General features: G+C 36.3%; 4 protein-coding genes across 4 annotated transcripts; all 4 read right to left on the reverse strand.

Moving 5' to 3' along the window:
• Window positions 1-15,826: 15,826 nt before the first annotated feature.
• On the reverse strand, window positions 15,827-17,327 carry LOC108598797 (gamma-glutamylcyclotransferase). The gene is made up of 4 exons (XM_017985541.2): window positions 17,133-17,327; window positions 16,434-16,570; window positions 16,243-16,379; window positions 15,827-16,187 (listed from the first exon to the last, which is right to left on the reverse strand). The coding sequence occupies exons 2-4, from the start codon at window positions 16,536-16,538 to the stop codon at window positions 15,869-15,871; spliced, it is 561 nt and encodes a 186-aa protein (XP_017841030.2). The 5' UTR covers window positions 16,539-16,570; window positions 17,133-17,327; the 3' UTR covers window positions 15,827-15,868.
• A 56-nt stretch (window positions 17,328-17,383) lies between these two features.
• On the reverse strand, window positions 17,384-18,326 carry LOC108598796 (gamma-glutamylcyclotransferase). The gene is made up of 2 exons (XM_017985540.2): window positions 17,878-18,326; window positions 17,384-17,815 (listed from the first exon to the last, which is right to left on the reverse strand). The coding sequence occupies exons 1-2, from the start codon at window positions 18,243-18,245 to the stop codon at window positions 17,500-17,502; spliced, it is 684 nt and encodes a 227-aa protein (XP_017841029.1). The 5' UTR covers window positions 18,246-18,326; the 3' UTR covers window positions 17,384-17,499.
• A 17,246-nt stretch (window positions 18,327-35,572) lies between these two features.
• On the reverse strand, window positions 35,573-36,879 carry LOC117134782 (angiopoietin-2-like). Its single transcript, XM_033293545.1, has 4 exons — window positions 36,796-36,879; window positions 35,993-36,740; window positions 35,803-35,928; window positions 35,573-35,739 (listed from the first exon to the last, which is right to left on the reverse strand). The coding sequence occupies exons 1-3, from the start codon at window positions 36,868-36,870 to the stop codon at window positions 35,804-35,806; spliced, it is 948 nt and encodes a 315-aa protein (XP_033149436.1). The 5' UTR covers window positions 36,871-36,879; the 3' UTR covers window positions 35,573-35,739; window position 35,803.
• A 3,929-nt stretch (window positions 36,880-40,808) lies between these two features.
• LOC108598855 (somatostatin receptor type 5) lies at window positions 40,809-60,548 on the reverse strand. The gene is given in 4 exon segments (XM_033293506.1): window positions 40,809-41,642; window positions 41,645-41,994; window positions 42,093-42,591; window positions 60,212-60,548. Coding segments are annotated over 3 exon segments (1,584 nt in total). The 5' UTR covers window positions 42,493-42,591; window positions 60,212-60,548.
• Window positions 60,549-72,089: the final 11,541 nt, after the last annotated feature.

The raw sequence follows: 72,089 nt of genomic DNA on the forward strand, positions 1-72,089 counted from the left end.
TTATCAGCTTTTAATTAAGCATAAATTTTGTTGCATGTAATATGCTTGATGTGTGTACATTGATAAACCATAAATGCAATATTAATTACAGTCTCATGCTGATGGACAAGCCGACTGATTGACTAACAGACTGACTGGCTGTCTGACTGTCTGTCTGTTTGGTTGACTGATCATGACGTTGGCGAGCGTGAAAAGCGTGCAATTCATTTGCTTTCAATGGCTGATGAAATTTAATGCCAGCCAGCTCAGTAGAACGCAGGACTCGCTATCCATAGCCATTGTCAGTTGTAAGTTGCTTGTTGTTGTTGTTGTTGTTGTTGTTGTTGTTGTTGGCCACACGCCGCACAGCACACAGGGCTCAATTAAAATGGGCCTGGGGAGCGCGGCTGTAGCTATAAAAATAAAGAGAAAAGAGTTCAATTGATGGCTGACATATTCCTTTGTATGTACGGGCGGTCATGCAAATTGTCGAAATATTTTCAACTGACCAACAATTGAGTGTGCCCACTCCCACCCCCCAACAGCCCGTTCTACCTTTACTTACATATATATATATTGTTCTGATTGGTTTTGTCTAATGGAACTCGAGCGTGGCAACAATTTCATTGAATTGGATTTCAATATACAAAAGCAGGCCACGTTACTATTTGATTTTCTCTTTTTTTTCACTCTCTCTTGCTTCTTAGCTTGTTTGCTTGCAGTTCACAATTCGTTGGTCATTAAAAGCGACACGTGCATTGAAGCACGTGACTCGGTTCAGGTTCGCGACATGAACTGAACGCGCTTTTGTTTTCACTTTTGTTTGTTTGTCCTTCGACTTGAGGCCAGAATTTCTGTAAATATTTGTGCCCAACTTGACACAATGCGAAGCATTTTTCGCTTAATTTTTGTACAAATAATTTTATTATATTGTGGTCTGGCCTTTTCGGTTTTCTCTTCATGTCCTTTGAGTTCTTTCATTTCCGGCGTGTGACCATCATGTTAATTTGTTATTAATTGTCTGCTTCTTGTCAAAGGCGTTGGCTATCCAGTTGGTCAGTTGATTTTTGTTTTGATTTGTCACAGTCTTTTGGTAATATGAGCTTCGTTCGATATGTGCATAGGTCCTGTAAGTGGTGGGAAAGGAAAGTGAAAGCGCGTGGGAGTGTAAGTACATTTATTTGCTTTTGTTGAGTGTTGCAATGATAGTTCAATATTTATTGTTGAAGAGTAGAAATAAACGTAATGGAACCAAAAAGTACAATTCGACTATTTATTTAAAAGAGTAGAAGCAAGTAAGCAATTAATAATAAGATACATAACATACATACATAATTATTTTATAATAATTTGATCATAATAATAAAAATACTGTCGTATTATTATATTTTTTAACAATAATTTGTCTTAATCTTAATGATTAGGAATTGAAAATATTTCACATGTGAATAATCAATACGATTATTTGCTTACAGACACACAACAAGCAGCATCGTTGTATGTGTAAGCTTCGGCCTTAGCTTAGTCCATGCGGTAAAATTAAATCACGCCACCTTCGGGTACCTACCAGAGGTTCAGTCCGCATGCTGTCTCGCTCTTTTTCCCACGCTCAGCTGCGCTGCTTATGGGCTAAAGGCAGCGACGCAGTCTTTAAGCGAATGCAGCGAGGCGCTCTCTTCGTAACAAGAACGAAACGCTCTCCAAGCAGAGGCAGCCGCTGTCTCCAAGCTAAGGCAGCGACGCGCTCAAAAACGAATCGCTCTCCAAGCAAAGGCAGCGACGCAGACTCTATGCGAAGGCAGAGACGCGCTCTCTACGCAAGAAGAACCAATCGCTCTCCAAGCAAAGGCAGCGACGCGCTCTCTATGCAAAAAGAACGAAATGCTACCCAAGTAAAGGTTACGCTTAATAGTAGTCAAGTCGATCACGACGCCATATTTGCTGTTTAGTCAAAGTGACCTTCTCTCATCTGTTAAGAGAGCCTACGTGCCTACTGAACTGCGCTGCTCAAGCGCTAAGGCAGCGTCGCCCACGCTTAGCTTCGTTGTATGTGTAAGATTCGGCTTTAGCTAGGGCGACTGCTTAGCGCGGTGAGTTCAGTTGACAACTGGAGTTGGAGCTGTGGGGCTGCTGACTGTGGTATTTTTTTATTTTTTAATGCAAATGCGCGCTTCAACAAGTGTTTATTATATTTTCAATGTTATTACACAGCAGCAGTTTACAATTTAGGTAAGTAATGATATTAAATATGCATTATTTTCAGCCACTCTCAATCTCTCTCACCTATTGCTAGCGCACATTACTGTTGCTCTTTTGCTTTTACACTAATAAGTATAAATTTTTAATATATTGTACACACTAAAGTAATCAACTAAACTGCATTTGACAGTGCGCATTTTAAATTATTTACAATTAGATTTTTGCGCTGGTTTAATGAGCTATTAATACAACAGTGTTTGCAATAATAATTAAATTTAAATGTAAATAAAGAATTTGTTTAATATAAATATTTTAGTATTGATATATTAAACAATTTTGTATTATTTTTGTTGCTGTAATAAGCTACTACAAATTTTGTGTGTATTTTAAAACTTAATTAATTACAGCCTTCAAAAATAATTAGAATGAGGCTGCTAGACTTTGAAGTCTTCAAAATTTCAGCCAATCCATCAGCCTTGATAGCAGCAAAGTTAACTTCCTGGGTGACCAACGTTGTCGATTTGATGCGGCGCTGGAACATTAGACTGAAGCAATTGTTGACATGCAGGCGCATCGAATTTCCAGCGACTTGCATAAATTATAAAATTTTATAGCATGAGTAGAAAAAAAAAAAATGTTAAGGGCCTGCAGTTTAATCAACAACAGACACACGACTGACGCATAATCCTTTTAAGAGCAGATCGAGCGAGAAAGGGTTAATGCTTTACATATTTTGGCGCGGGCGTGAAAAAAGCGCAACAACCACAACCCAAGGCACATTCATTCAATAGAGAGAATAGAGAGCAGCAACCACTTGGCAACGCTGAGTGGAAGTGTCTGGGCTGCCATCAATGTCAGTCATAAATTCATCATGGAAATCTGTTTTGGGTACGTGTGGTCACGTGACTGACTCAGTTAGATAATGTTTGACATCAAGTTTATTAATTGCTTAAATTAAAGAGATCGACACCCAAATTGAGGGTGCGCACTAAAAGAAATTGAAGCTGCTTAATGTTGTTGTGGCAACGAAAAACTTTATAAACTCAATTAAGCTAATTGCTGAACTAAACGCAGAGTCTAACTAAAGTTAAACTTTGTGTGTGGGTGGTTACATAAATTTAGCAGCATCATCATCATCATCATGACAATGTCAGTGGCAGCTTAAACAAATATAAATCCTTGTGCTAAACACATGCGCTAACAATTTGGGGTATGAGTTGAGTGCTGAGGATACAAAGGACATTGCGCAATGCAGACACACACAGAGGCAAGTAAAAATCGCTGGCAGGATAATGATGAGCCTGCCAGACGCTACCCAGGACTCAGTCGCAGTCACAGTCGCAGCAATTAAACATTTTCAATAAAATTTACACCTGAGCTCATTTTAATTGAGTTGCCACTCGAAGCGAGACAAGCACTAGCATAAGCAGGACTTGTCTAGTGTCCTCTGCGCTACCCAAAAAGATAAACTTGTTTTCCCTAGCCACACTTAATTGCCCGCCGCTGTTCTGTTGTTGATGCTCAAGTCCTTTGTTGTTATGTTTCGCTCATTTCAATTGATTTCTGCTTCAATGTTGTGGAATTGATTTGTGGACGAGTAGCCACGCCCACGCTCCAACAAATTAGTTGCCATAAATAAGAAAAAATATTTGCTCGAATTACTAGCAGACAAGTGAAATATTTTTCAGAAAAACAAATTTGCATGCGCGCCCCGCAGAGAGAGAGAGAGAGAGAGAGAGAGAGAGAGAGAAATTTGCATATTGCTCAGGCGACAATGCTGCCGATATTTTTGCGCAATACACTACAATAAGTGGGGTATATATGGCTAGTGCTACGACTAAGCGGCATTCATTACTTGCATTGACTAAACTTAAAAATAAGCTCAAGTATAAGTGCAATATCAAATTTACTAAAATATACTTTGATCTTTGTAAGCAAAGGAATTATTATAGATCTAGATTATATATACCTTATACCTCTTATTTGAGATTCTGTTAGCGTTAGCATTGATTTCATAATTCATAATAATAATAAAACTTAATTTAAAATAATTTTTTATTTACAACTTTCTGTTCTCATAGTAAATTGCTAAATGTCACAAATTAAAATGAATTTAAATATATTTATATAAGTACTTAAATTAAAAAATAAACACAAAACAACAAGTTAAACAGAATCTTATTTCAGATTATGTTAGCGTTGCTTTCATAATTAACTTCATTAAAAATAATTTTTTATTAACAACTTTCTGTTCTTATAGTAAATTGTTAAATGTGCTAAATTTTAATAAATTTAAATATATTTATGAGCTCTTAAATTAAAAAATAAACACATTTTTAACAGAATCTTATTTGAGATTATGTTAGTGTTGATTTCATATTTAACTTTATTTTAAAAAATTTTTTATTAACTACTTTCTGTTCTTATAATAAATTGCCAAATGCCATAAATTAAAATGAATTTAAATATATTTAAATTAGTACATAATTAATAAATATTTCCTTAAATTTAAAGGCTTACCAAATAATATGATAAGTTTAAGTATTAAATAAATAGTTTGCTTTTAAATATTTATATAGCTTTTTCGCATATAAATATTTGTCTAAAGTCTTAGAGCAACAATTCTATGCAGACTTAAAGTGAAAACTATTTTTCTAAAGAATTATAGAACATCTGCAGTTCGCATAGGTGTAACCCAAAGTTTTCTTATTTTTATTTGCTTGGCGGCTCTCTTATGACAACGGTCACATTCTTGCCGCAATAAACATAAATTGGCACAGGCCGCACCCTCAGCCCTCAGCCTGCAACCTTTCACCCCCCCAGCTACGCACTAGTAGTGGAATTGCCAATAATTTGGGCCCTTGTCGTCCACACACAGTTATGGCCATAAATGTAGCGCATGCAAATTTGCAGCCTGATTTGTTCATTTTGTTTCAATTTGCGATTTGCCGCTGATACTTTTTTACTTTTACACTGCATTCCTTAAATTATTGCAATGCCATTGGAACATGTGGTGTAGCTATCACCCCCAGGCGACGAAACTGAGAGTTCTGCGCTGGCTTTGGTTATGGTAATTTCTTTTATTTTATTTTTTGCGCTGCTCTCGGCGCTTGTCTGTTTGCATTATTAGCATTTGACTCTTGATTGAGTCTAATATTACAGCAAATTGTTGGCAAATTGGAAATGAAAGCGTAACGTTATACACAAGTGGGTGGCATGGGTGAGTTTTTTGTTGTGACGCTGCTGCATTTAAATTGAAAGAAAGCTGCAGATTTATAGAAATGTTAGTTGAATGTTTGCATTTAAATGTGCATTTCAATTGAAAGATTGATTCAAATGTGGCATAAGAATTAAAATTAAAATAAAATTGAAAGTCTTGACTAATCTTAAGTCAAACAGCATAAGAATTAAAATAAAAATAAAATTGTGCATTTCAATTGAAAGACTTGCTAGCAGCTTTAGCTTTCATTCAAGTCAAGTACGCATTAAAAACTTTTATATTTAATTTGATATTTTAATTTGCTGCCCTGACAATTTGCAGCTGCTAATCGCAGCCTTCGCTTAAGCCCAATCAAGCATAACCCAATTAGTATTCGACTGTCCCTTGTCAGTTGCGCAATTAAATGCAGCATTGCTTTAATTATATTTCAGCAACTTTTTTTTATAACTACACCTCAAGCGCTTTTTTTTTTAAATTCGTTTTGCTTAACAACTGCAATTAAATTATCTACTTGCAGCCATGAACACTGGGCGGCATTTAATTACAAAAAAAAGGAGAAAAAATAATGCATATATATTCATAAAAAATTGCGTTGGCAAAAGTTTTTGGCGGCGCGGTTTTAACTCAATTTAACAGTGAAAACTTTTGCAGGACTCGCTCTGTCGTCGCCCAGGATGCGGCTAGCAACGCTTAACGCGGCTTAATTGTGGTCACAGGTGGCGCGAGCTACATTTTTATCGTTCTGTTCACAGTTTACAGAAAAAGTTATGCACGCTTTTTATTGTTAACGGGGCTAAGGGTGGCTGCTTGACTTTGCTTAAGACAATTTTTATGACCTTTAAGCATATTTGCTGAGCTCATGCAAATTGCTTTGATTATTATAGAAAAATCCGCAATTTATTTATTTGCTTTAAAATTGTAAACAGCGTCAGGTAATTCGATGCGGCGCTGAACCCTTTTTTTAATTGCATGAAATATAATATTTTTTTTCACTTGTTTATATTATTTCTTGCTAATTATTATTGTGCGCTTCGAGTGCTGCTTTTTTTCATATTGAAAGCCAATTATAAAATTAAATTTTTGCACCTTCTTGCGTTGCTATGAAAATAGCTTTTGGCGTTGGCCGTAATCCGATAGGCGCAATTAGCGTGGCAGAGCAGCAGAGATGAGTGCGTATTTGGTACTTTTAAAAATTGGTCATTAATGTGATAAGGCTCCAGACACTGCACAAAGATTGCGTGATGGATGAGCTGATTGCGGTCCTTAGTAATAAATAATAGTCATAAATCAGCCGCATATATATAAATTTGATAAAAGTAACAAATAAAATAAGTATAAGATAAATATAGATATAGATATAGATTTGATTCGAATTCATTTCTGAAAATACAATATTTATATATCTATATTTTCTTGTTTGTGAATATACACAATAGATATAGATATAGAATAGATATAGATATAGATATAGATATACATATAGATATAGATATAGATATTATATATTCAAGATAGATATAAATATAGATATAGATATATATATAGATATAGATATAGGTATAGATATAGATATAGATATAGATATAGATATATATTGTATAGATATGTATAGAAAATATAGATTTGTATTATCATTGCAACGCTTTGTTTAATTGAAAAATCGTAAAATGCCATTTTCTTATTTATTTTTATATGGCTGTCACTTATTTATATAGTAGTTTATATTAATTAATATATTTTATACAAAAGGAACTCGTAGTCTCATATATTTTACAGATATATCCTTTTATATTAGCTATGTTTTAATAATTTTTTCTCAGATAATTTTATGAGTTTAAATTATAAAAAAAAATTAAAACTCACTTATTTCTATTCTGAAGAATAAATGCTTATTAAAGCTTCTATTTTAGTTTTGTATTTTAAGTCAAAGATATATTAATATTGAACTTGTGTATAAATTTTAAAACAATAAGCTAATTTTAAAATAATTTTAAGCTATTCCAAAAGAATAGATCAATGCGTAAAAAATAAAAACCAGCAATGCTGTTGCTTGGAGCTTAAAATAAGTTAGTCTTAGCAGTTATTTATAATCTTTAATCTAAGCTAGCTGATGAGCTCTTCAGATCAATGGCATTGCTCGCTTGCATTTTGAGCTCTTGGTTAGTTAGTGCATGCGACACTTGAATATTTTAATTAAATTTACACCTACCACAATGAGGTCATACCCTCCTATACTTGTCCGATGGCTGCTCGAATCATTTGCGCATGCATGCAGCTATTTATATTTATGAGCTGCAACGGCAACAGTTCCATGCCACGAGCTTGGCAGGATGTGTGTGTGTGTGCTTGCATTATAATTCAATAATGTTGAAAGCGCTGGCGCTTGGCTTTTTTAATTGCTTTTCAATAAGCAGAGCGTAGAGCGAGCTGAGGCACTCACTCTTTGGCTTTGGTGCAGGCGTTGATAAGCCGCAGGATAATCGGGTTGGCAACATGTTAAAAATCGTGTAAAAATCATATGTATGTGCAGCTAAAATATTTACGAAGTGAATTAAAAAGTCGCGCTAATGCAATTCAGAACGGTCAGGGCGCTAATTTAAATTTTTGAGTAGCGCAAGCGATGCGACGCGACGCGCCTGGCGGTATGCAACAAATTGTTGCACGCCCAATAAGGCGGCTCAAACTAATGCACTCTGTTCCCAACCCAATTCACAAACATATCAATGTTTGTGTAATACACATATGCTTCGAGTGTTGGTGTGTGTGCTGTGTGTGACACAACCACAATGCACTGCAAGTTGCCGCTGCTGCACGGCTCCTTGATTTGCCAAATGCAGACAACAACGTCATACTGCCGCATCCTGCTCCACCGACAGCACAAAGTGCATCAATTGCGCCGCATTGCACTTTGGAGTGGCCGCCTGGCCGCGCGTTGATAGCAACCTTAATTAAAATTAACAATTTTTTGCACAAAACTTTGCCTCGAATCTGTGTCTCTCTCTTACATTGTCAGCGGCTCGCTCTCGTTTGATTTTAGGCCAGAGTTAACTCAATTTGTTGCTACAAAGTGTGGCTGGAATTTGCTAGTACCTGCAATTGATTTTCCACGATGGTTATTTAATTTGTAGCGTCAAGTGGGCGTTATTGATGAGGCTTAGAGTGCTCTGCTCAATCAGTCGGGGCAGGCAGTCCAAATAGCGAGAGTTGTTTTATAGAAAGTTTGCAATTGCTTCTTGAACTGCTTTTAAATTTATAAAATCAAATGCATCTTATGATTATTTTTTTATATATTTTAAATTAATGTTGTGTACGGCTTAAGTTCGATTTCACTTTTTTTTTTTGATTTATGTGTGTTCGATTTTATAAAAATCGTAAAGTAAAAATATTATTTTCTACGTTTATAATTATTATTGCATTAAAAATCATTAAAATTAATGTTAAATTAAATCAAAGACAAGTGTTGCTCAGAATTCTAATTCTCCTTTCAAGATTTATGAATATGTCGTGGTTTGCTCTAAATGAAATCTTCACTCGCTGTCTTTAAATTCAAGACTACAACTCTACGTCTAGCTGGGTATACAGTCATCTCCATTAACTTTCATTAAGCTTTTCTACAAATTAACAATTAAGTTATTTTTCAAACATTTTATTCAATAATTTTAAATTCAATGCATTAGTAATGTGAATTAAATGCTTTAAACACAATTGTGCTTAGATCAGAGAGAGATTTATTTCGCTTAGGCTGACGACATGCTCAGTTTCTAGCTGCAGTCATTTCGAACGATCGCTCTAAGCAACAATGGAGCGACGCTCTCGCTTAGTCTGCAGCAGCAACCAGAGCAGAGCGATCGAGCGCCCATGAACAAAAGAGGCGAGCAGCGATGTTCATGCTGAGCGACTTGCGCTCTCGGCTCTTTTTTATTGCACTGTCGTGCACTGAGATTTTCAATAATAACGAGAGAGTAGCTTCCAGTTGAGGACTCAGCAGCTTGGCAGCTAAGTGTCAATTAATAGTCTCAGTAGTGCATAGACTGTAGGCAAGTGAACAAGCAGTAAGCGATTAATAATAAGCAATTGATTTATAGTGAATTGTGATGCAAGTAGCTAAATATTATTTATATATTTCAGGTAGCAAATCCATAAATGCAGCACATGAGAAGGAAATAAACGTAAGTATTTGTTTTTATAATTTGCTAGCTAAAATGTTTTTAGCATGGACAGCAACCAACTGCAGCTGTCAGTCTTTTTATGGATTATATAAATACGGAAATATAAATAAGTATATGCAAAAACTCATCCATTAAAATATTTGCATTTATTTATTTATATTTTATTAAAATATTTAAAGCTCTTAATGCATATTGCATGTATTTATTTATAAAAAGCTAAGACTACAATAATATTTGAATGCTGAAAAAAAATTGCTTATTGACTGTGAAATATTAAATAAAAAACTTGTTATAAAGTTACACTTTTTTCGCTATACACGCTGCCAAATAACTATGTTTGTATATTAATAAGCAGCTCGTATATCCATTTAGTTTATTTGACTTTTTGAAAATGCATTTGCGTTGCGCCCTGGGGCATGTTGCACGTTGCTGTTTGCCGGCTGCCTGCGCATGAGTAAATATCAATATTTACACCTTTAATTAAAAACGCTAACAAGGTTATTTAGTAGGTTTGTTTCCAATGCGAAGCTGTGGGGGGTGTGGTGGGTTGGGCATACACTCAGCCAGGAAGTCAGCCGTAGTCGGTGCTTTACACGCAAAAAGCTTTTAAGCGAAAATGCCAAAATGAAAATGTTAAATATATTTTTGGCTTGGCGCAGCAACGAGCAGCTTTTGGCTAACAATTTAAATAGCTGTGAGCTGTTAAAGTTAGTTAATAAAAATAAGTAAAGTAAATGTAGCAAAAAATATATTTGTGGATTAGAGCTTAAGGCATTATATTTATAAACAAGGAAATTCGCTTTAGAGCAGGGATTAACATGCATTTAACAGTTATGAGTGCAAAAAAATAAATTTGCAATCAAAACAAAAAACTAATTTTATTGCAAAATAGAAATTGAAGGGCAACTCTTATAATAAGTAAGAGATATTTACTGATTTAAAAGAAAAATTATTCTTTATTCTTATTAAACATTTTTATTTTTTTTCATAAAATAAATTCCTTTTTTTATTTGCAATCAAAACTAATTTTATTGCAAAATAGAAATTGAAAGGAAACTCTTATTATAAGTAAGATTTATTTACTGATTTAAGAAAATAATTAAGCTTAATTCTTAATTATTTCATATTTTTCATATTAATTTTAATTTCAATGACAAAAGAAGCCTTTAAATTAATTATTTAAGAATTCTTTTGTCATTGAAATCTCAGCTACACTTTTAATAGTTTTTACACAATAATTTATATAAAAAAATACTACAAAGCCCTTCTTTAAAGAATATAAATACTAATCAAGCGCTTGAGATTGACTTATATACTACTAACTAACACATAGTGAAACAAGCTTAGGCAGCAAGGTCTATGACTTAACTTAATGCTATACTAAATGCCACTACTATTATTGTATTATTTAGAAGCAGAACAATAGCTAAATTTATCAATTTATCAATAAATCAAGTAGTGACACATATTTTGATATGCTTAGAGTAGTGGTACAAGTAAGTCCTTTAGCTGGGTAAACGAATGCCCAGCGGACGGAAAACGATTCAATATACGAATACTGCAGCCTTTCGTCGATTAAGTTTCAAACGCAAGAATTTAATGTTATGTACTTAAATTTTATTCTTTTGCTTAATTCGCAAACAATGTTAAATTATTTTGATCAAAATTTCATGAGTATTTAGCACACTGAATTTAATAAGCAATTATAATATAACTTAAATATTAACTGTACCTAAAGTTAGCCGATGATTGTATCTTCATGCTTGTTGTCTTTTTACCATATGTTCTATAGTCATTTCGTATAATTTTCAATTCCATATTGCTTTATTATTGTTCACACGTTATGTTTTGCTTTTAGCGCTTTCGTTGCAATTCCCTCATGTAGGTCATCTGTGGCTTCACATTCCGAAAAGTCGCAGCTGTGTTGTTGCCTGTTGTGTTGAAGTTCGCTAAAATTATTTTCATTTTAATTGCACGTGCCACACAACGCCCACTTTCCCTACTTATTGCATAACACCCACAGAGCGCTGTTGGTGACATTAAAATCTGCTAGCGGCGCCTTGCTGCATCGTTTAATTTAAAAAATGCCCCATATAAGCATTACCCAAACCCAGAGATTAAGTCTAAAAGTTAAATGTGTGCTATCCTTTGATGCAGTGAATCCTGTTGCATGATGCTGCAGCGTTGACAACGTCTGTGTGAGTGTATGTGTGTGTGTGTGCACTTTTAATGAAAACGGAAACCAAATAATCAGACAGCGACAATCTCTGGGCTGCAATCAGCGTTGGCAGCGGTCAAGCCCAGTTCAAATTAAACAAAGCCAAAGATTTTACATAATAAAAAGTGCAGCTTGTGAAGCGTATGAATTTAATGATTTAATCACACACACACACATGCACATTTAAGTCCTGCGGCCTTGTTGACACTGCATGCGTGTCGGCGGAGCTTTTTATTTATTATTTGGGTTTTTGTCAAAAACTGCAAGCGACGCGACGGCTCAAGGGAAATAACCAAGTGGAATTTTTCACTTTCATATTGCACGGGGGGTTGCTGCCCCCAGCGGCGTCAATGCAATATTATTGACTTTGGTCTATGCAACTGGCTCTGGACTGACAAATGCTGGCATGTGGTCAACATTTAAGTGTAATTAATGCCTCGGGCACTGGCGGAAGTTGCAGCGCCAATGACGCACTTCCGCTTCGACTAGAATATGCTCAAAACTCTGCACTCCACTGCGAGTATGCAAAGCAAACATTGCGCTTAATTTGATTAGCGCATCAATTGCACAAACTCTTCGAATTTCATTTTTTGAATGCTGCAGGGCTGCATTTGGTTTGCACATGGCTGCAATATGCACAATTCATTTATTTTAACTGCACAGCGCAGCAGCAAATAGAGCAAAACCCAATGAAATGCATAATAACATATTTATATGTAATATATATAAGCTTAGCATTCTTATAAGAAGAAAATGCATAATTTATTTAAATAATATAAATAAAGTTTTCAGAAGAAGTTTCAATTGCAAATTCAAAGCAAATAATGCAAACTTCAATGAAATGAATCAAACATATTAATAAGATATCAAAATATATAGGGTTAGCATTCTTATTAGAAGATCATGCACCTAAGCATAATTTACTTAAATACTATTATAAATTATTAAATTGAGAAGTTTTCAATGCAAATTACCCACTGGCTTTTAAATATTCATACAAACTAATGCACTATGAATTGCTTGCACACTTTTTGTAGCTTCATTCATGACTGCAAAATGCATTAACTAATTTTATTTTAAATAATTATGCTTAGTTTTAAATTCTTGTAAAATTTGCAAAGCATTTTTTTAAATAAATATATAAATAAATAAAGAAGTCTTCATTAAGCTTTGTCTTCATTTAAAATTAAATAGCGAAACTTTTAAAAATTAATTTAAGCCATAGTATAGTAAACTTTATTATGCATACAAATAATTAATTATAATAAATTTTATATAAATTTTATGAAGCTGCAGAAGACACAACTAAAATTTAAGCTTTTAAAAAATAATTTTAATATGCCAAATTCATTTCATTACTTATGATGTCTCATTATATCAAAAATCGTTATTATAAATAAATATTTACCTACTGCTTGCCACCCTTCTTAATTACTTACTGGCTACGCCCATGCATTTTACATTGCTTTTAACATTTAATTGATGTATGGCTTAAAATAAAGATTACAAAGCAACTGCCCTTAACACTCTAATAACTTTTTTGGGTACACTTATCCTTTTAGAGCTAAGCGCAAAGTGTTGCTTAGCTAATTAATAGTTGGGCGCTTGCAAGTTTTTCACTTTGAACTTGTCAGAAACTATGTTATGTATGCAAATTGCCATTAAGTTACATTTCTTAACCCGTGTCTTAACATCAATAATAGAGTTGGGTGCCTGCAGGGTTAAGCTTCAGTTCAAGACGTGTGGCTTTGTCGCCGCATGTGGCATAATTACAAGCGCTGAAATATGCTGAGGAAAAGTCAATTAAAGTCGACACTTTTGCCAGTTGTTGCAAAATTGAGTTAAATTAACTGTTAGTGCTGCGGTTTTGGCCAAATAACTTATGGCTTTGTGCAGTTGACAAGTCTAAATAATAGTTTGCGGTCGCCTTTGAATTGGTAAATAAATTGTTGAGGTTGAAACAAAGCAACTGAATATTAAATTGCCGAATTTACAGCCAAAGTTGGTGCGGCTTTTCTCACTTTAATAAAAAAGCTTGGGAAAACCGTATAAAAAAATAAAATAAAAAAACCCATAATGATGACACACTTACCACATAAACCACACACAGCACACACTTCGTACAGTGAAGCAAATCGCCACAAACTACAAGCCACCCCCTTTGCCCAACAAATGTTGACTGAAAGGGTTGACGAAAGCCTTTCGAATGCACAAAATGGCCACTAAAATGCACGCTAATGAGTTTCAATTACCACTGGCAATGACGACAAGGATGTCGTTATCCTTGCTGCTTCTGTCGTTGTCGCTTCTGTTGTCAATTTGTGTAAATTTTTTGGCGCTACTTTGATTGAAACTAAACGCCGCTTGCCTGGCAAACTGTGTGCGTGAGTTTGGCTGTTGGTCTGGGGCGACGGCTTTGGTTTGGATTTTAATTAAATTCCCTTGCCCGTAAAATGCTTTGCACGCAGCTGAGCCCCCCTTGCTGAGTCGCTGAGTATCAAAGCAAGTTGCACTCGTCACTTGTCGTTTTGATTTGGTTTTTTAACTCGTAAACTTTTATGATTACAATCGCTTGAGGTTGCCACTTTGTCTGTCCCAGGCACATGTTACCCTCCCCCTGCTCCCTTTGTGTCAACTAAATGGTTATGGCATTGCGCATTTTAAATAATTAATGCTTAAACAGCAGCAGCAGCAGTTGCACTTACCGCAAAATATAACGAATCACATACACACACACAAACAAACATATTTTGAGTTTACGCTGCTTCTCTTTGGAGGCGCCACAAATGTAATAAAAATGCCAAGCCAAAAACTTGTGCTGTCCAAAAAAAAAACATAAAGAACTTTCAGACACTTTTGCCAATTCGAGTGCATTTCAATTCCCAAACGATTATAAACTACTGCGACCAAGTGTTGCCGGACCGTTTGCAAATTTAATTTACAAGCAACACAAAAAATGTAGAAACAAGCAGAAAAGCTGGACGAGTGTTTGGTCTATGAGTTACCCTTTTACTTAACATTAATATTTAAACACTTTGCGGCAACTTTTAATCAGTCTTTAGTCCAAGACTAGTTTTTATTGTTCTATTATTTTTAAAATAACTGAAATGAAACTTATTCCTTAAGCAACGTTAGCCTTGAGCTGGATAATAAAGATGAGTAAATTAACAATTGTTTAGTCTCTTGATAAGTTTTTCTACGTTAGATCTGCCTCTTTATGGTCGCCAGCTCAGAACGTGGTATTTCTCTATATTGCAATCTTTCTGAGAACATTACCCATTTAATTACTTTCAATCTCTATTCTTAGTCAAGCCTTAAGTAGCAGAAGCTGTATATCATGGATCTTAAGGACCTTAGCTTGTAGCGTCCAGGTTTAGAGCACAAATCATTATTTATTATTTATTTTTATTATATATCTAACAATATGACAACATTTATTTCCGCTTTCCAGATTGTTTTTATCTAAAGGAGTTTAGCATTGCTTCATACTTGGCTATGTTTCGATCAACTAAGCAATCTCTTTTTACACATTTTCCAGGATATATTTGCCAAAACAAGCTAACAAGTGCCACAAAGGTGCGGGAGTCTGCAACACTTTGGCAAACTTTGTTACCTTGTTAAGCTCAAACTTGAACTTTTGCACTTGGACACCTACAGCTGAGCACTTTGACCAGCTGTTGGACTGAACTTAGGTCAGCTTTTAACTTGGCAGACCCGAGAGCAACCGAAATTAGCTGCATAGTGTGCACAGCAAATTATGTTTATTATTACTTTGGCACGCAAAAGCAAAGATAAAGCTAAAGTTAGGCAGCAAAAGCAAAATGCAATTAGTACAAAGAGTTTAAGAGAGTGCACAGCCAAGAGGCTAAGAAAGAGTTCTTTGGAGCATCATTGTCTGCTTGTCGGTAAATTGCAGTTTAATTGCACTTTAGCAGTGCCCAAAATGTTGAGGCAACTTTTGTGTCTAGTGCTCGAGACAGACAGGAAATTGGTAATCATCATAAATAAGTGATTAAAATTAATTAAATTCATTTTTGTCACAAACTTAAGACCATTTAATGCAAAGTTACATTGAGTTTGTTCTCATTGGTCAAGTTTGACTTGCTCCAGCTGCAATATCTGCTCCATATCCTCGACATAATTGTCATTGTGCTTGAGTCCTTTAAGCCATTTAAGATATTCTTGAGGTACGCCTGTCTCCTCAGCGCCTTTGACCAGCACTTTCAAATACGATTTGGATGGCTGACGATTGTGTGGAATGTTAAGCGCTCCAGCTGCATGTAAATCGCTCTCGGGCTGTGTGCTCAGATGATAGGCACGGCATTCTAGCTGCGAATTATCATGCAAAGTCTGCACGGCCACACTGATGGGTATATAGATGCCATCTGAAACGCCTTCCTGACTGCAAAACAATTTTGGTAAGCGCTTATTTAATTTAAATTGAACTGCATTATTACTTATCCAAGTCGCTAAGATTACACATATCAATTTCCCAAACAGCGCCGTAGACATGTGAGCCAGGCGTAGGCACAATTGTTGCAGGTGCTCCCAGCCATCTGCTAGAGCCTATGCCCTGAAAATCCAGACGATAGTTCTACAAATAAACAAAGTTTTTAATATTAATTTCTTATTGTTATATTCAACCTACCTCTAGTTTACCAGCTCCAATGCGCTTAGCTGTAGGATTTTGTATATGTATGCGACGTGCTAACATATTGCTGCCAAAGCCAAAATAGTAAAATTTATTAGCCATGTTTAAACTGTTGTTAGAATCCTCAGCTCAGTCTGAGTATATAACAACATGTAATATTACAATTTAATTATCAGAATTTTTTTAAAAATTATTTATTATTTTTTAGAATTTTTCTCCCATGCATAAAGCTGAATAAATACAAAAAACGTGCCAAGTTGCTACAATGCAAATATTTATACATGTTAGCTTTTGTCTATGACACAGGTTCGATGCAACTCGAACATGTTGGTTGGCGCTGGTTGCTGTCATTGCTAGCGTACTTGCTAATGGTTGCAAGCACCGCTGTTAGCATTTATTTATTTAGAACCAAGCAAACACTTTAGTAGGCTGCCAACTTTAATTCTAAGTGCTAGCCTTAGATTTGTGTTTGATTTAATAATAAACTTAATAATATGCAATATGTGCGAACTGTTTTAGCGTTTTAAATATTTAAAGAGTAATTAAATAACTGTACTAGAATAGCTAGTGTGTAGTCAAGAATAAATTGGAACAATACTTTTTGCTGATATGGCAACCTTGCTTATCAATCATAGTTATACTTTAGCAAATATTTTTATCAGCAAACTATGCATTTTCACTTAAAATAAAACTTACCAATAAATTGCTTTTATTATTATGCTGGTGCTTAACAAACGTTAATGTTGAATTGCTTAACGTTTTAATTTAATTTGCCTTAATTGTTAAATAACTTGATATTTTGTTTATGCACAGCTGAGCACAAGCACAGAATGATACTGAATGTCAACAAAGCAATGCTACGGTGTACACTAAACAACAGGGTTGTTATAACAATAAGTAAATTTAATTGTTGCAAAATTTGTATAATTAACGCTTGAATGAGTGCAGAATTTAATTGCGAATTTATGAATTTAATTTGCTGGTTTACAGAAATATTTTCATTTGTTGTGCAGTTTAATTAATCAGCTGCTCGGCTGGCAGCTGCTTGTGGTTTGAAACTTTGCTACAGCTGGAAGTTCTTGATCTGTGTCAGACGCTCCTCCCAGCCCTCTGCGGTTCTGTTGTTGTGTCTAATGCGCTTGAGAAAATCAACATAATCATTGGGTATGCCACTCTCTATGGCGCCCACAACCATGACCTTGAGATAGGTCTTTGAGGGCTGACGCGACTCGGGCACTGCGTCTGGCGCTAGTTCATGCAAATTGCTCTGCGGCTGGTCGACCATCAAATAGGCGCGTGCTGGCAACAAATTCTCTTGGCCAGCTAGTTTGACATTCACTGTGATTGGCTTGTAAAGTGATTGGTGTACACCCTCCTGGCTGTAGGTTAGGAAAATTTATTTAGTGCTACTCTCAATGCGCGCCTCTAATTTATCACTCACTTGTCAATGTCGGCCAAGTTTTCCACGCCGATTTCCCACAGTGTGCCCCAGACATGCGCGCCCTTCGTGGGCACAATTGTGGCCACAGCGCCCTTCCACCTAACACCACCCAAATCATTAAAGTCTAGGCGGTAATCCTCGACAAGAGCAGCGCCCACTCTCACCGCCGTTGGATTCTGCACGTGTATGCGCTGCCCCAGCATATTGCTGCCAAAGCCAAAGTAATGAAACTTGTTGCCATGCACCTCGGGTAGCTGTTGCTGCTGCACCTTGCTGCTGGCATTTTCTGCACAACCAACTCTGCCACACGCCACAGCTAGCACCAGCAACAGCAACCGCAAAGTGACAAGTGAGCTGTATCGATTCATTTGAATTCTTCACTGATTGTGCTTTGATTTGAATTTTTTTGTTTTGCCTGTCAAACGACGACAACTGTCTACGAGAGCGTTTAAAATTCAACTAAGCTTGAACGACAAATTCAAAGCACAAACAAGCAAACATTTTGCCTTATCAATTAACTTTTGCCAGGTCAATTGGGTATGGGGCTTTTTTTAATATTTGTTTCTTAAACTAGCTTAAGCAACATACATGATGCTGATTTTATCAAGCTCAGAATAATCATTGATATGTATGCTAATCAGTTTTGCTGGCTTGTTTATATAGCTGCTCTTGCTTGTTTATTAATTTCGTATTATGCATATTAGGGTGGTTCATTTTCATCTGAAGCTCGAACTGGCATATCAAAATCATAGTCAACAGCTAATACTAAGAACATTTTGAAATGAATCTTGATTGCACATAAATTCAAAATTAGTTACAGTTTGCAATTTGTTTGGTTCCGCGTAAATTGAAAACAGTTTCAGTTCGAAATCAGTTGCTGTTTCATTTCAGTTTGCTTAAAGCTGTTTGAATGCTTTTTATTCTTACTAAAGTTTTCAGTTCATTGCAGCTATTACATCAAAGATATCAAATTATATTTTATTAGTTTTAGTTTCGAATTGAAAATGCAGCTAAGCAGCAAGACAAGTTCAAATATATAAAGCAATTGTAAAGCGAATGGTTTTATAAATAAATTATTGCAATAATAATAATAATTAAGATTTTAATATTCTAATAAACAATTAGACGCACTTTACTGTAATTGAGCAATTAAACTTTTCCATTTCGCTTAACTGAACGTTTTCTTCTTATGCAAGGTTCAATTCAATTATTTATGCTGGTCAAGTAGAAATCAATATACTGCGGTTGCATAAATTAGTTTACGGATCAGCGAGAGAAATGAGTGAGCATAATAAATAAGCTAACAGTGCTTTATGCTGAGCATAAGAAATTGGTTACAGTAATCAATTGATTGATATTACGCATACGCCGCGTTAAATAAGTTTATTTAATTATTACTGCAATTAAAGCAATACTTGGTGAACTTGAAAACCTGCAGCTTATGTAAATTGAAATTTAATTATATGCTTTGTAAATATTTTATTTGCATAAATGATTACAGTTGGTAAATAATTAAATTAAATGTGCGTATATTTAAAAAGCAATGAGCTGTGACAGCGTTAACAATTACAAATGTAGCTTGAGGCTTACAATTATTGTTAATAAAGCAACTTGTCAGCTAATTGACACACAGACGCTGTTGCAATGGCTACTATAACTTTGATATTTGCGGTTATGTTGCAAGCAGCGTCAGTTGACAACTATTTTGACAAGCGCTCGATTCAGTTGGTGTTGCCACAATTTGGCCAAGCGACGTGTCTGCGACAAGACGCGCCAATACAAACAAAGCATAAATTGTAACGAGCTTGTAAGAAGGCTAGCCAACGAGCAGAGCCATTATATAGCTATGAGCACAGCAATAAGTGACTTCATGATGTCTCAAACTATATTTGTGAATGTGTGTGTGGTGTAGGTTGTGTGTGATGTGTGTGGGCTGTCTTGCAGTTTATCATTCGATAGCAGTGTGACATGCAGGCGACTGTTAATGATATGGACGGCTCAATAAACATTCATCAGTGTGCTGTGGCGTATACGTAATTATTTTGTGTTGTGCTATTTGTGCAGCTCTCATTATTAATTGAAATTGATTTGCATGCCAGCTAAAATTTTACTTAGTATTTAGTCATGTATACTATTTGCACAAGTTCAAAGCTTCTAATTTCAATGCTATTTATTTAGCATTTGAATTTAATTAAACAAACAAAAGACAGAGCAAATACAGCTGCTGTCGGCTCGAGTGCATTGCTTAATCAAATTTTAATAAAGCGTGTCGAAGCGAAACTAAGTCTTAAAACTTATATACAGCACTCAAGAATTTATTTATTTTTCAAGAATTTATATAACTTTGCCGCACAATATTTTTGCACGCAAATATTTGCCAGACATACATGCGTCAACCTGACGAACTTTGCGCTTAAGTTAAAAAGTTGGCATTTGAATTTGCCAAAGCAGCGCAACGTGGGAGTCGCAGCCACGCCCACACGCTCAGCATATGACTGTGGCATAAATCAAACAACTCAAGGTTGCCTGCCAAAAGCTGCCAAAGTGTGAGTAAAATGTTGCTTAAATTGATTACGATGCGCACTCAAAGATTAATATTTATGCACTACCCTGCAAAGAGTTCAATGCTACATTGATGCCATTTAAATAATATAATAAAATTATGCGCTAACAGTCAGTCAGTCATTTGGCTAGGCTGTGCTTTCTCCAACTTTTTGGTAAGCGTATGCGGCTAATGTTGCTGGCTTAAAATTAAAATTTGCTGGAAATGCGGAAATTTAATCCGTTTACTTGGCAAATATTTTGTCTGTCTGCTCTGAATTTTGAGGCTCAATCATTTTAATGGCAATATCGTGTTAGCCAAATGTAACTCTCAGGCAACATGCTTAGCAAACAAAGAAAAAGTTGAGCGCATTGCTTTTTTCTGGGCTTAAAAATGAATTAAAAACTTTTGTGCATTTTATGCAAATATTAGCATTTCACATTAATTGATTGCTTTATATGCATTTCATTATTAATGTGTAATGTAGCAAAAAACAAAAGCGTAAATTAAATGCAATTATAATCTATGTTTATGCTTGTTATTTCAATTAAATTGCTGCTGCGTTTAAAGACTTTTGCTTAAAGAGCTGCAGCTCCTTTACTGTTAAAATATACAAAAACTTTCTGCTTGTGTGGCAATCAGAACTTCGCGACAGCAGCTGATACATGCAGCTGTAAACGAGGATATTTCGTATCGAATCACGGATGCGGATGCGCGCGAAAAGCATAAAATCCATTTATCATACGCTGAGTTTGCATGACAGGCAGAGCTCCAAGCAGCTCTGCAAAAAAAACTTTGCTAATGCTTATTTACATATCAATCCCATAAACTACTCTCACTAGTAATAACAAATATTGTCAAGTGTTGTTCACACTGATTGTGATGCATAACGAAAGCGCTGACATTGTCACTCTATTAAAAAAAATGTGCAAAATTATTTAAAAATAACTACATGCTTTTAAAATAAGTAATAATAATAATAATAAGTAAGTAGTAACTGCAGCATAAATTATTTCTGTGGACATCTTAAGCTTAAACACTTGAGCTGCTTGAAACCAAAGATAGCAAAATTCACTCAAGCTACTCAAAATATTCTAAAGCTTATAGAATACACAGAATAATCTTTTACCATAATATTTGGTTAGCTTCAGTGCGTATCATGTAACAATATTGATAAGCGAGTTGAGCTTATTTTATATTGTTTGGCAAACAAATTGTTAAATGTGTATCAATAAATTCTTGCAATAAGTTAGAAATAAAATAATAGCGCAGCTGTTGTGGCTTAGCAATAGAATTCAAAGTCAAATTAATTCGCTCATTGTCATTATAATATACTATATATAGTTATCTAGCTTAATGCTTCAAGAAATTTAAGCATGGGCGTAAGCCTAAGGAGAGGCAGAAGTGAATTAATACAACTCACTCTAGAGAGCTGTTCCCATTTTAGCTATTTTATGGCTAGATAATAGCTAGATATAGTAGTTTTGCAGCTGGAAAAACTATTAGATTGCATTCTACAAAATGTATTAGCTATTTGCTAGAAATTAGATTATTTTAAAAGTGATTTGATTACTACCCTAGCAATAGATTTTAAGTTCAATTAAATAAGCATAACAATCATTTAATAATCATTGTTTTATTTACTGATATGCATGCTCATTTTAAGTATTTAACATGGTAACGAATTTTTTAAGTTATTGCTTAGCATTTTTAATTTCGTGTTTAGCTATTGCTAGCATTTTTTTTATAACTAAATCTAGCTATTTTAGCTCAGTTAATTCTGGCAACACTGCCTACTAATGTGTCTTCAATTGAGAAAATACTTAGCTAACCTTTCTTACGTCATTGAATGCCTGTGTGCAATTTAAATTGAACTTAATTTAATTTAGTTATATCGTATACTCAACTTTGCTTTGCATTTAGTATTTTATTAAGTTTGCTGCTGTCTAAATTTAGAAATTAGTTAACCAACTTAAGTTATTGCTTATTATATTAGACACAAACTCAAATTCTTTTACTTTTACTTGCAAGTTCATTTTATAAACGTAACTTTATTGGTATTTAGTTTATAAGTTTATTGCATGTAATTTATTTAGCTTCAACACTTGTGCTAGCTACGAAAAATAAAATGTAATGAAATGCTGCAAGTTTACTTTTAGTACCAAGGAGCATTAAACAGAATGTGACATATGCGACATATGAGAAATACTTGTGCCGCCCCTTAACAAACAGCTTGGCTACGCCCATGAATCTCATGCTGCATTCCTTACGTGCAAGAAATCTTTGCTTACATGTGTGCGTATTGCTGTTTTACAGCTGTACGCTCGGCTGAATGTTTTGTGAACGATTGTGATCATTTATGTGCTCAGGAGTGCGTAAAACTTGCGCCCAGATACGCAACGACAACGACTACAATACCCAATAAGCCATTGAAGTGGGAGAGCAGCGCAGCAGTCAGTCATAGGCATTTATAAATATTCATGGATTATGCCTGCCTGGCTGCCTGGCTGCCTGGCTGACTGACTGACTGCTGATTTGCTTGTCGTCTAGCTGCTGATTGTTAAGGTGACGTTTAGTTCAAGGTAAATTCACGTTAACTGTTATTAGTTACTGCTGTCATATTAGCATATAACGTTACCTCAAAGAACCTTCCAAGTTGCTGGCTTCTCATAATGGTTATGGCATGTTCATATGCATAAACTCTTGTAGTTTGTGTTTGGCTGCGTTGGCTTTTGGTGGTTTTTGGCAGCAGCAGCAGCAGCAGCCAGGCAAACATTGTTAGCTGCTACTGCAATATTAATAAGACATAAAACTTGCTGCGAAAAATGCTGCACATTATAATTAATTAACAAGTAGCTGTAGCTAAAGTTCGCGCAAGTGCTACAATTATTTCAATTTTATGTGCGCTCAACCAAGTAAAAACTGAATGTGTGCATAAGAAGAAAATATGCAGCACTCTTTTGGGGTGGGATGAGCAAGTGGCAAGAAGAAGAGCTTGAAATTGGTTTAGCTTGCAACAACTTGCAGTTGAGAGCAATTATGCAATAAGTTATAATATTTTAAAATTTATATGCTGCATTTTTATTATACATACATTAATTTAGTTAGAAAGCTTTTCGACCATTAAGAATTTAAATAATAAATAAAGAGCTTGGTAAATATATATTTTAAAATAAGCATGTTGCATTTTTGTTGTACAAAAATTAAATTTGAATTAATGTACGAAAGCTTTTCGACCATTGAGAATTCTAAATAATAAATAGAGATTGCTTAAATTTTTTTTTTTTAATTTTTTTTAAATAATAAATAAAGAGATATAATAAATAAAGAGCTAGGAGAATATATTTTTTGAAATATTTAGCATTCTACAAAAATTAGATTTAGATTAACGTCTCAGCAAGCTTTTCGACCATTAAGAATTTAAATAATAAATAAAGAGCTAGGTAAATAATCAAGCTAAATAAGCATGTTGCATTTTTATTATACAAACATTAGATATAGATTAATGGTACTTGAAAGCTGTTGAACTATAAAGAATTTAAATAATAAATACAGAGCTAGCAGAATATATATTTTTAAATTGAATTAAGAATTTAAATAATATGATAACACATATTTTTAAATCAGCATTGCATTTTTATTATATTTGAATTAATGTAGTTTAAAAGGCTTTTCGGCAATTACAAATTTTTGATTTAAGTTCTTTGGTATAATTGTAGTCAGGCCTGGTTAATGGCTTTTAAATGAACAAGAAGTAGTGAAAAAAAGTTGCCAAAAAAAGCAAGAAGCAGAATAAAATTAAGAGTGGCAGCAAAAAGTTAAAGAAGTTTAAGCGTTGCAGCGAATTCCCCATTGAGAGTCGCGCGAAAAATTTAAATCTTCTTTTACATTTTATCTCATTATTCTATAGCCTAAAAATTCACGTAGATTATAAATATTTGAAACTTTGCTTGCCTTTTGTTTTGACTCTGCTTAGCATTAAAATTTAACTATTAATGTTTAAATGAACTCTGTTTTTTTTGTTTGTGCTTGGGCATTAGTCCTGCGCTTTTTGCTCTTTGGCTTTGGCTTTGCTTTCATTTCATGCCTGCCTTGGCTCTTGTCTAGACCAATTAATAATATTTCGTGTCAAGTGGAAAATTAGACAAAAGCGTGCAAAAATCCCGCAACAATAAACAAATGCCCAAGCGTTTGGCTTAATTTATTAAAAGAAAGCACACAACTCAACACAAAAAGCAGTAGAATAATTTCCAAAAGATGAGTTCTAGCTACTAAATGATGCTCCAGCTTTGGGCTTTGTGCTTTGTGTCCCGAAAACAAAGATTAATACGCTGATTAGGGCGCATTTTAATTAGCCCCAAGCCCAACTAAATTGAGCTGTGTGCAAAGAGTGCAAATGAAGCTTTGAAAGCAAGCACTTCATTCAATTGATTCCGCTGGGCTCTGCTGCAATTAGTCAGCGCCGAATCGCGTGCCTTGCCGCACTGAAGCCAAAGCTAACGCTGAAGCCGTAGCCGAAGCCGATGCCTCAATGCCAAATAAAATGGTTATATATGCGTTAGGACGCAACTCAATTAGCTGCCACAGTTGCGTGGGCGTATAGGCGTGGCCGTAGCATAAAATTGTCACTGCCCAGCGCGGCAGGCAATATGCAAAGTATTATGTGTTTTTTTCTTTTTTCGGCTTTAATTAATTTATCACGTGCCGTACTAAAAACCATTGGCACAGGCGATCAGCACGCGCAGCTGCTGTAATTAATTGAATTTGAAACGACATCGTGAACTTTTCGTCTCCTTGAGCGACTTGTCAAATTGCAAGCGAAATTCAATTGCGAACAGGTACTTAAAGTCTTTCAGATTAAATAAATTCATTAGCCGCCTAGACACACAAAAATATTTATGACAGTCAAATGCAATTTGTGCATAAGCATGAGAGTCGTATCATTAAATGTAGAATATTTAAAGACTTAAGCAAAGTACTAAAGAAACATCGATGATGCAACCAGTGGTGCCATTTCCGCTTTTTTCCCGTCAGATCGGGCTTTTTTGAAAGTGAGAATGCAGGAAAAATTTTAAAACAGCGGGCAGCAGGAATTTTTTTTTTGAAAATGAAAGCAGCTTTTTCAATCTGCCCTTGATTGACTAAAAAAAGGTCGCTGACTTCACTTTCTCTCCAATTTTCCAACTTACTTCATTCAAGCCTTCCAGCCAGAAACCGCTTTTTTTCCTCATCAAAAAATGGCAGCACTGGATGCAACAATCTTTATTAAAATCTATTGTTGATATTTTATTTGTCGTCTAATTTGCCACTCCGAGAAAAAGAAGCGCAGAAGTCCAGGATTGTTTTATTGATAGTTGCAATAGCTTGCTAAACAATTAAATTAATTGTATTAAAGTAGAATGTACGCTTAAAAAGTTAGTATTGCTATTAGTGTGGAAATGACTTTGTATAGCAAACATTTTTGTAATCGTTTAATTATAAACTTATTCATGCTTTTTGACATTTTGAATGTAAACAATCCACTCAGTTTGGCAATAGTTGAATTGACTTTGTGTCTGTGTTAATATTTAATCAGCAGATACAATAAATGTTTATATCAGAATAAAAACTTCATTATTTATGACTTCGGATTTAATATAAGTTTTAATTGTAAATATTTTCTATATTAAATTTTTATTTTGCTTTCAGACTCTTCAACCAGCGTCTGTATCCACTGAAAAATGCAAGCAGAACTTCAAATTCCACGCCCGCAACTTCTCGAGAACAAGCGCTACAAGATCAAAGTGCAGCACTAACTACTCGTCTATTATATTAAAAACACGCAACATATAATTACATACTTATTAGTTTACTTGTTCGCTGTCGAAAATAAAGTGTCATCATAAAGTTTGTGTTGTGTATTTTGTATCAAAATATCGCAGGCAATTAAAAAGTTGCTGCAATAAAATGAAACGCTTACTTTTAGTATAAAACTTTTTTTAATTGCTACGCCAGCGGCTAATTTATGCATTAGCCCTAACTGAAAAGGATGTGACGAAAAAAGAATGTCAGAAACAAAACCAACATTTAGGCTTTAATTGCATTTTACATTAGAAATTTTAATGCTACCTGGACATAAAAATTTGACTGCGGCTACGAGAGCAACAACAACTTTTTTTTTTTTTGCAAGCCTCTACAATTTTAATGAGTTCAGTCTCTTGCCACCTTTTAAAACAACAATGTCGAAAGTTTCAAAGCCCAGGCCACAAATTGGCAACGCAGCCAACTGTTGTATGACCTTTTGCATGGAAAATGTAACGAGTTTCCATTGTCTGTGGGGTTTGCATGCCAAAAGGAAAACGATTTTGTCTTATTAGCTGCAAACACCTTTTACAGAACTCAACCGAATTTATAAAGACTTTCTGTTTATAACCGCCCAAAACGTTGAGATTGTACTTAGCTGTTTATTATGCAGCTGTAATTTACATTGCTTAGATATTTAAAAAGTTGTTTATGACAATAAGCTAAGTACGTCAAAAGCATTTTTAAGATCTTAACAGCACAGCGAGCAATTGTCATGAATGTGTAGAGCAGCTAAAAATTATTTATTTGTATTAGAAATGCTTGCCAAAATTTTATTTATTAAATAATTTCTGTGCCATATAAAAATAAATTTATTTATTAATTTATTTATAGCAAGTCATGACATATTGAAATAAATTTATTACAATTTTTTAAAACAAATTTAGCAACAGTTAAAAATATTTTCTCAAGTTTTTGCTGCCTCAACTTAAGCAGAGTGCAGCTGTTTTATAATTTAATAAACAACATCGTAATATTATCGACTTTTTTATTTGTTTTTGTTTTGTTGGGCGTATCGAGCGCTTTAACATTGTTAGTCACACTGCTGCAAATTTAAACAACTATTAACAACATTGTATTCATTGCTTAAAGAATTCGCTTGAGATGAGCTCTAAACTCACTTGTATATTTTTAGTGCTATGGCTAATCTGCTCATTGCATCCCTGGCAGACGCAGGCGTATTGCTGCCGCCCTAGAAATGGCAGATGCAGAGACGGATCCTTACCGCCGATGCTTGTGGCATAGGCATGTGCAATTATTTCTGTTGCAAAAAAAAAAAAAAAAAAATTGTAACTGCAGATCGGTGGCAGAAAATCGAGAAAATAGAATAAGTAAGACACAGCGAACGGCAATTAAAACAAAAATAGAATTAAGTAAATGGAAAAATTAAAAATAGATCATCAAAAAAATTGAACTAAAGAGTTTAATGTTTGAATTTTGCTTGCAAGTTTTAATGCAAAACCTTTTCTTGGTTTTAAATTAGTGTAAATTTTCTAAATTCAAAATTTTTGCTTTAGAATGTGCGACAGACGTGGAATTTATTTTGCGAACAATATAAAATAATTTAAAATTGCATGTAGAATTTCGAATTAGCCGTTGCTAAAGCTGTTAGCCAAGCTTGTTTTTTATTGAAATCAACAAATGATTGCTATATTTTATTCATTATTGTTGCATTATTCGCTATGAACGCTCCATACGCAAGTTTATTTTTAATTTTGTGGCTTATGCTAGCTATGCTGCCTTGGCAGGCTAATGCATCCTGTTGCTTTGGCTATCGAGGAGCCTGTGAGGATGGAAGTGCTCCGACTCCTTGTTGCGGCTTCGGACAATGCAATTCATTCTGTTGCAACTGCGCCTGCAGATCCGCCGGTAGATAGTTGAATGTCTAAGTGAAAAGATTGAATTGAATGCAAAGCTACAAAGCATTGGAAAAGTTAATTAAAAAATTTATTATTTTTCAAGTTAAATAGATAGATAATAATAAAAAAATTGATATTAAATAACATTTAAGTTTCTGCGGGATTTTATTTACGCAACCAATTTAAACAGACTCTAGTTCGTATGCGTAATATAAATGGATGAACAGATAAGCATTGATACATTAAATTACGTCGCTAATAACATTTATATTTAAATTCTATACAAACTACTTAAGCGTATTTGAATCAGTATGAATAAAAATTACAGCCATGTCGAATTTATTTAACAATTTGCGGCCTTAATGGCAACAGTTAGTGGAACAAATGCAGCATGTCCTGTAGCCAAATTGCTTACAAATATACTATGTGCAATTGTTTGTTGATTTAAATCGAGTGTAAATGTTTATTTAATGGCGCTGACCGAAAGCGAAAAAGTTGCAAAGTTTATTGTGAACTCAATTAAGGCAACGCCTCGTTGGTTAGACGTTTAGTTGCTGGTTGCCCAGATTGGGTTGCAATTGGTTGATCAAAGTAAACAAGAGAGCAGCCGTTTGGCTGCAAACGGAGCAAAGAGCAAAGCACAAAAATGTTTTCCCGATTTTTGTTACAAAATCAACCAAAACCAAACCATACACAAAAGAAGGCGCTGTGTAAACAGCAACAGCCAACAGCAGTGGGAGCAACAGCAAATAGCAACAAACTCAACAAAGTAAATAGAAAGAAATGCGAGTCAGCTGCTCAACTGTTTCCCAAATTGTTTTCGGCTACAAAACTAAACTAAGTATGTCGACAATTTGGGCGGCAACCAGGCGTTATAGCCTGGCAACTAACGCACAGCCAGCCCACCCATAAAAAGGTAGCTAAGCCGAAATCACAGCGCTCAGGGATAAAAGGACAGCAGCACTCCGAGCGCTGAGCGCGCACAGAGCTCAGCGCTCAGCATAAATTTCAACGCTTGCGTGCACTTAAATGACAAAAGAAAATATTTTGCATAATTAAATGTTGCTTGAAATGCCAAAATAATAATTAAGGTGACAGCATAATGAGTTCGCAAGCCCTTCCAACCAGCCAACACCCCAAAACATTTGCCTTCAGTGTAAATGAGCAGGTAGCAACAAACAGCAAAATTGATTGGAGCCAAGCAGCTGCCAAACCAAGAACTGCGTTACTAATTGAAGCAGCTCAGAGCTCAGAGCTCAGTGTGTGTGTTTGGCTATAAAGGGAATAGAATTAAAGCGATTTGGTTCAATATTTAATGTCCAGCTTAACTAACAAATCAAATTAATTGGTTATGTAGCAAATTCAATGGTTAATTATTCATTAAATTAAATTACAATATTTTGTACATCAGTGTTTGTTGTCTAAGTGATGAGAATTTATTTCGTTTTAAGCTAGAAAAATGCAGAAAATTATAAGCGTATGCAAATATATTTCAAAAATGCTATAGCGGCAAAATATCAAGTGTATATAATTTAGATACTTGGATAAACTATTAATGCTCGAGCTAATTGAATAAATAAATGATGAATAAATCTGCAGCATAATACATTTGGCCAACAACATATAAATTTGAAAAATTTTAATGCAGTTTATTTATTTGAAAGTTTATTAGTGAAATGCTTGAAATGCCATTAAAGGAATTAAGCTGATAGCAAAATGAGTTAGCAAGTTAATTGGCGAGTTCATTAATTACAATTTGATAGGTAAGTGCTGTGACTTTATCTAGCTATGGAGCTTATGCAGCTAAGTTTGTTGTTATTAACTTATTTGTAATTATTTATTTTTAAACGTTTGACCAACACTAATTGTTCAACTTATTGTTTATAGCAATAGCCATAGCTTATACTTTGAAAATTCAAGTTATATGCAGCTCGTTTCGAATCAAGTTAATGGTGCGATGCTTACATACGTTACGTATACGTAAATATAAACACGTAAACACTACTAGTCAACGAAAAAGGGGAAGACAAACAAAAATGTTAACAATATGGTAACTCAAGCGGAAATATCACTTAGGGGCAGGACGACAGCGGCTGTCCCAGCATGATATGAAAATGAATATGGCAAGTAGTATGCCTGGCAGGCGAGCAGTCAGAAAAAAACGAGCGGAAAGAATGTGTCAATAATGACTAATGGCAAATGCTGAAAGTATGGAGCGCACACTGGCCCATGTTTGTGGCCCCAACTGTATTTACTCAATTTATAGGCAGCATTTGAGTCATTTTTTTCGGCTTATGCCTAACACCATTTGGCGTGTTTCCTTGCTATGCATATTTCCTTTTTTATTTGCAACTCATGATGTCGAATTGATTGCGGCAGCTTTTTTATATTTTTACTTTAAGCAAACAAATACAGTTTGGCTTTCGTTTATTTTTAAACAAACTTTTAACTAATTAAAGTTCATGTTAACTTTTAGCCAACAAGCTGCAAAAAAAAAGTAAGTTGTAATGCTCTTTTCGTTCACATTTGACTAGGGTATCGCAGCAAACACACGCATGCACTCACAAACACATACACACAAAACAGCTAACGCGTCACAGCTCGTTTTCGCTGTAGCGTCAGCAGCGACGCCGCGCTGCGTCGGCAGCGACGTTTCTATGGCGCGTCAGCACGTGCATCCCGCTGTCGATATTGAAAATTGAAATGTAAATAATTCCTATGTTATTTATCTGATCGTTTTAAAATTTTCACAATCGGTCGAAAAACATGACTAGGCAAATTTTGTGATTTATTTCAGATTTTTAAAGGATTTTTGTACTGCCTTATATATCGTTTTTTTTCGATTTGCGGGGAGGGGGAGGAAATAAATAAAAAATAAAAAAAGCGTAGTGTCCTGGATAAAGGAGCACATACCAAATTTGGTTTCTCTAGCTCTTATAGTTGCTGAGGAACACGACTCATACAGACGGACGGACGGACGGACGGACGGACGACCAGACGGACAGACGGACATGGCTATATCGACTCAGCTCGTCGAGCGATCAAGAATATATATATTTTAATGCGCACCTGTTACATACATTTCCACAATTATCATTATACCTTACTTTTTTTTTGCCAATGTCAAAGCTGCAAAAAAAAGTAAGTTGTAATGCTCTTTTGGTTAACATGTTTGCTTTCATTTAAGTTTACAGTAAATTTTTAAAGGCAAAAGCAAAACTGTTTTTGCTTTGATTGGCCAAATCACTACAAACTAACAAATGCGGCTCATTATAAATTTTTCGAGCTAACAAAGTGCTACATAAAATATAGTACAACAACAACTAAATGAAAACACGTGCCAAACATTGCTTTGTTCGCTTATTTTTTCAACAAAAAGTTACACGGCCAAAATGACAAATCCATGTGGCCCTAGAGCCGACACAATTGCGGCCGACAAATGAAATACACATCAGTGCAAAAGAGTGGCTAACAAAAGTCGTACTACAGTCAATGTCCATAGACCAACACACAAGCAACATAGAGAAAAAAACTCAAATTACTCACAGGAATGTAAGAGCAAAGAGCGCTGGAAAGTAGGCAACAAACATTACAGTTTTTTTCTTCATACACTTTAATCATTTTTTATCAAATGTTTAAGAGTAACAGCAATATTTGCAGGCATTATATATTATATATATTCTTGAGCAGCAAGTAAAAGTTTTCGTTTGTATAAATTTAACTTAAAATATTTTTAATCGTTTTCTTTTATTGTGCACTGTTCATAGTTGCCATTAAATAAATAAATAAATAAGCAACAAGAACTAAAAAATAAGAGCTAGAGGCTGCAAATTTGATTCAGCACACAACAAGCTAAGCACAAGCGCATTAACTAATTGCCAAGTGTATTACCAAGTTGACTATGGACAACTTTAATGCCTGCTTGATTTTGCTTTGCAAGGTGTGCGACACTTTTTGCTGCTAGAGTGAGTTAAAGAGAGGTTTTTAGTATGTACGTGTGTCTGCGTGTGCGTGAGTGTGTGTAATTAATGTTTTCCGAGTATGCTGCTGGTCATTGCCAGCAAGTGTGAGACCATAAAGTTTGCTCAAATAGGAAATTGTTATGGCTTTGTCGCCTTAAAGTAAATCCGCAATAAGCCCCGCTGGCCAAATTAGAAGCGTTGAGCAAGCAGCTCTTTAAATTTATCAGATAAATATGATTCGATTTGCTGTAATTAAAGCGACAGTTTAGAGTCTTTAGCTTTGTTTGTTTGCCACGCCTTCATGTTTTATTATTTCTTATATAAATCCAAAGCTTATTGCTTAGCTTGATTGTAATAATTCAAGCAAAACTGAGCAGATTTTGCAGTAGCATTTATATCGGTCACACATTATACGATTAGCATACAAAAAATCTTGCTAAATTGTATAATTTATTTATATTTTAGCTACATGTTGTGCCTGTTAGCTGAAAGTTTCTGTTGCTGTATATGAAATTCTTTGTTTTTTTTATAATTACTGTAGTTCTGATTGCCCAATTCGAGGCATTACAAAATAATTTGTTTTGTTTTTTATTTGCTTAATAATATTTATTAAATTTTCAGCTGTGTGTGCTGATAAGTTTGCTAAGACTTTAGGAGAAAACGGAGTACAGACTATGGAAATGTTCAGTTATAATGCAGCTAAGAATGAATGCATTATGTTTATTTATGGAGGCAATAATAATAGATTTGGGTCAAAAGAAGACGAAGAAACGAAGTGTAAGTTATATATATATATATAAAGCATATATATGTATTATATATATAAAATATATGTAAACATGAGTTGACTTAATCATAGCCCAGCGAATTTGAAGCCTCTAGCAAAGGTTCAGTGACTTGCTGACTTTGTGTGTCTATCTAAGGCATGAGGGTATTTTTGTTTGCGTTTTTGGTGGTAATTAAGATGCTATCGCTGTGGTGAAATTTGAGCCCAAGATTTCGTTAACGGCTTCAGCTTTTGGGCTTAAGCTTAAGTGTGGCTTTTCGCACTTTAAGTTTCGTTAGTTCTTTTTTTCAATAAACACAGTTGACGTTCAGGCGAACGAAGTTTACGCCTGCAATTTGCAGAGCGCTTATAATTGATGACCAGCCGTTCAGCATAAAAGTACAACGTGGGCGTGCCACGTAATTTACTCGCCCAGAACAGCTTCCAGCGTAAATTTCGTTTCTACTTTTTGCTGCTTCTATAGTTTTGCTTACTTCTTTTGTTGCCTTGGCGCTGGCGCCTAAAAGCATGACGTGAGCCATTTATATGGGCTAACATATTTTAGCCATGTTGATGTGTGTGTGAAAGGCGGAAAACAAAAGTGAAAGAGCCACACAGTCGTTGAGCTATTGTTTACGGAAGTTCAGTGGCCAGCAAGTTCATTCACTTGGCGCCAAGCTCGCTCTCGCTCTCGCTCTGCTGTCGACTTTGATCGATTTGACTTTGAGTCGAGTGTACGCCTACAGTTAAAATAAGCTTAAAATACAATTTAAGCTGCAGCTGCCTATTAAATTGCATTTATTTTTTAATATTCGACGTACGTATACGTAATATTTGTTGCCTGCATTGCTGTTACTACTAACTACTCAACTGCATGCGCATCAATCATTGTGTGTGATTGATGCTACAGCTTTTGATTGCTTGTTATTCGTATATCGGCACCATGGACCAAAGCTTATCGAAGCTGCTCGCTCAAGCAGCGTTTTGAATGTTTGTTGGCTCCAATTACTGCAAAAGTAAAAAATTTATTGCCCTGAGTCAACAACTTTGCACTTTTGAGCAATTTGCAATGCAAGCGGATTACGTATACGCAAACGCAAACTAAATAGAAATAGTTTATAGAATTTTGTGTGCCATGCTTCAGTAACCACTGACATTTCGATAGCGTCAATTTTTTCACTCAACTTTTAGTTTGCGCACTGTAGTATTCAAATGCCTGCAATTGCTCTGCAAAATTGAAAACAAAAGCCGCAATAACTGCTGTAATATGCTTCGATTCCTAGCCACAAAACCAAACAAGCAGAAGAAAAAAAGCGAGCACTACTAACTTTTCAATTTGATCAGCCAAATTTGCTTTCGATGGCACATTGCTCGCCTCATTGCAAACGCCAGCGGCTAGAGCGAGTTGCTGCTGACAATGGGGAAATTATGGATTATGCAAAGTTGTTGCTGCTCAGCGTCAGCAGCAGCAGCAGCCGCCGACACATAATGCATTGGTAATAAGCTCAAGTGTTATTTTTGAAACAGAATTGTCCTTGCAGACAACAAAGCTGTAAGCAGCTGCATTAAATTGAATATAAAACATAGCAGAGTGATGCGGGCTAGTCTAAAAATAAAATAAAAAATAATATGTGCTAAAATATTGAAAATTAAATAACAAGTAGCAACGTCTTAAGTTAAAGCAGAGCTTAATATTGTTGGGTTGGGCTAGCTGAGCTCATGGATTTGTCATTTGTAACATGTTGCGTTGGTCTGTGTGGTAAACATCGTTAACATCTACTATATAGTTCTATAGCATCCAAGTATTTGCTTTAGCCTATTGAAACTTCTCTTTAATATGTGACTAACAATAAGTACCCCTCGGAATTTGCATATTTTTTTATTTGTTATCCGTTTGATGATATCAATAAAATGAATTTTGGTTTTATTGAAATTCGAGCATTAAGATATTAGAATAGGCATCAATCGGATAAAAAATATGCAAATTCCGAGGTCTAACAATAAGTTTGCAGTTCCCCTGTATCGACTGCATAATCTAAGTATTTGCTTATATTTTTGTTTGAGATCTGCTATAATATCTCTGACTGATAAAATATTTCAGTCTCTCTCTCTCCCTGAGTTCTGAGTACCTTTGACTGTGCTCTCTGAAAAATATTAATACTTTTTTTTGCTAGCATTCTCCCTTAACTAGAAGCCATGGACAGGTAATTCATATAGTTCGATTAAAATGAACACTGAGTAATTGGAAATGCATACATATATAATTTTAATAAATTGCTGAAAATATATACAGCAGCACAATTAATAAAAATCATGACTATGCAGCTTAATTGTCTAATTTATTATTTGTAGCCAACAAAAATCAGATTCGTTTCTTATTATGAAAGTTTTATAATTTTTAATGCTTGATGTTCGCTTTCAATGTGTAATTAGATTAAAATAAATTTAAATGCAAGCAACTTTATTCTTTTTACATGCGTAGCTTTTTCTATATTTCTGCTGCTTCAGTCGCTATAGTGCTGAAGAGTTGAATTGTCTATCCCAACACGATAAGCTGCTTCAAGTGTTCTCACTTACATACAATATTTATAATTAATTACAGTCAAAAGTGCTTATTTTATTATTTAAATATTATATAATATTATTATTTATTTATGTATACTGCTTCTAACTACAATTTACATTGCATTACTTGTAATATATTTATAAATTCATTTGCATTCTTGTGCTCAATTGAATTGAATCAGAATTTTATACTAAGATCTTAGCTTATTTCGTTTTTAATTGATTCAAAGCTAAACTTATTAATATGCTTAATAACAAATCAGCTTAGGGAGCACTAAAGTGAAGTCTCTGTTCTCTCATGTGCCAATTAATGTTTGGCACGCTTAGCTAAATGCAGCAATATACAACAATTAATTAATAAATATTTAAATACGTGCAATGTTAACTTACACTAATGTGTACTTGGGCTTGATGAGCATGCGGACGGACTGCAAGGACTGATAGCCGTGCAGTGTGTACCACCAAATGCCTTTGCGCGTTTTGGAGCCACGCTTGAGGTATCTGCCATTGAGATTGCTATGAGAAGTGATTGCGGTTGACTTGCAGTTGAATAAGTGAGTTAATTTATAGTGCAATTCACCTGTTTGTATCGTAGCTGAACCACCAGCCACTCTCATAGTAATCAGCGCAATTGCCACGAGTCCAAGCATCGTTGTCCCGATCATAAGTGGAAAACTTGTTGTGCAAATTGTGGCTGAGCGCATCGCCAGCACTGCCGCTGTACGTGCCCAAGGACTTGAGCGCGTACTGCTCTTGCTTCGCTGCCTACAAGGAAGCTTGCCATAGCGTGCGCTGTACAGACGATTATCGAAATCAATGAGCTCTATATACAGCTCGTAGGGTCGTGAATTAGTTAGCTGATAAACATACTCCAAGCCCAGAAAGAATTCGCTGTTGTAGTAGCCAAAGCCATTGCGATAAGCCAGCCAGTCTCTATAGTAACTCAGACTGCCATCAAAACGCTGCTGCAGCACAATCCAACCCGAGCCCGCCTTGCAAGCAGCGCAGAGCACGCGAAACGGATAAATCTTGGGCAGCACTAGCAGCTGCACAGACTCGAGCGTTGAGCAGCTCGTTGCTGCAACATTTTTGCTTAGCAGCGTGGCATTCAAATTGTCTAAGCGCAACGCTAATTGAGCCAACTGCGCTGCAAGCTGCGCCAGCAATTTCTTTGTAGCTGCAGTTTGCAGCTCAAGCAGCGTTTCGTTATAATTATTGGCAATGCTTATAGTTTCAATATGCTTGGAGCTGGCATTAAAGTCAATCGAATCCAGCATGCCCTGCATATCCACAATGTGTATAATTTTGCTCTGCAGCATATTATTCGACTGTAAGATAGATATAGACATAACTATATATATAAAAAAAAAGGAAAACACTTACGCTCGCATTCGAATTCGCAGCCACAAGCGCAATGCACAGCAGACTAAGCAACAGAATTTGCTGCTTTGCGCACATTTTTACACCACGGCCCAGCTACAGATACTGAAAATGTTTAGCGCTTTAACTTCTACGTCTAGTGCACTTATCTTGAATTTGTTTGCACAACGCAATGCACACATACTAAATACTATTTGCTGATAAGCCAAATAGCTGTTAGCATCATAAGTGTTAGGTGTGAAAATAATTAAGACTGACAGCCGAAAAGTTTTCTCATCACGCTCAAGTGCAAGTTCAAGTTCAAGGTCTGGCTATGTTTAGTGCTATCAACTGAGTTAAGTGAAAGTTTAAGAGTAATTGTAATTTGCTTTTAACTTTAATAAAAATCATATATCAATTGTTAAGCTTGCTTAAAGATAAGCCAAAGATAAATCAAAACTGAGTCATAGACAATGGACGTTTGAAAAATATTTGCTTAACTAACTTTCAGTTCAGCAATGCTTAACGCTTTAAAACTAATTAAGCAAAATATAATTATAATGCGCTACTTTGCTTCCGATTTCATATGTTTATTTTTAATTGCTCAATTTGTGAAAATGTGTGCTCGTGATATTTAAATTAATGCCAAATAGCCAATATCATGCTCACAGCTAAGTACGCAGCTTTTATTTGTTTTGCTTTGTCTCTAGCAAAGCACAGCACACACATGTGTCTGTGTGTGTGTTGGTGAGTTCGTGGGAAATTGAGGTGCTAATATATTTATAAAGCAACTTTGTTGTATTTTTTAGCTGTTGGGAAATTTGTTGTTGGCTGTATGGAAAATTGGCTGGCCAGACCTTTAATCTGTTCATTTTCAATAGCCGATTTATGAAGTGTGAAGCATTAATTTGATTTCTGCCATAAATTGGGTCAAAATACGTATACGTAATGTACTGAATTTACTTTGAAGTCGCTGCGGCCACACAAATTTGCACACACACACACACAAACACAATTAAAATGAAAATACTGAATAAGCTATGCAAAGCATTTGCCTTGGCGCAAAATTTAATTAGACGAATGTTTGGCCTGCATAAAAATCTCAACTGGCTAAGCTCGCCACAGCGCCTCGCCACGCCTCGAGCTGTTTTCATAATTCAAGCGGACAGCTGTGCTGCTGCTGCCTGCAACATTGTGGCAGCAATCTGTTGACGTCCGGTCGCTTTTCAGTCTGTTCATCTATGCACACGTAGCGACTTTTAAGTGGTTTGCTCTGCTTGTCCGCCTTGACCTTAAACTTCAACTTGGCTAGCAAAAGCAAAATGTACTTGGCATTTGGTATCTGCATTGGCAATGAGGCAGCAAGCAGCGCGTCCTATTAAAAACTCAGCGAGTTTCCACTTTCGCATCCTTGCAACATCGAACAGCTGGTGTTGCCTTTCATTGTCTGAGCATATGGACAAGTGCATCAGAATGCAAGTGAGAGTGTCATAATTTCTCTCGCCAGCCCTTTGGGCGCATTGCCTATTAATGCAAACAAGCAAATAATCAATACTCTAGTCAGACTTTAACACTGATGTGAGTCTTAATACTAATATTAAATATTTAAAGCGCTTGTAGCCAAATAAATTTATATTGAAAAACTTGATTAAATCAAAAGCAAAAGTTTGCTGTTAGCCAAAATATATAAATAAGTAAATGACAAATTGTAGAATTTATAGCTGTTTCTTTTTATTCTTTAAAAGCAACTTAAATACATTAAAATATTAATATGCGCACTCAGTTTTCAATGCAGTTGCTTAAATTTAATTTAAAGCGTTTTTGGTTAAATAATTTTCAATGAACTTGGGTTAGGTTTGACTTGCTAGGCCAAAAATAAAATTCCGCAAATACAAATTTAAGCCCAAATATATAAATAGCAATTTGTATAACTTATTGCCTTTGCGTAGCTTTCGTAAAAAGCATTTTATATAAATCAATTAAGGGTAAGGGATCACTTCGGCACAATTGAATGATTAATGTTTAGTTGAACTTAAGCAAATAAGATCAAAGGCTACAAAGTTCTGTTCCACGAATTGCTATAAATAATTATTAGTTTGCATAAAATATTGCAAAATCAAATTTGACAACAGCTGCTGCTCGAAATTAAATGGAAATATAATTTATCTATCTATATATTTGTTGAGTCCTAAGCCTTGAACTCACTTATCTTTGCCACACTTAATGTGCCCACCTGAGCTATAAGCACGTATACGTTGCATGCTTATGACAAGTCCTTGTTACTCTTTATCCGTTTGCTTTCATATTTGTTGTTAGGGCAACACTCCGCTGTCCGTTTGGGGGGTGCTTGGGGGGGTGTGGCGCATTCATTTGCCAACAAAGATTCTGTTTTTCTTTCATCTGATGTAGGTTTGGCATACTTTGCAGCAATTGCTAAGCATTCTACTTGTAGCCAAGTGGCCTCTGTTAGCAACTTGTGAACTCACAAATGAACATAAAATGTTGTCGCATGAAAATTGTGACTCTTGTTGACACAGTAGTATATTTTTTCTCTCTGATTATTTCTTAAGCATTGCTCTTTGTAGTTTATTGTTTTGTTTTTGTCTGTCGCATTGCATTGCAGCTATAATATTTACATTCATTGTCGCACTTTCAAATGCAAGTACTAGAGATAAATGTCTGTATCTCTAACTATTTGCCATGCATGGCTAAAGATGCATTTGCAATTCAAAGCAGAGCAAGCAAATAGCCTGTGAGTAAATTTAAAGATAAGCATTAGCTACCGTTCAGTACGAATTTGTTGTTAATTTAAATTCCAGTTTATTGCACTATAATAAGCTAGCAATGTTGAATTAACTACTGATTGGTAACCAATGCTGCGTATGCGCAACTTCTTGTTCAGCAGCTCAGCGTACTGCAGGGTAATTGCTAAAAAATATAAATTAAATCATTTTAGCAGCGCAATTAATTTCAAACTAAATGCCAACCACATATATGATAAATTTCGAATATCTCGCACTTTATTTTGTGCATTTAATTAAAAGTTTTGCTGCTGAGCAAACAAATTAAAATGCAATTCATTTGTTTTTGTCAGTTTTTTTGATATGAATTTACAGTTTATTTATTTTATATTTACTTACTTCAAAGTTTTCAATTTACAAGCAACATTTGTTGTTTACAATACATATACATTTATATTCATTTATTCCTGTAATTCATTTTGTGCTTTTTTGCAATTCGTAAGACTTATTATTTAAATACTATTAACATCTAAATGTTGAATAAGCTTAGTTTGTATATTCAAAAGTAAAAAGTTAGCGAAATTTACACAAGTCAAGTGCCTGACAAATATTGTGGCAACATTAAAAATAGTTAAGCTTAGTAAAAACGTTTAATTGTTTGTTAAACACACATACGCACACATAAATATTTTATATATATCAATTGTTTGACTAGAGCAATTGAAATTTTAAACGTTATTGTTATAATTGTTTGCAAATATTATTGAATTGGTATTTGATTTAAACATTTAGACGAATAAGAGTTTACGTTTATGCAAATCTGCAAATTGTTTATAAAACATTGGTTCGTCTATACAATAATCACATTGTTGTTTAATTCAATAATGTGAGGATTTCATACGAATACTGAAAAAAGTTTGTGTTTTATTTCCCCATGGAATTGTTTGCAAAAATGTTTTGTTTATTATGTTAGGCGCTTATTTATTTCTCTCAGCGAGTAAATAGCTAAAAATAACTGCAGCTAATGTAAAGATTTGATCTTTAGCTAAGCGCAGACATCGAGAATAGTGGAATAGAAATTATAGAGAGAGAGAGAGAGAGTGCGAGTATTGTCACAAGTGTAACTAAGTCAAAATCATAACTTTTTCTTACTTTTTATTCAGCAAGCACTCGCGTGTTGCTGATTCAGCGCTGGTGTAACAACTGCTGGACTCACACTCATCTGGTCGTTGCTTTATAAACACCAACCGTCTCTAGCTTGCATGTGAGGAGCTGAGCTGTAGCTGTGGCCCGCTCTTATAAGTCTGTGTGCAGCACTGGCGGCTTGCAGTTGTTGGTCTCGGCATTGACCACAAGCAGCGCAGCGCTGCAGCTGGTGGTGCCTGTTGGTGCCACATCGGCTGTGGTTGTTGTTGTGGTTGTGGTCATGGGCGCATTATTGTTGCGATTAGCTGCCAGGCCCTTGCGCTTGCCCTTGCCGGCGGCTATAAGTCGCTCCGATTGACGCCCCTTGCCGAATTTGGGAAAGAAACTGTTCTCCAGCTGCAGCTGAGCGTTGACATCTTTGCGAGCGGCGCAGGTGCAGGCCTTCATGAATGACTTCTTGAAGTTGTCGCTGAGAAAGGCGTAGAGTATGGGATTCATGGCTGAGTTGGAGTACGACAAACAGCCGCAGACGAGGAATATGGCAAGCTCCAGTTTGGTGGTGCAGCTGGGCGTGGAGTTGATCAAAGCCACCTGCGATATCCAATGCGGCAGCCAGCAGAGAATGTAAACAGTGATGACTGTAAGCACCAGCTTGGTGACCTTGCGATGCGAGCGCTTCTTCTCCTTGCTCTTGTGCTTGGGTCCAACGGTGTGCAGCTTGCGTATGACCAAACAATAGAAGATGAGAATGAACAGCAGCGGCGTGGCAAAGCCCAGCACCAAAGAGTAGAGTATGAATGCCGAATCCGACTGCACATTAAACGACTCGGGCCACTTCATGTTGCAGCTCAAGTTGCCATTCTCCAGCTCCACTGTGCTGGCGAATAAGTATGAACAGGGCAGCATTAGCAGCACCGACATCATCCAAGCGCCAGCTGAAACGACCTTCGACACAAACGGCGTGCGATAGCGTGGCGAGCTTAATAGGGATGGCATACCGCTATATAACGATCAGCCGACATTATAAGCAAAAATATAGACGAAGTAAACTGCGTTATGCTGGTGCTGACCATAAAAGCTTTGCACATATAAGTGCCAAAGTTCCAGCCGCCCACTTGCATTGTATAGATCAGTATGGGAATGCCAATCAGAAAACATTCATCCGCTATAGCCAGATTGAGTATATATATGTTGGTTACTGTTTGCATCTTGGAGAATCTCAGCACCACATAAATGACCAGCGTATTGCCAAACAGTCCAACAATGCAGACCAAAGCGTAGAGTATCATAGCAGTCAGCTTAATGCTGAAGCCATCGGGTCGCTCGCAGTACTCGCCTGAGATCGCTTGGCACAAAGCTGCTGTTGCCTGTCTTAGCATCAAAGCTGCCCACGCAGCGACTTCGTTGCTCTCGAATCGCACTTCTGCTGCCATTAAGGCAGATTGGCATTCATATGCTTGTAACGTTCCGATTGCTCCAATGCGGCATTAAAACTGGCGGCGCCATCGTTGGCCGCCTGCTTCATGTTGCTGCTGGGTGTTGCTGCTGCTGCTGCTGTTGCTGGTATTGGTGTCGCCGCTGTCAGCTGCTCTGTGGGCGTTATTAAGCTCGTTAGTGTCAGTGCTGTCAGCACAAATAACAGGATGCCATTGCCACCATGGACATGGTCCATGTGGCATCTGCGGTTAGCGGCACCATTTGGTTTCGAGTATCCTTTCATGTTTGTTATGCGGCTAGATGTTGTTGCTATTGCGTATTGTTGTTGCTGTTGCTGCTGCTGTTGTTGCTGTCCGCTATATTCGCTCGGCCAATTTTCAAAACAGGCAACGCCCATTAACTCGTTGATGTCGGCGACTAAAATTCAAATATTTTGATATGTTTCCCATGCTTGGATACGGTTCAGTTACGCAGCTGCTGTCACATTATTGCACAACTGTAATATATCAAATAGAAAGTGGTACATATTATTATTAATACCCAATATATAATCAGCGTAGTTAATGTGTAATTTAAATTAAGTAGGCCAAGTAAAATATAAAAATAAGTTAAGCAAGTTTGAATATTTGTAATATTTCTTGCTGCTTGAGAGCTGCTTGAATTAAAAATGATATTAAAAAATTGCTGCATCAATTAAGCAATTTATTTGCTGTTGAATTAGTTTGCTATTAGCTATGTGGCAACTTTAGCTAATTATAATTTAATAAATTATACTAAACTATACTATAATAATACTAATAATAAAAAATTACTATAATAGTATATGAGAATAACTAGGTTATAAACCTAGTTGACAAGTCTTGGGGGTGTTGCCTCTATTAATTATTATTAACAAGTGTATTAATTGCATTAAAAGCTAAAGAATAAGATCTTGCAAATTAATGTTACAAGCAATGAAGTTTAATCTCTAAAACTAATGAGTGAAAGCGAAATTATGAAAGCATTTAATTAATGATTTTTAAATTCATGCTTTCTATAATTAGTTGTTTTTAAAGTATTTTTATTATATTTAAAAATATTTAGCCACGTCCGCAATTATTTATAGGCAACGTATTATAGCAATATATCTATTATCTATATATTTCATTATCAAGCGTATCAAAAACTAAAAGAACAACTACGAAATTTAAATTATAAGCAACTAAGCATAGTTGAAACTAATTAATCAATGAATTGCATTCAAATTAAGAACCATTCTAACCAATAAGCTTGCCATAGGAAACTCCCTCTCTTATATTTTTGCAAATATTTAGCCACATGCGCAATTGTTTGTAGGCAATGCCTGTCAAAAATCCCAATCAGGTAATAACAACCAATAAATCCTTTTTTAACGCACTCGCGGATTAGCCCAAACCCAAACTAATCCAGGCAATAATAAATCTATTGCGCTATTAGGTAAACCACAAAGGGTTTTGTTAGCAAAGCGCATTGCAGGTAAAGGGATCTATGTTCTATATCATATATAAGTATTGTGGTTTCTCATTAGCCACAAGTCAGTTGTAATCGAGACGCCCACAATGTCAGATCAAGTTTGCCGAGTTTGTTTGCGCAGCGCAGATTTAATGTTCAACATATTTGTGCAACAGAAGCGAGCGCCTAATGAGCCCAGTTTGCTGGAAATGCTGCATAGTTGTGTAAGCAGCAAGATAACAGAAGAAGATCAGCTTACAAAGCTGCTATGCCGATGCTGCATCATGGATGTGACCATAGCTTATAGGCTAAAGCAAACTTTTGAGCAGAGTCAGCGAATTTTGAATCAACAGCTACAGCAAAGCAACGAACTGCGCACAGCCTTCGATACAATTGCGCCAGAGGAATGGCAGTTGATTGAAAGGAGCATCAAGCAGCAAAGTCAAGAGAGTTCTATGACAAGTGAGAAAGTAGCTGAGAAACCAAGCTCCATGCCGCTGACAACTCAACAAAACAAGTCACAACAAGCTGTGGCAGCCACTCAAGCGAACAAATCACAACAGTCTATGGCCGCCAAAAGAAAGAGAAGACGATCTTTGCATGGAGAGCCGCAGGAAATGCGCAGATCAAAGCGCTTTAAAAATGATGAGAATACTGAATTGTTAGCTTTAACTTTCGAGCAACGGACAAATGTTCATCGCACTGCTGCGCAATCGAAAGCAAAGCCAAGTAGAAAAACTTCTACTTGGGTTTGTGGTGTTTGCGGTAGAAAATTCATAAGACGATCTAACTTGGCATATCACAATCAAATTCATAGAGAGAAAACAACAAATGTATTAGCATAAGCAACTAAGTTAATAATAATTTAATGTTAAATAAAAGCGCTAGAAAATCAAGAACATTTTGTTTAAGCAAAACACAAAAGCATTAACAACTTTTGTTAGCCATAATCTGAGCCAAACTCTGCAGACAGACAGGCTCAAGTAGCTCAAGGCCAACAAAAAGTTGTGGGGTCAAGGCTGTGATTTTGTGCCTGGTAATGAATTAATTGTTAGATAAGCAATATGAGTTGAGTTGCGAGTAAAATAAGTGGGTCGACAGCTGCGATTAATGACATTTCGGTAGCTTAGAAAATAATTGCATTGGACAGCTGCTGGAGCTGTAGCTGTAGCTGTTGCTGATGTGGCAACTATAGCAACAGCAATTAGCTAGCAAATCAGGCGTTAGGCCATCAAGTCTGTTGCCAGGCCGCAGCAAAATTGCCGCACGATTGGCCTGCAATATGTCAGGCCAGGCCAGGCCAGAGCAGAGGCAGCCAGTCTGAGTACCTGACATATAATCATACCTGGTCAGCAAGGCTTTCTTGCCTGTTGTTGGCAGCTGTGTGTTGCTTGTTAAACTGAGGTTAACGTTGATGTGAGGCACCACAAAGGCAATAAAACGCTTTACTGCATTCAGAATCAGAGCGTAAAGGCAACAGCTAGACAGCAAAGGTTATTAAAGGGCTAGAAGACAAGGCCAAATCATGGCATATTGACCAACTGCCCATTTGTGCGTAAAAAGTGTTGCAATCATTGCAAAGAAATTGTGCAACACGAACTGCGTTGCATGCCACGCTGAAAGTTAAATTCACTGCTGTGGCAAGTAAACTGAATCACTCATTAAAAAGCAGCAGCAGTTGCATAAACATTTCAGCGAATAGCTTATCAACGATTTTGAGTGAAATTTCATTTATGGAAACAGTGAAATTGAAATTCAACATCAACTCATTTGTTGTTGTGCAACATTTTTGGGGCTAAACTAATGCCCTAAGCGGCTTATGTCAACTAATTTAATTGTTGAAAGCCCAAAAGTCAGCTAACAACATGCGCAGCTATTTTATAAATTAATAACACACAAGGGATGGGTGATGATTTATTTGATTTCAATATTAATGTTTAAGCCAACTTTAGAAGTTTAGCATTAAGAAAATCATTAAATATGTTTAGCAGTAACAGCTAACCATTACTTAATACTATATATAAATATAAAGTATTTAATTTGTTTGTGCTTAGCAAAAAAACATATCAGAGAGTTAAGCTTATATATGTAAGCCTCTAATTCAATTTAAGTATTTGTAACATTTTTGTGCTTTCGATTTTTTCCTCAACCTCGACTCTGCATAGTCCACATTGAATAAATAAATGATGATTATTCGCCTTAGCCATACATCAATGTCTTTAACTAACATGTCTTGTTATTAATTCACTATGCAGCGCCTTTGTTTATGCAACATTAAATATTTGAGACAACGCGTGGCAAGCAGCAGGCCAAACAAAATGAATTGCAAAATAAGCAAAAGCCACAAGTAAATAAGCCTGTAGCTAATGCCTAGAGCATTGGGTGTGGACCAGACTAGGGGCATAGCTTGATGGAAATTGCTTGCTCTTTAAATTCAAGACGCGCTTTCATGTGGCTCTGGCTTTTGTCTAGACACTGAGATTTCACTTGTGGTGCGCGGCTGAAATTAATTTATGGCCTAAACGCTTCACTGGGCGTGACATGCCATTGACGCTTACATTAAGCATTGTTGAAAGCGCACATGGCTCATCTCAGCGTTTAATGAAAATTCATAGAGCTGCGCTTAAGGCATTAAGTTCGCCCACAAGATAGATATAAAAAAACATAATCGATGAACCTCAACTGTTGTCTGCAGCATAAATCAAATTTTATGCTATAGATAAAAATAAACGCGCACTCACCTCAGCAGCAGACAAAACGTGCGATAAAAAGTCAAGCAAAGCTAGTCGCAAAAAATAGAAACGTGGCTTATACACTAACCAGCAAAAAAAGAGTTCAATGCCAAAAATATTCAACTTGAAAAAATTTAATAAAATGCTATTTAAAAAAAATTGTGCTGCATTTATTAAGCACATTTAATTGTATGCTGTATATATTTTTAAATTATGCTGCTATTTTAAACGTAACGCAATTAGCTATAGAGCATAATGAAATTCATATATTTGCATTATTTTGATTTTTTTACGTTTCGCTCTTGTTGCTTAAAATTATACAGCAGCGATTTCATTTTTTATGCCAACTTTGTTTTCACTTTTTATTCGCCAGTGTGTCGCAGCCGTGGCGCACCTGTGATAATACGCCCCTAGTGTGTGGGTTGGGGTTGGGACTCGCAGTCAAATATGCCCGAAGGACACAGCCAGATACAGCTGCAAACAAGTATTGTTAGCAAGTTGCTTAAGCATAGGCATTTGGGTCTTTATGCTTTTGTTTCTCTCGTGTTTTGTGTTTTGAAGTCTGCATAACATATGAATCCCAATTGCTATAGGTGTTGTCTGTACCTGTTCCTGTGCTGTGCTCCTTATACATAAATAATACATTTCGTTTCGCTTTGCGTTGCATGCAACGGAGAGGCAATTATGTAATTTTACAATTTGCGCAGCATAAATTTGATTGCCGCAAGCAGCGTAAAATAATTTTCTAACGTTTAAAGAGCGTCGAAGGCTAATTTAGCGTTTGTTATTGTTAACAGAACTTTCTCTCTCTCTGTTTTCTGTGTGTGTGTGCTTCTCAGTTTTCTCTCTGTTGTTTTCCTTGGGGCATACGACGCAGGCACATTTAAAAAGCAACAAAAATTTCTGGGAAACAAAATATGAGCACTTCGCTTGCTGCATAGCAAACAGCAACAGCAAACGGCAAACGGGTAGTCCTTAGGCTATAAAACATGTGTCCTGCGCAAGGACCTGTGTGTTTGTGCAGTAAATGGACTTTGGCTTGACTAAGTAGCAGATTGATACTTTTTTTTGCTCTTGCTTTTGCTGAGATTTGCATAACAAAGCAGCAGGCATCTATACCCTTGTAGCTTGAGTTTATTTATGCGCGCATGACAGCATCAAATTGGATAATGGAAATTGGATTCGAGTCGTTGCCTAAACGAAAACGACAAGCGGCGACCAAAAGCAAATGTTGAACGAACTTTGGGCCAACAGAGTAAGACGAAACTTTCGTACAAGAGCCGCGCACTTGACTTGATTACCACAAGGACGCGTCAGCGACGATGACGACGACGACGACGACACGTGTGCCAAAACCAAACGTAAACACAAACACCTGTTGAGATTAGACGTCTGCAAAGAGAGCGAGAGAGCTAGCTCATGTTTCATGTGGCATGTGGCAAGTGCTTGCTGCTCGTACTGCCTGCGCGCCTCATTAATATTAATGAGCATATGAACATCGTGGGCAAATGCCAAATGCTCTGCGCTCTGCCAACGTCATTACAACGTGCGAAAATAAATATTTAATTATTTATAAATCATGACCTGACCAACAACTTAGAGCTTGGCCATTGGCGTTGACACTGACGACGACGCTGTGGCTATGGCTAAAGCACGGCTACGCTCCAATGCATAATGTATAGCAAATAAATCGTGTCTCGATAGTGCAAACTGTATTATTTATGCTTTAATGCCATTGCTTTTGCAACTAGCATGTTCAATAAAATTGCGTACATTAAATATAAATTGACCTACAACATAACACTCTAATCTCTTCCGATTTTACACCCAATTACATTAGGCAGTATAATTTCTAAGCACTTTTACTTCAATTCTTAAAGTCTAAGTTCATAATAAAATGTTGGCAGCACAACAACAATAACATATTAAAAATATATCGCCAACAAGCTTGAAAATCAAAAACAAGTAATTCACTCAGCATTGGATTTATTGCCATTACTTTGTCAAAACAATTTTTTTATTGATCAAACACACCAGCACATATTAATGTACAATCTCATGAGTAAATTAAGCCAAAAACTCTTCAGTGCGATGATTTTTGATTGAAAATATTTTTTGCCAAAATATCGAAAATCTTAGACTTTCCCAAATTTGAATGCAGTTTTGTTCAGATGCATCTCACGACTCTAACAAGGCGCGAAACTCTGAGATCTAACGGCATTTAGCTGAGTTACAGCCTTTTAAAAGTTGGATATATCACAAAAAGTTGTCTTGTTTTTTAACTCTTTTGTTCATAACTTTTCCAATTAATTTCTTAAAGCATAAATGATGTACCTATTTTAGCATTGTTATTTATATTTATCTTTTACTAACGTGCTACACAACCTTTGGTTGTTGATGCAACGTTTTGTTGCTGATGTGCAACATAATCATATGTTGTTGATGAACAGCTTGTGGTTATTGATGTCAAAACAATCTTTGATTGTACATCAGCAACCATTGGTTGCTTGTTTTGTACATCAGCAACAATTAGTAGCTTGATTTGTACATCAGCAACCAAAGGTTGTGTGTTTTGTACACCAGCAACCAACTGTTGCTTTTTTTTGTACATCAGCAACCAAAGGTTTATTGTTTTCTACATCAGCAACCATTGATTATTGCACTGCACGAACCATTGATTTTTAAAATGCACGGCAGCAACCATTGATTATTGGTTTCCACGGCAGCAACCATTGGTTATTGGAATGCACGGCCAGCAACCATTGATTATTGGAATGCACGGCAGTAACCAATGAGTATTGGAATGCACGCCAGCAACCATTGATTATGAGAATGCACAACAGCAACCAATGATTTTTGGACTGCACGGAAGCAACCATTGATTATTGGACTGCACGGCAGCAACCATGATTATTGGACTGCGAGGCAGCAACCAATGTGATTATGAACGCGGCAAACCATTGATATTGAATGCGCGGCAGCAACATTGATATTGGTCTGCGCGGCAGCAATTAATGATTATTGAAATGCGCGCCAGCGGTTGCTGAATGCGCGGTAAAAAAAAAAAAAAAAAAAAAAACAACCATTGATTATTGGAATGCGCGCAAAAACCATTGCTATTGGTCGGCACGGCTGCAACCAATAATTATTGAATGCACGCCAGCAACCATTGATTATGGGAATGCGCGGCTAAATTATTGATTATAGGGATGCACGCCAGCAACCATTGATTATTGGAATGCGCGGCAAAAACCATTGATTATTGGGAATGCGCGGCAAAACCATTGATTATTGGAATGCGCGGCAAAACCATTGATTATTGGTCTGCACGGCAGCAACCATTGATTTTGTCTGCACGGCAGCAATTAAAATGATATGAAATGCGCGCCAGCGGTTTGCTGAAATGCCGGCAAACCATTGATTATTGGAAGCGCGGCAACAACCATTTATTGGTCTGCACGGCTGCAACCATTGATTATTGTTTGCACGCATCAACATTGAATTTTGGAAGTCGCGGCAAACCCATTGATATTGATGCGCGGCAAAACCATTGATTATTGGAATGCACGCCAGCAACCAATGATTATTGCAATGCGCGGCAAACCATTGATTATTGGACTGCACGGCAGCAACCAATGATTATTGGAAAGCCACCGCAGCAACCATTGATTATGGTTTGCCAGCAACCATTGATTATTGGAATGCACGGCAGCAACCATTGATTATTGGAATACACGGCAGCAACCATTGATTATTGGACTGCACGGCAGCAACCATTGATTATTGGAATGCGCGGCAGCAATTAACATTGATTATTGAAATGCGCGCCAGCGGTTGCTGAATGCGCGGCAAAACCATTGATTATTGGAATGCGGCGGCAAAAACCATTGATTTTTGGTCTGCACGGCAGCAACCATTGATTATTGGTTTGCACGGCGCAAACCATTGAATTTTGGAAAGCGCGCAGAAACATTGATTATTGGATGCGCGCAAAACATTGATTATTGAATCGCGCAACTATTGATTATGGAATGCGCGGCAAAACACAAATGATTTATGGACTGCACGGCAGCAACCAGTGATTATTGGAATTGCGCGGCAAAACCATTGATTGGAATGCGCGCAAAACCATTGATTATTGGAAGCGCGCAAAACAGATTATTGGAATGCACGGCAGAAACCATTGAATTATGGACTGCAAGCACAACCAATGATTATTCGGAATGCGCGGCAAGACCAATTGATTATTGGAATGCGCGGCAAAACATTGATTATGGAATGCGCGGAACAACCATTGATTATTGACTGCACGGCGCACACCAATGATTATTGAATGCGCGGCAAAACCATTGATTATTGGAATGCGGCGCAGCAACCAATGATTATTGGACTGCACGGCAGCACCCATTGATTATTGGAATGCGCAGCAACCTGAATTTTGAATGGGCAAAAACATTGATTATTGGAATCGCGCAAAAACATTGATTATTGGAATGCGCGGCAAACTATTGTATTGGAAATGCCGGCAGCAACCATGATTATTGACTGCACGCAGCATACCCATGATTATTGGGAATGCGCGGAACAACCATTGATTATTGGAATGCACTGCAGCAACTATTGATTATGGAATGCGCGGCAAAACATTGATTAATGGAATGCGCGGCAGCACCATTGATTATTGGACGCACGCAGCAACCATTGATTATTGAATGCGCGGCAAAACCATTGATTATGGAATGCCGCGCAAAACATTGATATTGAGATGCGCGCAAACATTTGATTATTGGAAATGCACTGGCAGCAACCTGATTTTGGAATGCACGCACAACATTGATTATGGAACCTGCACCGGCAGCCACCAATGATTATTGGAATGCACGCAGCAAACCATGATTCATGGTTTGCACGGCGCAACCATTATTTGAGGAAGGCGCGCAAAAGCATTGATTATTGGAATGCCGCGGCAAAACCATTGACTATTGGTCGCACGCAGCAACCATTGTTATTGGTCTGCCGGCAGCAATTAATGATATTGAAATGCGCGCCAGCGTTGCTGAATGCGCGGGCAAAAACCATGATTATTGAATGCGCGGCAACAACCATTGACTATTGACGGCACGGCTGCAACCATTGATTTTTGTTGCAACGGCAGCAACCATTGAATTTTGGAATGACGCGGCAAAACATTGATTATTGGAATGCGCGGCAAACATGATATTGGACATGCCGGCAAAACCCTGATATTGGAATGCACTGCACACAATTGATTATTGGACTGCACGGCAGCAACAATTGGATATTGGAATGCGCGGCAAAATCATTGATTATTGGAATGCGCGGCAAAAACCATTGATTTTGGACGCACGGCAAAAACCATTTGATATTTGACTGCACGGCAGCACCAATGATTATTGGACTCGCGGCAAGACCCATGATTAATTGAATGCGCGGCAAGACCATTGATTATTGGAATGCGCGGAAAAACAATTGATTATTGGAAGGCGCGGCAATCCATTGATTATTGGAATGCCGGAAAACCATTGATATGGAATCGCGGCAAAACCATGATATTGGAAGCTGCACGCAGCAACCAATATTGATTGAAATGCGCGGCAAAACCATTGAATTTTGGAATGCGGGCAAAACCAATGATTATTGGAATTCGCGGCAAAACCATTGATATTGAAATGCGCGCAAAACCATTGATTATTGGAATGCCGGGCAAAAACAATTGATATTGGCATGCGCGGCAAACCATTGATTATTGGAAGCGCGCAAAACCCATTGATTATTGAATGCGCGGCAAAACCATTGATTATTGGAAATCGCGGCAAAACCATTTTATTGGGAAGCGCGGCAAAACCATTGATTATTGAATGCGCGGAAAAACAATTGATTATTGGAATCGCGCAAAACATTGAATATTGGAATGCGCGGGAAAAACAATGATTATTGGAATGCGCGGCAATACCATGTTATTGGACTGCGCCAAACATTGATATTGAATGCGCGGCAAGACCATGATTATTGAATGCGTGGGAAACAATTGATTATTGGAATGCGCGGCAAATCCATTGATTAGAATGCGCGCAAAACCATTGATTATTGGACTGCACGGCAGCACCAATGATTATTGAATGCGCGCAAAACCATTGTTGCATGCCCGGCAAAACCATTGATTATTGAATGCGCGGCAAAACCATTGATTAATGGATGCGCGCAAACCCATTGATTATTGTATCGCAAGCAAAACATTGAATATTGGAATGCGCGGAAAAACAATTGATTATTGGAAGCGCGCAAAACCATTGATTATTGAATGCCGCGGGAAAAACCATGATTATTACTGTACGGCAGCAACAAATGATTTATGGACTGCACGGCAGCAACCAGTGATTATTGGAATGGCAAAACCATTGATTATATGACTGCACGGCAGCAACCAATGATAATACGCGGCAAAACCATTGATTATTGAAAAGCGCGGCAAAACCATGATTTTGGAAATTCGCGGCAAAACCATTGATTATGGAATGCGCGGCAAAACCATTGATTATTGGAATGCGCGGAAAAACAATTGATTATTGGAATGCGCGGCAAAACCATTGGATATTGGAAAGCGCGGCAAGACCATTGATTATTGGAATGCGTGGGCGGCAAACCATTGGATTATTGGAATTCGCGGCAAAACCATTGATTATTGGAATGCGCGGCAAACCATTGATTTATTGGAATGCGCGGCAAAACAATTGATTATTGGAATGCGCGCAAAAACACGATTGATTATTGGAATGCGCGGCAAGACCATTGATTATTGGGAGAGTGCGCGGCAAAAAACCATTGATTATTGGGAGGCGCGGCAAAACCATATTATTGGAAGTGCGCGCAAAACATTGATTATTGGAATGCCGAAAAACAATTGATTATTGGGAATCGCGGAAAAACCATTGTTATGGAATGCGCGCAAAACCATTTGATTATTGGAATCGCGGCAAATCCATTGATTATTGGAATGCGCGGCCAAAACATTGATTATTGGAATGCGCGAAAAACAATTGATAATTGGAATGCGCGCAAAACCCATTGATTATTGGAATGCGCGGGAAAAAACAATTGATTATTGGAATGCGCGGCAAAACCATTGATTATTGGAATGCGCGGCAAAACCAATTGATTATTGGAATGCGCGGAAAAACAATTGATTATTGGAATGCGCGGCAAAACATTGATGATTGAATGCGCGCAAAAACCATTAGATTATTGGAATTCACGCGGCAAATCCATTGATTATTGGAATGCGCGGCAAAACATTGATTATTGGAATTCGCGGCAAATCCATTGATTATAGGCATAGCGCGCACAAAAAAAAAAAAAAAAAAAAAATAAAATAAAAAAAAAAACCATTGATTATTGGAATGCGCGGGAAAAACAATTGAATTATTGAATGGCGGTATCAACCATTGATTAATTGGAATGCGCGCAAGACCATTGAATGAATGCGCGGCAAAACCATTGATTATGGAAGCGCGGCAAAAACCATTGATTATGGAATGCTGCGCAAACCATTGATTATTGAATCGCGCAAATCCTTGATATTGGAATGCGCGCAAAACATTGATTATTGGATGCGCGGAAAAACAATTGATTATTGGAAGAAGCCGGGGAAAAACCATTGATTATTGGAAGCGGGCAAAACCATTGATTATGGAAATGCCGGGAAAACCAATTGATTTTGAAATTTTCCGGCCCGCCCAAATCCCCATTAATATATTGGATGCCGCGCTAAACATTGATTATTGGAATCGCGGAAAAACAATTGATTATGGGAATGCCGGCAAAACCATTGATTATTGGAATGCCGCAAAAACCATTGATTATTGGAATCGCGCAAAACCATGATTTTGGACCTGCACGGCAAACCATGATTATTGAAGCGCGCAACCATTGAATTATTGGTTTCCACGGCAGCAACCATTGATATTGAATGCAACGGCGCAACTGCTTCAAATTATGAAGTTGTAAGATTTTGATAATTTCTTGGCAAAACGTGATGTAACCCTTAAATTTTTGCCAAAATGATGCAAAGTCTTCATTCATATCAGTTTCAACTTTGACAAGTATATCTCACCAAATAAAATCGCACTGAAGAAACTTTAGGCTTAAATAACTCATGAGATCGTTAATAAACATATTTTGTTGAGCAAGATCAATTTAAAAAATGTTTACACCCAGTTAAGGCAACAGAATCCAACGCTGCAGAGCTACTTTTGGTTTTTTTTCAAGCTTAGGAAAGCTATAACTCAACTAAAAAAATCCGAATATACTTAAACTTATACCATTTTATGTTGGTATTGAAAGCACAATTGAAATGAGTATAAACTTGTTTTATATGAAAAATTATTTGACGAAGTTATGAACAAAATAGTAAACAAACAATACAATTTTCTGTCCAATATTCAACTTTAATAAGCTGTAATTAGACTTGTGAGATGCATCTGCATAAAACTTCATTTGGAATTTGGAATTCTTAAAATGACTATAACTATCAATAAACTTTGGTTGTTGATGTACAACGCAATCTTTTGTCGTGATGTAACAATCTTTGATTAATGATGTATCTCTGTTTGTAACAAAATCAAGTTGGCTGCATTGGTTTCTTAGCTATAACTTCAGTAAAAATGATCAGACTATTGAATGTGAAACTGCATTATGTTCGTATTGATGCCAAAAATATTAATAATCTTCATCTCAGGAGTTTGACAAGGCTTCACTTAAAAGCCTGACTGCATTTTGCTGAGTACGAGCTTATCAAAATTAAATATTTCGCATAAAGTGTCTTGTTTGTTTACATATTTTGTTCATAGCGTTTGTCCAAATTAAATTTTGAAGCATATATGTTTGTACTCATTTGAATTGAGGTTTTCAACACCAAGAAAACAGTTAAGTCTGATTTTTTTCAGCCGAGTTATAGCTTAACAGCCACAGCTGTTGTCCAATTTAAGCAAAGGATACGTCCATACGTCCAATTGTGGGCACGAGTTGCTACGCTAAAAGGCTAAAACACTTCACTTCAATGTAAACAGTCGATGTAAATAAATTTATTCTGAGCTATTTGTTTTTATTTGCTTGTAATGTTGCTCATGACACAACTGTTTAAAAATATCTTCAATTATTGCTTTAATATTATGAAATGTGTATTATTCTTAGCTTGAATCTATAAAAAATCTCAGCTTGAGGACTTTGTAGAAAGCCGCTGTGTGATATCATAAAATGAAATGTATGTGCATACAAATGTTTGAGAAGTGACAAAGTTTACGCCCTTCACATCGAGTTGCTGATAAAAATAAAAAGATGAACATGAGCAGAGCAGAGCAGTAAAATTATTTGACATATATTTATGGTTATGGTTACAAGTGAGAGGCCAATGCAGCACTGTCGCTGCCGCTGCCGCTGCCGCGTCGAAAAGCGAATAAAAACAAGACATGAGAGCGCGATAAATGGACGCTGTCCGCATAAATCCCAACACTAGGAGCGAAAGGCAACACAGCATATCAAATGCACAATGTATATTTTTTGTATTAAAAGCGGGCGTGAGATGAAGGACACGACACGGTCGTAAAAGCAACGGATGGCACTGAGACTGATATGCAGATCATTGGAAATTGCGCTACAAATTATGACTTTTCGAACATGTGCGCGAGCCTAAATAGATTGGCCAAATTTTTATGATCGCTCTGGCAGGCCATAAAAAAGTTGGCAGCCGCCTACGTACGGAAATGAAATATGTACTTAGTTGGTAAATTGAATAAACTGGCATATGGCAGCATTCTATGTCGTCCTTAGTTTAATAACTTGATATCCTTTTATCGTTTATGCTCATTAACTCAGCTTACGCGCACAAATTGAATAAATTTATTAACGGAACGCAACGCAACGCGTCGCTGTTAGTTTGTCTAACTTGTTTACAAGCAGAGTTCGCAATTGCTTTTTCGCTGGGTCAACAACTTTTGGGGCAGCTACGAGTATTTTCGTCACCCAAGTTGAAGCTTTTCAATTAGACACACGACTGCACAATTAAATTTCGCACAGCGCATGCTTTTTGTCGTACGCTTTGGCTTTCAGTTTGATGGCCACCTATGCAGCAGCAGCAGCAGCACTCGAGTTGGCCAAGTTGCAGGCATTTATCTTGCTTGCCTGTCCGCGTGCGTGGCTTGGACCAAACCAACCAATGACACTCCATGCGGTTATTTGTTTTCGTCGCGCTGGCAATAAAGAAAAACCTGACAACGAAGTGAGTCTGGGGGCAGTCTATGACCAACTTGTCGTAATTCACTTGCCAGCCAAGCATGCGGCTCATCGATAAATTTTCCAGCAGCTAAGCACTTGTTGCATATGAAGTTGACTCCAAGTTGATTGGACTCAAGTTTGTGACAACACCTAATCGAAACATGGCAAACATTTGACATTTTTGGAATTTATTGCGCTTTGTTAAAGTGCTGAAGTTTTTTATGACTAAGCAAATGTGTTAGGAAAATAATCATAAGTGAAGATTAGCTATAATTTTTGATTTAGTAAAAGAATTCAAGAGAGCAGGCCAGCTTATTGTTATTCTTTAGTTGCTGCTTAGTTTTAAATTTGTTTTGTCGTTTGCCAGATTAATGCAAAAATTCAAATCTTTTTGCTCTAAAGCATTAAAGTATAAAAGTTGGCATGTATTAATTTAAATTATTAAGAAATATAAGAAATAAATTTCGGTCCAATTAGTTAAGATATCACAATTAGTACCGCAATTAATAATTAAGTCAATCAATATCCAAATTTTCTGTGAAGCTGTCGCTGCAGTTATTTTACTATTTGAAACTATTTTGTTAAGCTAAGCATGTCGTGTGGCAATGACAGCTTATGGAAAAAGGTTTTTCATTTCCCAGCAATCTAACCACCAAAGCCAATTAAAATGTGCAGAAATTCCTGTTAAGCTGTTTCATGCACAGCCAAAACCAAATTTGATTGAATAGCTAACAGTGAAGGAGGAAACTTAACTTAAGCCCATCAAAAACACTCGAGCTGTGTATTTGCAGCTTAAGCAAAAGCACTGAAGTGCACTTCGATTTTTGCCTTTGCCCCATATATAAACTAAGGTTTGACATAGATGGAGAATTCAAGTGTCTAGTGGCTCAAGCACACACACACACACACAGCAATTTTGCTAATGAAACTGAAGGCTAGAAGCCAAACTGCTGAGAAGCGTCGCGAATTCATTTCGTTGCCAATTGACAGGCATTGTGAGTTTTCATTGCCATAATAAGTGTTCGGTTAGAAATTTAAGTTTAATATTTCAATTGCCAAATCATCAAATTACACAAAAGGTAAGCAGCTAAATTTTAATTTCAGTCCACAATCATATTTCCTTTTTTCCTTTTGCTCTTTTGCTGGGCACTTTCGGTTGCAATTTCAATTAAAATCGATAGGGCTCATTACCCGAAAAGGTTGTCTGGGTCAAATTAGCTGCCCATGCTATGAAATTGTAAATTAAATACAAGTTACAAGAGCTAAAGGCTGCTGAAGTTTGAGCTGTGCTTTCTGTTTTATTTGAATTTTAAACTTTGCCGTCGCTCATTTGCGCTGTTTAAGCAAAGCCAGAAAAAAATACAAATATAAAATTTTATAAATTTGGTAAAAGTTTTGGCTTGATTACCTTTTATCGAACTTTTCTGCTTCAAAGCAAACTAAATATTAAAGCCACTTATACATTTTTTGGTTCATTTATTCTTATCTATGTTGATCAACATGAAAATCTGTGTATTGCGCAAATACAACTCGAAAGCAAAATAACAATTTCATTTATTTAATTACTGTTTTTTCTTTTTGTCAACAAACAATTGACAAAAACGAGTTTGCCCAAGTTTTTATTGAAATTAATGCACAAAGCAAAAGTATACAATGTGATGTGGGCCTGATGTGTTTATTTTGTCTGTGTGTGCGTGTGTGTGTGGGGATTGCTGATAACAATGTCGATTTAATTACATTTTATTGACATTGTCGTTTGCCGTTTGCTACCAAAAACGCGGCCGTCATTTTCACGAGCTTTTATCAAATATTAGGCGCACTTTAGGCCCCAGATATACACACAGTGAACTGAATTGTTGATATCAGCTCATGTGTTATTGTCTTAGTTGTTGTTGTTGTTGTTGCTCTAACTTAATTACGCAGGCACACAACGAAGCGTAGTTCAATTGAAAGGGTAGCTTAATAGGTTTGACATTTAATCGAGGCACATTTGAAGTTCAAAGTTACTTAAAATGTAAACAGCTAAAAGTTTATGGGCTATAACATAAAATTACAGCTAAATTCAAATTGAGCAAACAGAAATTCTGCGAAAAGCTGCTAAGTAAATGGAATTTAATAAACTTTAAATACGCCTTAGCTGAGCATAAAATTATTAAATATATATTTATTTTTTGCATGCAGAGCATACAAAGTTTAGTTAGTGGCCCTGCTCTTTGTGGTTGCTACTGGTAATCAGCACGTCATTACTCACACATACAAGGGAACTGCACTCACTAGCAAGTGGGGCGTTGAATACATAGCCGCCCACAAATACAAACACATTATGTAATTACATTTAATTATTCGCATTGAGCTTGCGGCTTCAGCGCTTTGGCTGCGTGCCCTCAGGCACTTTCTCTATTTTCTCTATTTCATTATTGTTTGTCTCATTTGCTCGACGTGTTTATTAATTTAACTTGTCTTTTATGTCTGACGCTTCATTGTGGCTTTAGAGTGTAAAATTCTCTCACACACTGAAAACTTTTTACGCCCCAAAAAGTATGCAGCACTTTTATCAGACAGCCAATGCAGTAAGTGTCTCTCACTTTGGAAACTTGGCACATATATTTGAGTCGTGCACTAGCAAAAGGCTTTGAATTTGAAAATTTGTGGTCTCTGGGCGCACAACAATTGTGGTATTGTCCTTGAAGACGCCGTTATTCAATGCACTGAATGGCTGTTTAAAGTGTTCGTAGTGTTTCGTTTTTTTTATAGTAATCGATAAGCTATTTGATATTTCTATTATTTCATTTCACGCTTTGTTTGCTGTCATTAATGTTTTACAAATTACATTAAAAGTTTGTAAGAATAAAGCAGTATCAAAGCACTTTAAGTAAATACATTGAACAAGCGAGTTCCAGGAATGCTGAAACTAACTTGCAAGAATTTTTATTTTAAGCTAAGTTTGTTTTTATTGGATCTTCTCTTTATGAGTCTAACAATAAGGTTGCAAAAAATATCAAACAAAACTTATACAAGCGAAATTATTTTTTTAATGTAATAACAATTTATTCCAGGTATTTAGTGCTCAAAATATGTTTTTAGCTGTTTAAATTAACTAATTGCAGCCGACGCTGATTTGATATGCGATTATTATTTTTATATTTAGTTCTATAATTAAATTGAAATTGGATAGCAACGAAATAGTATTTTCAATATTAAAATATATTAAATTACAACAAATTCTGTTTACTCATTTATAAATTTTGCTAACTATGCAATTGAATTGCAATTTTTCTATAATTGTATTTAAAGCTAACAATGCCAGCTGAAAGCAAATAACAAATTTTGTTTACTGTGCAATTAACTGCGCATTAACAACAACTGAATGGATTTTTCGCATTTATATAGAGCGAAGAGTCTCGCAACTTGGGTATTGGATTACGAAAAGCAAATAAAATTGCTTGAAGTGCATAAGTGCGAAAGACGCGCCACTCCCGCAGCTCAAAACTCATAAGCCATATAAAATTTCCGGCAGTATCGTTTTACCGCTTCGCATAAATTTGGCACTTTTTTTATGTTCTTCGACAGTTTGTTTAACATTGTTGTTGCAAATTAAAGCTAATATATTAAATTATTACCTACCCATTTAAATGTGTTTAGCTGCATTTTGTGTTGTTGTTAATTAAAGAGCACATCTCTGTTGTTCAGTGGCACATTAAATTAAAAACTGGCATAATATTTAATTAAATTCATGTGCGTCTTTTGTTTGTTATTCTTTGTCACTTTGGCGCGGCGGAAAATTTCACAAAACAACAAATGGCCTCAGTAATTTTTCCGCAAATTCTACGTCATTTGCGCTTTTTTGATTTATTTATTGTGATAAGACGCACACACACACACACGCGCACACATTTTATATGAATTCTTGCACAGTTTGTTAGACGCCAAAAACTTGCCCAAAAACACGCGTAAAAGTTTTAATTGTGGCCGTAGCTCTGGCGCTGCAGACAACCGAAGCGCTTTGTTGACAGGCAACGACTAAATTGCAAGAAGCCGCTAAAGACACCGCTTGGCTCCAACATCAGCGCCTCACGTTGTGTGCGTGTGCGTGTGTGTGTGTGTGTGTTGATGATAATGATGCTGGCTGCCAGGCCCACTACGAACAGCTGTTCGCTATACATGAGCGCCTAACAGAGTTGTCGGAGCGCGCTCTCTCGCTCTCGCTCTGTTAAACTTCGGAGTTCATTTCCAGTGCTGTTAACTTAACAGCTGCTGTTAGTTCTCAGTGTGCTGGCATTTTAGTTGCTGTTGTTACGCTGCTTTTTAATGAAAATGTTATTTATTTATTATAATTATGCATTATAATTATTTTGTGCGCCTCTGATGTTCACCGCTTTTGTGCTTTTATGTCTGTTTATAAACAAATTGTGCGCGCTTGTTTGTTTGTTTGTTTATGTGCCACGCAATCAAAACTAATTATTGTGCATAGATCAGCATTCGATTTATGAAAGTGTCAATTGATTTTTGTTTTTACTTCTGTGACGTCAAATCAGACGCATAAATAATTCGCAAAAAGTCCATTTGGCAAAACATTTAAATCTGCTATGCATATTTAATCTATTTAAGATACAATCACAAGACAACTTGTGCACATATTTCTCATTGATCGCACTCACTGCATCAATGCAGTTAATTTTTAAAGCCACTTTGGCGTTTCCTGCTCATATATATTTTATTTAAGCGCAGTTTACTTTGCTTGCGACTGCAACAGCAGAGAAAATACGAAAACTGCATTAAAACTGCAGGCAGCAAGGACTTAACTTGTACATCCTATTAAGATACTTGCAACCGGCTATTGCATTAAGTAAATACTCTACTATGCAGTCAGCGCTTTAAAGAAGTTAAACTGCATTGCAAGTTTCAAAAATTTAACTGCTGTGCGCTATAAATGAAAATTGTATTTGTTATAGAGTAAGGCACGCGTCGCTTACTCAAGTTTGTTTACAATATTTTTACAGCATAATAAACTGTCAATTTTAAATGGTGGGCGTGCTGTTTGGGTGCGACTTTAGCCTGTCACGGACACGTTCGTGTTGGGCGATCATATAAGCGAGTGTAACCAGGACAAACCAGCAAGGCAGCCTACTAACTGCTGCGCCTGGCACTTGACGACGAGGCGTTGTCTGGGGTGGACACTTAATAAAAAGCAAATTAGCTGAAGCACATTAAGCTGAATGCAGATTTAAAGCTGCGGCGGCGGCAGTGCGAGCGGCGGCATTGTGCAACCGCAAACGCATGTCTGACCATTTGCTTTCTTTTATGTTGCACGACGTAAATTAAAATTTTTCATAGCAGTCTTGTGGCCCACACACTTAACGTCTATTTTTATGATAAGACATTAAGTTTTAAAGCCGAAAATATCGTAGATTGCTCATGCGAGCATAACGTGTCCGCCCTGTCTTCATTGAAGGCGTAGCTTAAGCATAAAATCTATTTAAGCATTGGTCAGCAAGTAAGAATAGCAAAGAAAAGCAAAGCATTGCATGTTTGGCAGCTTAAGTAATTGCTATGATTCGCTTTTTATAATAAAGATTTATGGCAAATGAAATCAATGTTGGTGTAAATCGAATTTGGATGTAATTTGATTTGATTTTAATCGCAGCGCACAAATCAAAGCAATTATTTGTTTACATTTATATTGTAATTCAATTTAAAAAACATTTCAATGAAAAGTGCGTCAAATTTAACAAACAAAATATTAAAAACAAAGTTATGAGTAATTTTCATTCGTAATTCTTTTATGTAGCACTGCATATTTATTGAAATCGGAAACAGCAGCAGCTGCGCAATTGCCATAGCCTATAATATAAGCTAAGTTAAATATTCATTTTGAGAATAGATGAGAAGTAGTCAATACGTAACATTAAAAATAAAGTAACAATTTTGTTGCTCATACTTTTAAATGCTTTTTCAACTTTTTATTTAAATTCGCTATAAAATATAAATAACTCTAATTAAATTAGTTGCATTCCACTCAAATTATTAAACTACAAATCATTATTAAACTATGTTCGCCACAGCAATTAAACTTGTTTTAATTTGCACATTATTTTGCTTTCAGCATTAAATTAGCAGTGCCCACTCCAAGGCTTAAACATGCTTAAGTGTTCCCGCTCTCTCTCTCTCTCTTTCTCTCTCGCTCCAGCAATATGCAAATATGAAATCGTTGAAAAGTGTGCGCAATTTTGTTGCATGCATGCTGAATGCAAATTATAAGCGGCATATGCCAAGGCAAGCACTTAAATTAACATTTGGCCAGGCCTCAACCCGCTGGAATGCCCTTGGGGCGGGCGTCCCTAGGCGTTGAAATGAGTTTTAAATGACTTCCGTAGCAAAGTTTATATATTTTTTTTCACTGTGTATGAGCTTTGATTCGCTATTAATCAGCATTCGATGCTGCTGCTGCCCTTCGCTTCTGACCGGGTAGCTGGACTGTGGGCGTGGCATTTTACATTAACTATGCAAATTATGCGGCCTCATTAAATGTGTTTTAATTATTTTGTGCAAAATAAAAGGCAACAACATGGGCTAATTAACATATAATTGCCGAGCGTAAACAATTAAGCAGGTTAAGTAAATGTTTAATGCGATGTAATTGTTAACATGGCCCATGGCAGCAAAACTGTGTGGAAAAATGTGCTGAAGCTTTGAATTTGTTGTTGAGTTGAGTTGAGTTTTCTTTGCTGATTTTCCAGACAATCAATTTGGCATTTGCATAGCTTTTGTTTGGCCAGGAAATTCCACTCGCTTGCAGCTCGAGTCTAGTTGTTTGCTTTATGAGTAAATCTCTGCAAGAAATCACGTAATATATTTGCATATTTATGGCAGTGTGGAGGCCACTCGACTGAGCTGAGCGCAAGGGCTGCCCCCGGGGCCAGAGGCTGCTACCAAGTGGCAAATGATGCTCACACGTGTCTGGGACTTGGGATCTGTGCAGCTTCTGAAGCGTGTTTGACTGCCAAATGCCTGAGAATGTTCGCCAAAGGGGCAACTGAATGGGCAGCTGAGTGTTGGCGGGGGTTGCGCTCTTTGTAGTAAGTTGCAATTATGGCGAGCAATTCAAAGCATTTGGCAGCAGCAAATTGAAACATTTAAATGTTGAATTTTATGGCGCCAAAAACCTCAATTGACACACATTTAAAAACGCGCAACGCTCAGCGCGCCAATGTACAATTAACCCAATTGCAATGGCAAAGTGTTGTCAACATGCCGCAAGTAAAGCGAGCGCGCCACACATTGTGCGTATACGTAATGCAATATAAGTGCCAGCTTATGTGTGTGTGAGTGTGGTGTCTATGTAATTGTGTGTGTGTGCAACATTTCCTGCTTTTGTTAAACAATTTCCGCTCGCCTGCATCTGCTGCTGCTGCTGCTGCTGTCAAACAAACGGAGCATAAAGTGAGCAGGTCGTAGCTAAGTTTATTGCCACTGCGACCCGACCCATGTCTAGCTCTCAGTCAGTGGCTGTATGCTAAGCCATCTACTGCTTCTGCTGCTACTGCGAATCATTTGCATAGCTGCACACCCACGCACGCACATGTGAGCACGTTGAACTGACGCAAGTCAAAGTTGCGCGCATGCAGCATTGACAGCAGCTCTAATGGCAATGCTGACGCCGTTTCGCTGAAGGCTTTGCATCTTGTTGACATTCGTCGTCGTCGCTCACTCGCTCACTCGCTGACTGCTGATGGGCAGCTTGCCTGATAGCCAAAGATTGATATAGCACCTGCCATGTTACTCAGGTCAACTCGGCGTATACGCTATGCGTACTTTCCATACTTTCTGGCATTTTCAACAAAAATATTTTTTGTTCTGCCATTGCACGTGTCAGGGTCAGGCACGCTTCGGCTCTTGGTTCTATCAACAGCCCAGCGGCTTTGCCACTCATGCGTCAAATGCTTGCCACACTTGTTAGCTCAATAGTCGCTCCATTAAAGTGGCACATGTTGCACCTAAATGCCCATTAAGAGTCTACGACTTAATGGACTCGCTTACAAATTGCAACAGGTCGCCATCGAGGGTGCGATTTTAAAGGTTTATGTGCCATTTGTCTTGCTATTGACGCACATTAATTCAATTTTAACTAAGCGACTGGTCAGTTCAAAATCTGAATGCAAAGTTTGCTGCATTTTAATAGCTAAAATTAATTAAAGATTTATATTGCTTTGTGCTATTGTAGAAAATTTTGAATTAAATGATTGCATTAAATTCTTAACAGAATGCTAAAGCTAATTAAAATGCGAGTCAAGATAAATAGTAATCGCGATATATATAATAATTGAACTTCGATATAACCTTCAAGCAATAATGGAAATAATACAATTCGTTTTTTACTATTAACTCCAACGCAAAGACAAGTTTTTAGCTTCAAATTATTAATCTTATAAATGATTTTTAATTGTTAAAATTTAATTTAGGAGATACGTACAAGTTCACAACAATTTATTTAATTTTGCTTTGTCTATTATCTAAGCAATAAGAATTACTCTTCAATTTATATAAATTACATGTCAGCAAGTAAAGAAAGCGGATATTGTGCGTATACGTAATCCGCGTGTGTGCTTAAGCTTACATACATTATATTAAGCAACTTCAATTTACAATGTACTGAAGCAAAGAATTTGTATGAAAGCTTTAGCTACAGCTATTTATCAATGATTTAATTAATGATGTGAGCAGTGTCGCCAACAAATATTTTATATGCCAGTGACGATTCTGCATTGAGCACTCTATGAAGCTTTAGTTTTATTTATGTAGCCATAAAGAGTGGAGCAGCGCCAGCTATACCACGGCATAATTGTTGAGAGCGGCGTTTTGTTTTTTTTTTTTTTTGAGGGCACTTGTTTTGTTTCTTTTTATTTTTTTTTTTTTATTCTTCTTCTTTTCTGAAACTAATTCAGATATTAAACACTGTGTTCGCTCAAGGGCTGGGGCTGTCATTCGCTCACTGTTCATAAAATCTGTTTGTCTGGGCATTATATCATGTGCTTGTGTAACGTAATTTACTAATTTGTGTGTATGTGTGTGTGTGTTTGAAAAAGAAGCTTTGTCAGCCTTATAATGGACAGCCTAATTTTAATCGCTCAACGCTCGACCATCATTTAATTTATATGCTTGGCCAACTTCTTTTGACCAGCAACGCGGCGTAAAATTAAAAAAAAGCAAACGAATTGAAAATGAAAATGGTTTGTTGAAATCAGCGAGCATAAAACCCCAACCCCAACCCCCCTCATATGGCCGCGAATTTGTGCGCTCCAAAACCCCAAAGTTCGTTATTTGTTCTATTGAAAGCGAGACCAGTGTGGAGCACATTTTGAAGCGCCTGCCACACGGATTCCTTGTTGCTGTGGCAGCGTGCACACAAAAAAAAAGCGACGCTGAAAAAAAAAAAAGAATAAAATATGTACATTCAAAGTAATTGATGTGAAGAGCTCAAAGCATGCCCCGCCGCTTGGGGTTTTCATTTTATTTGGCTGCAGCATCAAATAACATTCATCTAGTTGATATATGAACGCTGCTGCCCCCCCCAAAAAAAAAAGGGCAAACAATTGAGCCAAAAGTGTGATTAGTATGTGCCTAAATATAATCCCTAAATCAGCGCTCAAAAGAGGACACTCATAGCAGGATATAAAATATTGCAAGCATGCCAACTAACGATTTAAATTTCAATTGCGTAAACTTATTTGACTTGGCGCTTGAGCTTTGAGTATAACTAAAATTTAATGACTATATTTGCTTTATTGTAAAGTTTATGTTGCTTTTTATTAGTTTGGACGCTCGTGTCAAACACTTGATGTGGGCAGCTGCTTAGTGTTCTTGCGTGCCTCCATTTTAATGTTCAAGTGTAAATAAAGTCATAGCCCAGAGTGCCACGGAGAAATGAACAAAACAAAAATTGCAACTCGGCCTATTAAACTGAGCTATATGCTCTCTCTCTCTCTCTCTCTCTCTTTCTCTCTCAACACCTGCAAAGCAAATCGCAGCGCATTTTTATGACTCCACTCAAGTGCAAATAATGCGAGACGAGAGCTGATTGCAGCAGCTCCATGAAAAGCAATTGGAGGGAGCAAATAAAAAATGTCTGTACTATTTTATTGCATTTATTGGCCACTTGGACGTCGTCGAACTTAATAAAAAGTGCAACACGCACTCTAGACGGACTTTCAATATTATCAATATAGCAATGGAAATCAATAAAATTGCAAGCAAATAGCAGTGTAAATAATAAAAATTAAATGCATATCATTTGCACATTTGTACATAATTAATTTATGGACTAACAATTAAAAACAAAGCTTTGCACTTTAATTTGTTTATCAACATTTTTTTTGAGCTTGCTGTTAATTTGTAAAGCTGACAAGCTTCTCATTTTTTGAATGTCAGCTAAGCAAACTAATTAATCAAGCTAGCTCATAATGAAGTAATAATCGCAGCTCTCTAATGGGAGTGGCATATGCCGCATTTTGTAGCCAGCAGCGACTTACTGCGGCGCTTGATGTTAGACGCGCCGCTGGGCTACACATGTAGCCGTTACGAATTAATGCTAATCCAAGAATCTCATTGTTCTGACCCACAGGCGTTAACATTAGCACGAATTTCTCTGCCACTTTCTCTTTCTGTGCTGTGCACCTGTTTAGCTGCCAAGGCCGCCGTCATGTGCTTTCCAGCCAAGTGTATATGATAAACGAGCGTGTTTTCAGCTGTCTTGCCAACACGCTTTTAGCAGCAATTTAATTTGGCTAATTTGAAGCGTAGGCTTGCATCGTAACCCGCTCTCGCAGAGCTGAGCTTTAGGCGTAGGCCTGTAGTCCTTTAGTCCTTTGTTTTGTCAAACGAGCCAGAAATTAATCGCCGCCATTAGCTTTGATTTATGTTTGCCCGTTTGTATCCAGCAGCTGGCAGCTCGAGTGTGAGAGACAACCCTAGCCTGGCAACCCTAGCATATTATTTATAGTTTTGGCTGGCATTCAGCAAAAAGTTCAGAGCACGAAAGTTTTACTATTTATTTTATTCGTCAAACTTTTTATGCTAATATTATACATGTTATAATTTAAGCAAATAATATTGTAAGCTCTCGCCTGCTTTATATTAATACATTTTTGTTGCCAGCCAAATATTTATACTTTCAATATTTTCACTGCTCTGCGACTGGCAGTCAATAAAACGAAATGCCAACAGCTATTTTGATTAAAAAGGTTGCCGTCCTGCAAAATCTGTCGCACATAAAACATGCGCGTAAAATGATTTTCCACACACTTTGACAGTCTGCAAGAAAATAAAAAGGGGTAGCATAAAGTTACGCTGCAGTTTGTAGATAAAGCAGATAAAACAGGCGTCGTTATAAATTCCTAATTAGCAGCTCAAATTTGAGCTAGTTTATCGACTCTAGACATAAACTATAAAGGCATAACCAGACATTTCGATTAAATAAGGATTAATTTACTAATTTTCATTCAAAATATTTGAGCACATTTAAAAATAATAGCCTTTCTAATATATATAATATAATCTTAGATTTTAATTAAGTTCATTGAGATAATTCTTATTTATTTATTTAATGTCAACTATGAACAGTCGACGATAAAGGAAATCAATTTAAAAATTATTTAAAATTATGTTTTTGTTTTTAGATTTGATAAATTGATTTGGAGTGTTAAACAGACCCAACATTCGTTGCAAGGATTGAGGAAAACCCAATCAGGTCTGGGTAAGTGTAAATTATTAAAAGTTAAAATAAATCTTTTTAGTTAGTGTAAATTATTATTAGTAAAAAAAGTAAAAATAAATCTATTAGTAATACAATCAGAGGCCTGAAGAAAAAGCAAATTAGTTTTCATTGGTAAATTAAGCAATATTCTAAGAAATATTGTTCGGATTAATTGAAATCATTTTTAATTCAAAATATTTCGCTTCAACATAATAATAATAATTACAACTATTAGACAATAACATCTAAATTGATTAGCTAACAAGTTGAGATTGAAATTGAAAATCAGCTAATAAATTTGCCTGCCATTTGTTTCTTTTAAAGTGTAACTAAAGTTGAGTATGCCCCATGTTAGCTGCAGCTTGTTATTTTTACTAGCATTGGTGTCAGCATTTGTAGCAAAAAGTTTGCACACAGCCTTGGCTAAGTATAGAAAAAATTAATTTATAAAAAATGTAATGCAATCAATAATATGTATTATAATTAGAATTTTTTCATTCTACTGATGCGCAATTTTTTTAGGGCATTTAGTCTACACTTTCAATAAATTAACTTGCGTTTGTTTTTATTTTTACAACGCGCGCTGCTCATGTTTATGTATTTAGTATATGCGAATATATATATTCTGCTATCTGAGCGTTGTATCGTCACAGCTTGGGACAATTACAGCAATTTATGCGAATTATTTGTGAGGCACATCGGCGGGCATTAAAATGGAAGGGCCGCCGCCCACTAGTAGAAGAGCGCAGCCGAAGCTCGCATTGCACGTTAATTTGATTTAGACGCATTGCTGAGTGAACCTTTTCTTCTCGGCCAAGCGACGCGGCTGTTGCTGCCGCTGCTGCTGCTCTGGCATTTGCTCATTAAATTTAATTTGGTGACGTCGATGGCGCGAGGGGCTCTGGGACTGCTAGATTGCCCGCCCGTGCGGTGGGTGTTGTATTTATAAACAAAAGTCAGCGCCACACAAGCGCCATAAATTGGTCGCTGATATTTCACACATGCTAGCCACATTAGGGTGCTTTATATGGCTAACACACACACAGACAGACACACATATATATAAGACAATATGTACAGCAAGTGGCGCTAATAAAATGCTTGATTTACCAACCCGCTCCTTTTAGCCTACACATATATATTTCAAGTCTTATCTTATCCTTAAATTTAGATAAGTTTTTACTTTCGAGAGTAACTCGCTGCGTTCTGCAGCAACATTTGTGATTGCTCATTTTTGTTATTGTTGTTAATCAGCTATTTTTTTGTTTGTGGATTTTTATGATATTTTATGGCCACTTTAATCGGTGGTTGGTGTGGGTGTGGGCACTACTTATTGCTCTGTTTTCCGTAATTCATTTAGCGTATGTGTGGCGCTCTTTTCAATTTCAGTTTATTTACCACAATACCTGTGTAAGTGATTGACTTGTTTGATTTTACAACAGCGCAAATCAAAATACAAACAACGCATGAGTGAAAAGTCTTTGGTTTATATTTAGAAAATGTATACGCAGCGTGGTACACAGAATAATTGAATTAATAGCTCAGGAAATTAATTCAATGATATCTGCACGACGTTTGCCATAATTAGATTTATTCATACGTTGATGATTGATATGTGCTTTATTATAGGCTTAGTCAGCTTACTCAGATCTTCATATTTTATGCTAATAGCTTTAATTGTTTGCCCATTGTACGCAATTTAAACATGAGTTAAAGTTAACAAAATAAATTTTAAATTTCCCAAACTCAGCTGTTATAAATTATAAATATTCCCACGTGTCTAAAAAGGTACAAAGCTGCGGCTTCTAACTTTATGCGGCTGACTTAAAACTCATCAAAGCACAAAGGCTAGTTTCAGTATAAATAATAAATAATATGTCATTAACAAAATAATAGAACTTAAACAAGTTGATTTAACAAAAGCACTAAATTCATTTTGAATAAAAACGTTCAATTTGAATTGAATAAAAGTAAATGTTGCTGTTGGAGCGAAGGTAAGTATGGCGGATGCTCATATTTTTTAAAATGTTTAAAAGCTTGTTTACTTTTAAATAAGATTTAATCAACTTATGCGCAAAAGGCAATTTGCGTTTGATTAAAAGAAATTTAAAGATTTTGTAGGCTCTCGTGGCCTTAAAAATGAGTTACTAAACTAAACTAAACTCTAAACATTTACTGAGAAAATAAAATAAATTTAACATATACAAAATGAATTTACGTATTTACAAGTTTTAAGCATGAGATACATATACGTTGTATGTAAGTTATTTATAAAAAGATTGCTTTTGTTTAAAAGTTAGCCAAACTGTTTGTTGTGCGGCTAGTGGGTGCACTAGTGGGTTAATGTCTGGGCAGGCATTGCTTGCTTTTGTACAGATAGCTGCTTGTTTATGTTCTTGTTTGCTTTTTTGGTCTAAATCTGAAAATATAACAATATTGATGATAGCATTTGTTTTTACTATTTAAAGCTCAGCACTGTTCTATGCCATTGAGCTGCAACTACTGAAGCAACTGTTATCTAAGCTCTGTCTGCCACTCTCATTGCGCACATAACTAAAATAACAAATTTAATTTATGCTTGAACGACTTTAAGGTTTCATTTGCAACATGCTTGCATAAATTTATCGAAACGCATAGCAAATAGATAGATATATATAAGCGTATCTATGAGTATTTATTTATTTTTATACGCAATGAACTTGTGCACAAGTTGAAGCCACACAAATGCACACACACACACACAGATACATGCCACATGCCACATTTAAGTTGCCATTATAGCCACTAGTGTGCTGCGTAGTCGGGCATGACGATGGTTTCGCTATTTCCGCATTTTTTTTTTATTATTATTATTTTCTTTTTTTTTAGGGCTATTATTGCTGTTACCGTGGGTATCCATGCCTCTAATGTTGATGCTACTGCTGTTGCTGTGGTTATCTAAATAAACGATTGTATTTCTTGCCTTTTTGCATTCAAATTTCGCTCTTAACTGAAATACACTGCAAATTAAAATAGTTGCGAACGCAGCGCAGTTAACTTTAAAACAAACTACAATAAATTAAAGCTAACATATAACAAAGCGCATTACTAAATTAGTAAATTAAATTAATATATAATGAAATGTGTTGTTATCTTAAAGTGTATTTAATATTCGAACAGTTTGCTTCAGCTCTTTTTTATACGGCAATGACTTCAAAAAGTGACAGCGTTCTTGGCTTCTCAGGCTGCCTCATTCTCGCAAGATGCTTTCCATTTGACAGTACCGTTATGGCCCTTTTATTATGATTTTGTTGATTTCGCTTTTCCGCACACACAAAAAAGAAAAGAAACCCAAAAAATAAAGGAAATCAATTTGCAAGCATATGATAGCTGCACACGCTCTTAGCAGCATTATAAATACTGAGAAAAATAAAATTAAGTAAAATAGAGCTTCAAAATATATGTGAGCATTAGTTAAATTATTTTTTTTTTTTTTTTGATACTAGTGGGTAGAGCATGTAATTCGACTTGTAGTTATGGCAATAGGTTAGTTTGGCTTTTGCATTTTAAGGCGCAGGCAGGCGAAAAAAGGAAACTTTAATTTGAATATTGATACGCAGCTTGGCGTTGGACTGTTTGTTTACCTAGTCAAGTGTGCGTGGCCAGCAAACACAGCCCCTGGGCTATTTGCACGTTGGGGTGTTGGCTTCACTTCAATCAATAAATCAACTTAGTTTAAATCAATTTGTTGGCACAAACTTGGCTTATGCTACC

This window comes from Drosophila busckii, chromosome 3L (genome assembly GCF_011750605.1).
Source record: "Drosophila busckii strain San Diego stock center, stock number 13000-0081.31 chromosome 3L, ASM1175060v1, whole genome shotgun sequence".
Taxonomy (NCBI): domain Eukaryota; kingdom Metazoa; phylum Arthropoda; class Insecta; order Diptera; family Drosophilidae; genus Drosophila; species Drosophila busckii.

Bases quoted from the DNA above. Each gene is read 5' to 3' on its own strand.
- LOC117134782 (XM_033293545.1), bottom strand. From the start codon at position 36,870: ATGTGCGCAAAGCAGCAAATTCTGTTGCTTAGTCTGCTGTGCATTGCG. The intron at 36,741-36,795 runs GTAAGTGTTTTC...TCTATCTTACAG, and splicing joins CTGCGAATTCGAATGCGAGC to TCGAATAATATGCTGCAGAG. The intron at 35,929-35,992 runs GTGAATTGCACT...CACTTCTCATAG, and splicing joins TTCAGCTACGATACAAACAG to CAATCTCAATGGCAGATACC.
- LOC108598797 (XM_017985541.2), bottom strand. From the start codon at position 16,538: ATGGCTAATAAATTTTACTATTTTGGCTTTGGCAGCAATATGTTAGCA. The intron at 16,380-16,433 runs GTAGGTTGAATA...GTTTATTTGTAG, and splicing joins TTGGAGCTGGTAAACTAGAG to AACTATCGTCTGGATTTTCA. The intron at 16,188-16,242 runs GTAATAATGCAG...ATTGTTTTGCAG, and splicing joins AATCTTAGCGACTTGGATAA to TCAGGAAGGCGTTTCAGATG.
- LOC108598796 (XM_017985540.2), bottom strand. From the start codon at position 18,245: ATGAATCGATACAGCTCACTTGTCACTTTGCGGTTGCTGTTGCTGGTG. The intron at 17,816-17,877 runs GTGAGTGATAAA...CCTAACCTACAG, and splicing joins AACTTGGCCGACATTGACAA to CCAGGAGGGTGTACACCAAT.